Genomic DNA, 72,089 nt, shown 5'->3' with positions numbered 1-72,089 from the left:
GAGGGGAAGACAAGGAGGGAAGGTTATCTTAGGTAGCCACTGGAGAAAGACAGCCTGTATATCCCATGACACAGATCCATTTTCTGTTAAGTGTTAATAATAGTCTCCAAACACACCAAGTCCAAGCAGTACAGTGCAGATCAGGGCCACAGGCAGCAGTGAGTGATTTCAGTCTCTGCAAAACCAGGGAGCAGGGAACCAGCCCATCATGAAATCTTTGTATTCAAGACTCTTGGGCTTCCCTGCATTATTCTAGGTCCTCTGATCTATTTACTACAAATAATTTATAAGGTGTGGGAAATTCCCCAGCATCCTGTGTATGCAGTAAAAGAAGTATTTCCTTGAACTTCTCCACTATGGTCTTATCATTCATGATTTCCCCTTTTAAAACTCTTGTCATCAAATAATCCAACCTATTCCCTAGATGGCTAATTTTGATGTATTTTAATAACTTCTTGAGCATCCTTTGCAAGCATCAGCTTAAGCATCCTTTGCAAGGTGCTCTTCAAATTCTTTTTTAGCTCTTTTAATTTCCTGCTTCTATTTGACCTGCTATGTATTATGGATTTTTCTGTTCTCCTCAGCTGAAAAAGCTTTCCAATTCTTAAATGCCAGCATCTTCTGTATGAAAGTCTCTTTAACGTTTCTATTGATAAATGCTGGGGTTTTAGCCGGACAGTTTTTCTGTTTTCCCTTTTTTTTTTCCTTTTTTTTCCTTTTTTTTTTGTTTGTTTTGTTTTGTTATTTTTTTTGTCTTATCTTGTTTTCTAATGCTGTATTTTAAGCTCAAATTTTATTCCTTTTTGGATTTATCCTTCCAGATTTTTGCTTTTCTTTTTTTTTTGCTAACTTTTTCATTTCTATGTGTTTCTCTTTCTTTCAACTGCATATCTGTATGCTACATTTGTTTCACTTATTCTTTCCCACTACAGTGGAAAACCTACTTGAGCTGTATTTGGTATAATAGACTGACATTCCTGGTAAAACCAGTTGGACTAGACCTACTGTAAGGTGGAGACCAAAAGAGAGAAGAGGAGAGGCAAGGAGGAAGAGGATGGAAGAGGAGGGCCTTTGTGGACAGATCTTATGAATGGCCTTATCCTCACAAATTTTGTGCTGTTTAGCCAACAAGCTCAATAACATAAACAGTTACAGAAAGGTTTAACTGAATAAGAATTATGGGACATAAAGCCCCATAAAAAGTTGGCTTTCCATATGTAAATAATAATTATTTTTTATTTACATTAGCTTATATATCCAGTCAAGGGAAACAAAAGTACCATCTGACTTAGACAAGCTGTGCCATGTGTGGTATATGATTAGCCTTCAATAGTCAATTTAAGCAGCTTGGTGGTTCAAAATTTTCACACTAACATGTGAATGACTGTGAATAACTAGGAGATGCATAGAGACAGAATTTAATTCAGAATGGTGATTATTTCTAATTAATTACAGTGTTAGTGCATTCTTGACTCCACAGTAGCATATCCAGTAGTCTCTCTCAGAGAACATATTGTTCCTATTCCTTTCTTTTTATAGTGAAAAAAATAGGAATATCCTGACAGATAAAAAGATTTAGGATATATTATTTCCCTAATATATCAATTTCTGATATATATGTAGGTGATTTGTAGTCATATGGGATATTCACCTGTAAGTATTAGAATAATATTTTTGCTAGTATTTAATTTTAATTTACCACGCAGAAGAGAAGTATAACAGAGGCAGAGAGAAAATAATCTTAAAAAAAACCCACAAAACAACTTCTTTATTAAAGAAAGATTACATCAAAGGCAAAAATTGATGAAATTTATAATTAAATTAAAAATTGTTTCTTTGAGTGAAGAGGTAAAAGAAAAAAAAGTCTGAGAGAAAATTATTTTTATTATATGACAGATTTCAGTAGATGTGTTCCCCACCTGGCTTTAGATTTCATATTGTTTTGTTGCAATGAACTATTATAGAGAATTAGGATAAATATGCAATTTTAACGGGTTAAAGCCAGAAACACCTCTATTTCTCATAAAAGTGCAACTCTCTAGTCTCTGTTACTATCATTTGTTTTGATAGAAAATGTCAGAAAGAAAATTCTTTACATTTTCATATAATCATTACCTAAATCAAAAAAAGGCTTACAATATTAAACTCCTGCCCATATATTTGTTGTACCTTACATCTGTTTAAAAAATCCTGCTTTTGTGAGGTAAAGGAATCCTATGCTTTCAAGGGTCAATCATTACAAGACTTAGAAGAGGTGATATAACCTCAGTCTAAATGAAAGGAAAGGGCTACAGGGCCACACATTTGTAGCTTGCTCACCAACAAAAAAAAGGGGTTGTGTATTGGACAAGGTTGTGGTTGATGCTGCAGAGAAGCAACAGGCAATACTGCAGTTTTTCTCCTTTTACTGCCAAACTTCAGGTCTGACTTTCTCTGAGAAGAACTCCCAGCAGTGTCAGCTTCACCAGCCAAATTTGTGTTGGCTTTGGTGTTTCTAAAGGGCAGTGAAGGCTTTCAGGTGACTTGCAGAAACCGTCTGTGTACTGCAGCCATTGATAGTGGTTTACCAGCTATCACAGCAGAAATAATACAGCCTGACTTAAGGGAAATATCACCTGACTCCTACTGTTTGATTTTGCCAAAGAGTAGAAGCATGCAGATGGTGAGTTAGGGTGATTTGCCATGTCCCAAATGAAGAGAAATCACTTCTCAAAATATGCTAACTCAAAAATTGGAATAGTATGAGATTACTGGGAGTCTATGATGTAAACTCAGTGTGCCATCTTATGCTAGGATATGAGCCAGCTCTGGACCAGAAACCAAATGACTGTTCTAATGTGGCATGGTACACAATTCCTGCAATGGATATTAGTTTTGTAGATTAAACTATTGTTTCTCAAGAGCTTCCAGAGTGCTCAGTTAAAACTTTGTGAGACTGAGCTCATATTCATCTGCATCTTCCAAAGAGATTTAACTTATGTAGCTTTCTTAATGCTGTAAAAGTTGGTGGCAGAGCAAGGAATTGAATCCTGATTACCAAAAGCAGTAGGCATGCTAGTGCTGGATCATCAGTCCCCCCACTATTGATATTCATGAATGCCACCACTGCTCACACTGCGATTTGCTTTGCAATACTGATAGTTCCCTTGGTAAAATTAAAATCATGCAGGAGCTCATCAGTCTAAGAACAGGTGGTAGAAGCCTGCTTTTAAAATATGATCAAATGTTGTAATTTAGAGATAGGAGGCTTACCGTTCCTGAATTTAGCTCAGAATAAAGCCAAATTGACAGCTAAGAATGTCCAGCATGGCTGGATTTTTTTTCTTGTTATATTTTGCCACCTTGTTTATTTGGTTCTTTTGCTACCAGTGCTGTTGCTTTATTCTCTGGCAAATTTTGATCCAACAACATTTTCTTTTATGGTACAAATGTTATATTGTCCCTTCTTCAGCCTGACAATATCAGTATCAAATCTGTAATAAGAATGTTAATAGCTTAATGCTCTATAAAAGAGTGGGTATCTATAATATTCTCACATATCCTGTTGCCTAAGCTTTTAATGCTTTATTCCTCTGTGTTCCAAAGTTTCTCCATAAATTTTACATATACTGAGGGATGGTTTATTCATATGTATGCCAATTACCTTCCCTCAGAGAAAAGAAGTACACTGGTCTGTTTTCTCTGGACTTTATATTAGTTTAGAAGATTGGCAACTTGTATCTATTAGAAATCTGTCTTAGTAGAAAGTATTTTATCTTCCAGGAGAAACTGTTTGTTGGTAATCTGAGAACCAGTGTTCTTCTGCATATGCTTGCAGTAGACTTGGCATGTGCAGTAACTACAGAAGTGTCTTTACATGGTTTTTCAATAACCTTCAGAGATCATTCCAGATGGGAAGGGCAAGTTAGGAACTTCTGCAACATTCCCAAAACTCATTCACTCAGTTTGAGACCAAGCAGCATGTCAGTTACATATGCTGTTATCCTTTACCAAGGACAGAAATCAGTCCAGTAATTTAGCACTTCAAAGGTCTGACTGACTTTCAGATACTACTGATCTGGTCAAAATGCTGAACAGTAACAGACTGCACATCATATTACCAAACTCATGCAGTAGCTTGGGAAAAATGTAATGTGCAGTCAAGAAGTAAAAGCATATTTTCAAGTATCAAAGGGACTGTCAATCTCATTTTCATAATATTACTATTAAAAAATAAATTCTGAACTAAGGGAAAAAAAGACTGTCTGTTAGCATTCATTTTGGCAAAATATTTCCCAGTTTTTTGCTTTTGTGTTTAGTTACTTTAGTTTAATGGCTAATAATACGAAGTCTTGAGTAAAGAGGAAAAATAATGGTGCCTACAAGAGACTACAATAAGGCATACCCAGTACAGTCTTCAGGGAAAATTTGTGTCTTTCATAGCCTCTCTTGAAGATGGAATCAATTTTTCTTTTTTCTGCTTCTTTGCCAATTAGCCATTTTTGCACAACTCCCTTAAGTAATACCAAGCTATTTGGTATTAAGGTTTACTTCAGTCAGCAGCTCTGTCTTGCTGATCGAGTCAGCTTTCTTGTTTTTGGTGTGTTGAGCTCCTGTGTTTCAATTATTCCTTCATCATTTTACTTTCTGTCTTCTCCGCTGCCATACTTTTGATAAAGTGGAGAGTCTTGTGGGGTTGGAAAGCCACTGAATCATCTTGCACGGTAACGATGGATCTGGATACCTGCCATCAGGGCAAAGTTTTACTAGATTAAAATTGAGAGAGCTATATTTAAGAGAGAGAGTAGTTTTAATTAAGAGACTGTACTCGCACTAAAAGGTTTTATATATGTTTACAACTTTCTGGCATTCCTGCTGAAGGAGAGACAATTGTGAACCTGAAGAGATACAATAAATCTGTTCCTGTGCCCTCCCTGTTTTTTCTTCATAAGCATGTGACGGAAAAAACTGCTGCCCTGGTTGTGGAAGACCAAAGAGAAAGAAGTGATTGAAGTAGGTTAGTCTGGTGGGTGGAGCATTAGCAAAGTTCAGCATGCTCTATGAACTCAGTGTAATAATTGCCTCTCCATTCTATACAGAGGACAAAGACACTGAATAAAATCTACCTGTACAGTAAAAAGGATCAAGAAAAAGTGGATTGAGCAAAAATCAGACTTTATAATAATTGTGCCTCAGTCATTATTCAAGATATTTTAATGTTCGTCTTGCCTAAATTTTACTTCAACTGTCATTAAAATGTTTTTTAAAAGGTGAACTACAGTGAGTGTTGGCAAAACCACTTTGCTAGAAATCAGACTCTTCTTCCTTGAAATAGTTTAGGAAAGTAAAATGCTAATGCAGTAAATATTTTGTTTCAAATTTTTTTGTTGATTTGGGAAAAAAAGATTCCAAAAGGTTTGGAAAGGATAGAACTACAGTAAAGAGCTGAATTTTACATTTTAAATAAATCATATGAAAATGAAATATTCTCTGTCATTTTTTAAAATATGTGTGACAAAACAAGGATTGAGTGCAATAGTGAAGTTTTTGTGAAGATTTCTCACATCTTTTGAATTGTTGGAGAATTTCCAAAGCTGTCTTATTTTACATAAAACATGAACTATTTGATTTTTCTTCCAAAATTGTCTACAGTTTTCACCTGTTCAACAGCTGGTACAGTTCTCTTGGCCCAGAACTCCAAAGTTTCAGCATCTTGAACGACCAAAAGTTGTGTTGTCATAGAAATTCACCATGTTTGATAAATGTCTGTTTACTTTCATGATAGATGAGTTTGACAGTACCATCAACTGCCTCAGAACTAGCCAGATATTGTCTGTTGAGTTCTTGTCAGGACCACTTTCCAACTAATTGGTGCTATTTTTGAATGTCTTACCTCCTGTTTCACTCTTTCTTCTCAGTTCTAAATCAACTGATATATGGTACTTCACTTCCTTCTATTTTCAATACCTATTTTTTCTCTTGTAGATTTGCTACAGGCCAGTCCTAAATATTTAGGACTTGGTAGACCTACTAAACTCAAATATAAAAAAAGCCATGCCCAACTTGAGATTGGGTTTAAAATCAGGTCCATTAAGTGCAACACATTCTTTCTTTTCCTTTGTCATCTGGTTCTGAGCTTTTAAAGATTCTTTTGCAAATGTATAGTTTTAATAAGAATTGCTTACTACTTAGACTTGAAAAGATGACATTATCACGATATTAAGTATACCTACAAAAGACAACCTATATCAAGAAAATAGACAATTTGTAGTGCCTGCTAAATTTTTGGTCTCTGTGGGCAAATGACAGCTGAGTACAAGCATAGTTGCATGGATAAATCTTCATTTGTTCTTATGCTCGAAAGCATAGCAATTTGTTTTAAACTGGAAGTAAAGACTAGGACTGCAAGTGAAATTTTCTCAAATATATGCCAAATTCTAACTTTAAAAAAATGTTTATACAATTGCAAGCTTCTATCTAGGTTAAGAAATCCACCATCAATTAATTCTTCTGTCTTTACAATCTGTCTTACAAATGTTCAAATCATAAAAACTTTCTTTCATCTTCATCCACTGTATTGGTTTTGCACAGCCTGGTTTTTGGTAGCATGGGGGCCACAAAGATAGCTCCTGTGGGAAGCTGCTGGAAGTTTACATCACGCCTAGCAGAAACAATCCCTTACGGCTCTGAAGATGGACATGATGCTGGCCAAAACTGGGTCAATGAGAGAGGTTGGTAACACCTGTGTGGTGATGTATTTAAGAAGGAAATCAAAACAAAGTCACAGGGTGTTTGCTTCTAGTCAGAGAGGAGGAGGAGGTGAGAACATGGTGTCACCAAGGTCAGTGGTGAGGAAGAGAGGAGGTGCTCAGGAGTCGGAGCTGAGATTCCTCTGCAGGCCGTGGAGAGATCATGGTGAAGCAGATGGAGGAGTCTGTGATCCTGTGGGAGACCTGGTGGAGAGAGAGGGCCTCTTCTTCCAGGCTGGAGGAGCCTGTCCTTGGAGCACTGCACCCCATGGAAACACAGACCCACACTATGGCAGTTTTTGGAGGACTGTCTGCCTGTGGAGGGGGAATTCACACTGCAGCAGGTATGGTAGCTGCTCATGAGAGTGGACCCACGCTGGAGAATTTCACAGAAAACTGTCTCCCTTGGGAGGGAACCCAGGATCTCACAGGGGAAGGACTCCTTTCCCAGAGCAGCAGAAGAAAATCTTGGTGATGAACTGATGCACCCTGTCTCCCTGAACTGTTTGTGGGAAATAGGGAGGTACTGGGGGGGAGAAGGTGTTTTGAGGGTTTATTTTACCTCTCATTATCCTTCTCTGATTCTGTTAGTAGTGAAATTCATTTTGCAATTTAAGTTGACCCTGCTTTGCCCTTGAAATATTTCTCCCAGGCCTTATCTCACTCATGAAGCCTTTGTTAATGTTTTTTTCCCTCCTCGGCCCAGCTGTGGCAGGGGAGGATCAGTGAGCCACCCTTGTGGATGCCTGGCATTGGGCTAGTGTCAAACCATGACATCCACCCATTAAGAAACCATCTAATACTTGAGTTTGACTGTAAAATATTGTCAGAACTTGGCCATTAATTCCTGCCAAGAATTTTCTTTTAGGCAGAAAATCCTTTGTCCTACATATCTTTGTTTGCTGTTAGTCTTGTTCCCATGTCAAATGAGCTTATTCAAATCTCAGCTTTGTTTTGCATTTTTTACCAAAGTGAAACCTGTATTTTAAGATCTGTTTATAAAAAATTCGGTGAAAATGTAATGGTTAAAGCTGTGAAACTCATGATTTGTTGTCTCTATCCCTACCTCCACTTTCCTGACTCTGGTTTTTTTTTTGACTCTATTTATTTTAAATAAATCTTTGCATTCCACTCGTGTGACAGAACAATCCTGAGTTACTAGCTTTACATTGCATGGGCACCTTTCAGTGTGGTGTCCATGAATTTCTCACTTTGCACGGTCTGGCTGACAAGGAGATCTGCAAGCCTCTCCCAGGAACCAAAATCAAGAAAACAGACTTCCTAAAAAGGTGCTCAATGCCCCAAGCCTGTCAGTGTTTATCAGGCATTTGGACAGTGCCCTCAATAACATGCTTTAATTTGGTCAGCTCTAAATTAGTCAATCATTTGGATTAGATTGTCCCTTCCAAATGTAGGTCCCTTCCAAATGAAAGCCTAGTCCCAGAGTGTGACCCTCTTCCAGAGGCAAAATGGGCCTGGTTTCCTTGTTCCCTGCAGGATTCAGCACCTGTCTTTTCCTCTCTCTTTTATAAGTCTCCTTCATGTGTACTGGAATGTGTGTTCAAACTGCACATTCAATCCCATCATTACACTGACTGCAGCTTTTTTAATGTATGAAGATAGAGTTTTACTGTATTCAAATATAATTTTGCTCATGTTGTGAGAGATTTCAGATTCTATAACACACAGACTCCTTCTACTATTCCTTTGCTTCACGTTTCTGTTTCCAAACTTTCCTTGAAAAGAAATGTTTGATAGTGTATTTTATTCCTTAGTTTTATCTTCTTTTCTTTAATTCTAATTCAATGTAATTATAACAGATTTTTTTTCTAATGACTATTTTCTCCTGGTGTAAATGAAGACAATGTCATCAATCTGTTGAAAACACCAGCAATGTGAAAAATGAGTGCATAATTCTTTACTTCCAAGTATCATTTCTGGGGATTTTCATATGAAAGGCAGTCTACACAAAGGAGGATTGTGGAACAGGTAAAATACATAACAATAGTTATATTTCAAAACATCGCAGTTCACTAGGCAATACTGAAGCCTCTGCAGAGATAATAATTTCTTGCTTAAAGTAGCTAACCTGTGTTATATATTTGATCCATGCTTGAGGGAGGCCCACCAGGAGTCAGAGAACTCCCATGCCTCCCACTATCATGCAATAGGAGGACACCTGGTGGATGAAGGGGAGTGGAAATGAGTTCCTATTCGGGGAGGTAATAAAAATTCCTCCTGACCCCCATCACCTACCCACCCAGGTGCCCCCTTCACAGTAGGTAGGAGGCCCTGAATCCAGAGGGTGAGCCAGATGATGTAGAAGAAAAGGATCTGCCCAGTGGGCCTCCAAGCTATGCTTCACCTGTCAGAAGGATCACCACCTCTAACATTAAAAAGAAAAGAAGGGTAGTCATAGAAGGGTGACTCCCTTCTGAGGGGAGCAGAGGGCCCCATATGTTGACCAGACCCATCCCACAGGGAGGGCTATTGCCTCCCAGGGGCCCAGGTACGGGATATAACTGAGAGACTACCTGGGCTGATTTGGCCCTCTGTTTATTACCCACTGCTGATACTTCAGGCTGGCAGTGATGAGATTGAAAAGAGGAGCATCAGGGTAAATAAAAGGGACTTTAGGGCACTAGGTCAAGTGGTTGATAGGACAGGAGCACAGGCAGTGTTCTCTTCAGTCCCTTTGGTGGCAGAGAAAAATGGTGAAAGGCATAGGAGAGCCCACATTATCAACAAGGCGCTCGAGGGTTGGTGTCATCAGCAGAATTTTGGGTTCTTTGATCATGGGGCAACTTTTATGGCACCTGGCCTGCTGGAACTGGATGGGCTCCATCTCTCTGTTAAGGGCAGAAGGTTTTTAGCTTATGAACTGGTGGAACTTATTGAGAGGTTTGAAGGGGGAAGGGGATGCAGTTGGGCTGTCTGAAAGCAGGCCCAAAGGTGGTAAGCCTGAGTAAGAGGTGAAATCAATAGCCCAGCTGAGGTGCATGTGCACTAATGCATGCAGAATGGGTGACAAACAAGAAGAGCTGGAGGCCATGGAGAAACAGCAAAGCTATGATGTATTCACCATCATGGAAATGTGGTGGGATGACTCACATAGCTGGAGCACTGCCCTGGATAGCTACAAGCTCTTCAGAAGATACAGGAAAGGGAGAAGTGGGGGAAGGATGGCCCTTTATATTAGGGAGTCTTTTGATGCCATGGGTATTGAAACTAATGACAATGAAGTTGAATGCCTGTAGGTAAGAATTAAGGGGAAGGCCAACAAGGCTTACATCCTACTGGGAGTCTATTATTGTCCACCCAATTAGGAAGAAGTGGTGGACAACTTATTCTATAAGCAGCTGGAGAATGTTTCAGGATCACCAGCCCTTGTAGGTGACTTTAACCTACTAGACATCTGCCAGGAACTTTAATAAAGCAGAAAAGAGTCCAGGAAGCTCTTAGAGTGTGTGGAGGACAATTTTATTCTCAGCTGGTGAGTGAGTCCACCAGGGGAGATACTATGTTAGACCTGTTGTTTGCAAATAGAGAAGAGATAGTTCCAGAGACACCTTACAGGACCCTTCCACTACCTAAAAGGGGCCTACCAGAGAGCTGGAGAAGGATATTTTGCAAGTGTACAAAGTGATAGTGCTGTATTCTGGCAACAATAGGACAAAGAGCAATTGATTTAGACTGAAAGAAGGTGGGTTTAGGTTAGACATTAGGAAGAAATCCTTACTGTGAGGGTGGTGAGGCACTGGGACAGGTTGCCCAAAGGAGCTATGAATGTCCCATCCCTGGAAGTGATCCAGGCCAAGCTGGGTGAAAGAGATGATGAAGTGGTGGGCAGACTTCCTGTGTTTGCTGACTACTGCTACAGAGGAGGGTGAAGGAATGTCTAGCTCTCTTAGAAGGAAACTTGAAGCACTGTCAATTTATTGCTGAAAGTGGAAAGGTAGTGTCTGTTCTCAGGCACACAGAACAAAATTTACAAAGACGGTTAGGTGCATTTTGGAAATGAAGTCCCAACTAAATAACTAGGAACAGATAGAGACATTCTGAAGCTGTCATACTTCCTGGCTGTGATGACTGATCCAAGTCTGAGGGATAATGTTCTTCTGAAGCACATGGAAGTGATGGGGGCTGAATATGACATTGAAATACAGGCTTTGAACACTGGCTTCTACTTTGTCACTTTGTCATAGGGTATTTGATCCTTGTTTTGCTCACACTGTTCACACAGGCTGCCATGTTGGCCCTACTCCTCAGAGGCTATTAGAGGAATATTAGAGAAATACTGTATTTCCTGCAGTATTTATAAAAACAATGGAATTGCCTACTTGGCCTTACTTATTCGAGCATTATCAGTCCCCATCTTGATAGTGTTCATATTTCACATTCAGTTAAGATGTATTGGACTATGATAATAAAGGCACAAATATTATTGCACAGTGTTGATATCCCCAGTATATTTATTTTCTGGTGTTAATGAAAGAAGAATACAAGTACCTCCTCTGCTCAAAGATACATCCCATTTAAATAGTCAGACTACATGGATGTACTGAGTTCTGAAAATTGCATAAATTTTACTGAAGTACCTAAGCAACAATAAATGGCATGATTCATAAATCACGTTTTTGCCCCCAAATTTCAGTATTCTATTTTCATCCTATAGTCTCTTGAAAGCAATATCAAGTCATAAACCATGAAGCAGAGCAGCTGAGCAGCAATAAGTATTGCAAGTGGAATGTCAAAAACTGCTGAATTAAAGTGGAAAGAGGCCAAACCAGAAAAAAGCTCTCCTTTCTGTAGACCAATCACAATCCAATAATATTGAGTCTAAAACCTTCCCTAACACACTGCAGTTCCTTCTATTTTGTACTGCTCTTCCCTTTTTGACACTCCATCCATTCAAGCAACTGCCCCTGAACACTGCAATAGGTACTTAGATAAAATAGTGCTTGATCATAATTCTAGTATCAGAGCTCTCTCTAGTGGTGGCTGTGTTACCTCATTATCCATTATTCATCCGAGCTAAATACAAGGCGGCGTGAGTATATATCAAGGGGGATACCAGTAATTTTCTTCCTTTGGTGACACCCAGAGAGATTTTGGAAGTGTGATGGAAGTGTGTTAGGATGAGAATACAGAAGTATGAAGAGAAGGGAGATGGATTCCTCATTGAATTGGGACCCTGAATTTTGGGCAGATGAGGTAGGAATACAATTATCATTCCACCACCATCTACTTAAACGAACCAAAGGGCAAAACAGACAAGAACTAGTGAGAAATCCACCATCTCAGGTCTCTGTTCTGCTGAAAACTGCTGTTTTCAGCAGCAACACTGACAGAAAAGAAGGTCATACAGCTTAGGGCAAAGGCTGGCTAGTTATTTTTAATTATTATGTTGATACTTTTGCTCTCAAGAATCCCACTTTGCATTAAAAGGACTGAAGGGTCAGCCAGCTTTTCTTCTGCTGGCTGTGATTTGCTGTCTGTGACAGGAGGGAAGGAGTGGTTTGAGAGGTGGTAATGTAAACTTCAGTATAATTTTGGTCAAGGTTAGTTGGTCAGCCAGTACCCCAAGAAAAGCAACTAAAGCTGTGCAATTTCTCTTTTTTAGTGTTTCCTAATGACAAGAAGATCTTTGAAGGAAAAGAGAAGCCTGAAAAGAATGCCAGATTGCTCTCACTAGAGCACTGTAAGAATGGCTGGTAAGAGGCACAGGAATACAGTGGACAGCACAAGAGCCTAAGGAGCTAGTTTCTTTGTACAAAGGGATATCAAAGTAACTTAACAGAAGTTACTTTTAAAGGGAATGAGGTAGCTGCAATAAGGCTGGGAGATCTCTAAATATCAGGAATATACTCCTAGAGTTTAAAAAATCAAACAAATAAAAATTAAAATTAAAAGAACTTCACATAGTTCTCCAACTACAAAATAACACAATCATTGTACCTAAAATTAAAAGCTCTATATTTTCAGTTTATTAGAGTATTCATTTATCAGAGAGACTGAGAATTCTGCAAAGATAATGCAAGTATGCCCTTACAACAAAAAGATCAAGAGTACATTGGACTGCATCAAGAAGACTGCTACTGGCCAGTGAAGGAGACAATTTCTCATCTCTCTTCAGCCCTGGTGACACCACACCTGGGATACTGAGACTACTTCTGGGCTTCTCAGTACAACAAAGAGATGGACATACTGGGGAGAATCCAGTAAAAGGCCACTAAAACGTCTTAGGAATTGGAACATCTCTCCTATGAGGAAATGCTGAGAGAGTTGGAACCATTTAAGCTGGAAAAAAGAAGGCTCAGGCAGATTTTATCAACGTATATAAATGTCTAAGGAAAGGGTGAGGGAGGACAGAAAGAAGCAATGACAAAACTGTAGGATCAGTTCTCTTGTATTTTTCAAAAGGACTGGTTTTGGGTTGGATATACTATCTCATGTATGAATTTCTGAGACTATTACAGACTTTAGACTCCTCAAATGAGATGTTTTCTGCCTGTGAGTCATTCATACTGTATGCCTTCACGTCATAAAGACCTTAAGTGGTAGGAGATGTCTCCTCCCTTCTTCCAGTATTCCAGGCAGAGTCTTCTTGGTTTCTGTGAGGAGTTTATGTTAGGCAGTATAGCTGCCAGGAAGGAGGATGGATTTTGGCCTTACCACCATTGTTATGAACATTCTTCTGGCCAGGTCCTGTGTATGGAAACATCCATGAATATTCTTGGGTACAGAATAGGCAATAAGGGACAGAGTGAATAATTTCCCTCAAAAGATCTAAAGCATGAATAAAACAATTTTCATTGTGCAATTCCTATCTCTGTGCAACAACACCAAGTATTTTATTGCAAACTCTGTTCTCTGGGCTTATATTTATGGCCACTGAAAAGGTTTTTAATGGTGGATTTGAAAGACATACTGCCATCAGCTGAAAAGTTATAAAGATCTTCTTTCCATCTATTTTTTTCAGATCAATTTGGGGTGGTCACTTAGAAATAAATTGAGTCTCTAAATAAATCTTATTTATTACTTTTCAAAGATCCCTTTCCACTCCTCTTCTTAAACAGTGACACCAACTCTTTTAATCTAGCCATTTTAAATCATTTGATTCATATACCAGTAATAGAAAATCCCTAGAAATTTAACACCACTTGGATCTTAATTACCAAGAAAGCCATTGTGTGAATTAGATTGGAATATAGTATGCTTTTATATAGCCCTTTTTCCACATAAGGTGCAGTAGCAGTGAGACATTTATGATGAACTGAACAATGTCTGATAATAAAGCTGCATCACTCCACTAATCTGAAAGGTCCTAAGAGTGATACACTTTTTGTCAAGGTAGCTTTATAGTAGGATTCTTCAGTCTGGAAGGCTGGCTGCTGTCAGGCAATATGTCATTTTGCAAGTCGTGTTGCTCACATTTCTCAAGCTTGGCAAGGTAAGAAGTGACATGCTGAGTCAAAGTTCTGCTATCTACATCCAGCTGTACATTCAGACTGACATGAGACCCTTAAAGATTCAGAGTTATTGTAGTTAATAAGCATGTTTGCTTCTCTCTGTCAGGGAAATCAAATACATGCATTGGAGGATTTCACTTGACAGTGGCCAAAAGTTATATAAAAAACATGCTGTATAGCTAAACTTACCCTCCATGTGCAACAATAATGAAGAAATCCTTTTTTTATACCTCTATTTAATGAAATAAGAATATTCTGCCATTTTGTAGAATAGTCACCATATCTTAAAGGAAAAAAAGCCCAGCAGATGCATCAAAGTTTACATATGTTTCAGTTTGGTTTTTTTTTGTTTTGATAGAATAGAAAAAGTATTTGAATATAAAACACACTTATTAACACACTTTTGTTTCAACTACAAATTATCCTGTCTCTGTATGTTTCTATCAAAGAAGAATTTTCTGTAGGCAAAGAATATATTAATGCGTAGCAGGTTAGATTGCTATATCAATTTACTCTGAAAATTAGCAATGTCTTTGGGCAATCTTATGCACATGATACACAATTGTCTACTCTTGAATTTCAGACAGACAGTCAAAACTCTACAAGTGATCTGAATAGTTTTGGTGAGATTTTAAGATTTGTCTATAATTTTTCATATTTTTGGCCTATGTCTTTTATCACTTAACACTTTTGGCCTATGTTTTTTATCACTGCCATTTCTCACTTTTCATTTGGAAACACATTGATCACAAACCATGCTTTGGTACCTCATAAACAATGTTTTAATGTGATATAGCCAACAGGTGCAAACCTCAGGTATGTATTCTCCATAGTAAGTGTCTTTGGATAGCAAAACCAACACACCAGGATACAAAAGATCTTAATTTGAAATAGCTCCTACTTTAATGATACATAATTGAAAGCAATGAGGTCCAACTTCTGTAGTGGTATCTACAGCTTTTTAGGTATTCAGGCTGCATAGATGCAGCTGTAGAGGCTCAAGGGCAAAGAGAGAAGTTGAAGAGGAATTATCTGCTGTACTTAATTTAGGATGTAGGAAGAAAAGTTGAACCACCAAGAACTTGCTTTGCATACGAGGAAAGTAAACTTTGCTATCGAAACCAGATTTCAACTTTGAGAGAAGCCTCCATTTCCAGTTTCTTCAGTATCATTGTATGTATTAAAACAGGACTTGAAGATAAAAAAAAAAAAAACAAACCAAAAAAACAAAAAAACAAAACAAAACAAAACAAAACAAAACAAAAAAATAACCAAAGAGCCTTACTATTCAGGGTCCAGTGGAAAACACTATAGCATCAGACTGTGCTCCCACAGGTGAAGAGGTCTGGCACAAAGAATGGCCAGTAGTGGAATAGGTCAGATAGATGGTATGACTTTCCAAACCTTAGTCTTGAGCAGAAGAAGTCTTATTTTATAGTTTTATACCCTAAAAATAGATATTTTTTCCCCTACAGGACTCTGGTGTGGTTGTCTTACATAGCATATAATACAAAAAGGAGAGGAAGAAAGGGACCGAATTTTCCTGAATTCACAAAAATCAAAAGAAAACTTCTTATTAATTTAAGTGAAATGTTTCCAAACTTTGGGCAGTATTTTTCACTGTAAAATGTCATAATTACAATAGATCTTAGAACAAAAATTAACACCTCACTATGCAGTACAAACTAATGGAGAATAAAGGTAAAGCCTGCATGGTTTCCATAATAAGTTATCATTGTGTTTATATAAGAAGCCATTTCTGATTTACATCAGTGGAAGAGAGGGATGAACACAGTCTTTGAATTACAGCAAGAAATGTAATGCTCTTGCATACTTTCTTGGTTTCTGTATTCTCAGGTTTGAAGACCTTTATTGTTATTAGCTTCCCCAAAATATTGCACATCAAAATAAATGGACATGGTTATATTATATTATTATAAACAGCCACTATTATAACCACCCAAGCATATTAAAACCAGTACAATCATAACAAAAAAATGAAAAAAACCACAATAAAATTTAACAAAGTGTAATAAATAATAAATTATTATCAATTCCTTTAGTTTTGCATATTAATCTGTTGGTCATAATAAAAATGTTTGATATTTAAGACAACATAATATGAAATCCCATTTGTTTTTCTGAAACTGATCAGTAATTCACTACAAGCATGGTAGGTGTCCCCAGCAGTTTGGCCTGATGGAGAACAAAGGAGATAAATATACTCTGACCTTCACAAGTCAATTGATATTATGTAAGGAGGTCTAAAGGAGGAATAGCATTACTTAGAGACACGGTGTGCAGAAGAAGAAAAAAAGGCAAAGTAATGGGTAGCAGAGTAGTGTCAATTTTCATAGGAATTTCAAGTCGTTCAAGAGTGTGTTTCCCTTCTCATCATGAGAAAATACTTTAAAAATGCATTATTAGAAAAGTAAATGCCTTTCTTGGTCTGAGCTGCAGTGTCACCACATTCCATTAAAGTGCTGGGCGTTTATCTAGGGAAAAAGTTGAAGCTAAAAGAAAGTAAAAAAGGGTGTTTTTTTTTTTTTTTTCATTTTTTATCACATTTGCTACATATTACTATTTTTTAGACCAACTTTTAATTTGGAAAGAACTGATCAGGCAATAAAGAGCCTCTACTTCTACAGACCTCTGTAGTTCAAGACCAACACTTTAAAAGCATAACCTTACATGAAACAAATATCTCCATTTCTCCATACTCTTAAAGACAAGTTTCCTGTTCTTTTAGCTAGGTCCTTTCATTTCTTCTGTGCTGGGATGGAATGTTTCTCCCACACTCCACTCTGCTCTGTTCTGCCAGAATGTTGTTTCTTGTGTCTACGTCCAGCATTACCTGCTCTGCATTTCTCAAATACTGCTCTGCCTCAGAAAGCTCTCTGTCATATTTTGCCCCTCAAGTTTTTATCTTGCTCAGTGTTCAGTGTTCCCAAACACCCACTCTGTGCTGCACTTTGCCCAATCAACATTTCTTAAAGCTAGAGGAGACAATTACACCCACATTTCTTTTGGCAGTTTAGGCATCTTCTAGTATCTTGTCTCTCATGCTACCCTTGATGAGTTCTGGCTTCCTTTCCCTTAATCAGTTCTCTCTATAATTATTTCTCCCCTTAATCAGTTGTCTGATTACTATTAACTCTCTACCAAGCATGATTTTTCCCATCATCTGACATTGACAGTCAGCCCCACCTTGCTCATACTGGAAGCTTCTACTCTCAATTCTTTTGACACCCACATACTGCTGCTAAAATTAGTATCAACCTGAGTATCTCATGCAAAATTGCAAGTATGGATTAGACAAGTGGTGGGAGTCTGCTGGACCACTTCCACTAAGAACATTGACACTTGCACTCTTATACTGAGAGACTCATTTTCAGAAACTCAGTGGAGAACTAAGTAAAGAATGCCTAAAGCAAACAAAAAGGAGTTACTTTATTTTTTGACTGAACTGGGCTAGAGCCATAATTTCTGCTGGGAGATGCTCTGAAGAATTCTTCAACTGGGCAATCTGCAACTTGTTAACTACATCCATTCTTCCCCACTTCAATTAATAAGGGACCTTAAAATGTGACTATAGCAAATACCTGCACAGTATAGTTCAAAAATGATGAGGCAGTCTGAGCCTGTAAGATCTAAATGCATTCTGCAACATTATTTAGTGGCATTAAAAAAAAAAACCCTCACATATTTTACTAAAATTGCAATGAATAGTAATAAAATACCAATTAGATTAAGATTTTTTCAGTTCTGGTAATTTTAGATCCTTGACATGATTACACAGATATTTTCTTAAATTCTCTACAGCTGTTATGTTTTCCTTTTTGATATGAAATTGGATACCAGGTTGTCAGGAAATAGATGCTTACCATTTTAAGATGGAAACTTGTACAATGTCCCATTTTGTTCAAAAATCATTGCTTTTTTCTGAGAATAGCCTCTATCTGCAGTTTCATTTCCTTTAAGAACAGTTGCACTATGCTGAGTTCTTTCAAGGGAGCTGATAATATGGCGGTGAGTGGTGTCATGTTCCACTCCTAAGACAGCAGCCAAGATTCATAGATGCCTATGATCAAAAAGGAAAAACAGAAGTCAGAAAGATCTGAAAACACATTCTTGTTAACAAATTATACATGCAACATGGAAATATGTATGTTAGTCCCTTGATTTCTAGTAGTGAAATAAATAAAAGAATGAAAGAAAAGAGGGAAAGGAGAGAGGGGTTAGATACGACAAGAAAGGAGATCACCTGTCCTGGGTCCAGAATCAATCCAACCAACAGGGTGTCCAGGATCCTGGGAGACACATCCAAGGCTTTGTTAGTATACCTTTTAATAGGTAAGTTTTCCCCACCCTGAGGCAAAGTTTCTCACTTTCCATGCAAATGAGTTATCAGGCACATTCTTCTAGGCCTTCCTGGAAATGGGTCAGAGGGCTTCAGGGGTCTTTGGTGTTCTCATTCCCCTCTCCTCCACCTCAATCCTGCACTTACACAGTAGTGTGTTGCACTTATCAGCAGGAACCAGAACAAAGACATTTATCACAGAAAAGTGCTGTCACAGTGTGCCATGGCATGGCCCCTTCACCACCCACAGCCTGTTTTTCCTTTCCTATTTTCACAGCAGGCTCTTACACGCTTTAATGGCTGTTCATATTTGAGACATGATACAGCTTAACCCCTTATTTTCTGGGCTTCTACAGGTGCTACATGGTTGGAAGCTGTAGTGATCTACTAGGTTTCACTGCCAACCATTTCGTTCTTCTCTCAGAATTACCTTAATTAAAATCAAAATATTGTTTCTCAGAACAATGAAAATCTCTAGCCATTTCTGAAAAATGGACAAATGAATTTTTCTTGGTTTTGGATACTTGTCCATGCTATGTGGTTATTAACACCAGAAAAAGAAAGTGCAATTTTTCATTCTTGGTTTTCACTCATAGTGAAGGAATAATTTTTAAGCATTTAGCTGGAAATATATGGAGCTCTGAGGTCTAAGTAGAATCCAGGAATGAAGTGAATTCAAATATTTATACTCAGATATTTGGGCTGCTTTTTTTTCCTTCCCCTCTCCAGAGGGCACATACTTATGCTTCTAAATCCATACCTGGGGATTCCAATAAAATTACCTGAGTTTACAGATAACAATTCACTTCTAGTAACAGATGGTCCTTTGTGGAGAAGATCTTTTAAATTCAGGCCATACGTATTAGAGATCAAACTCTACCTTCTAGAATAGAAAGGTAAAACTGCCTTCCAAGGCTCCTCTATGGATTAACAGCTAATGTTTACATAGAAGCAGGAAAGGCTGAAAATATTAGTATTAGCATAATACAGGAAATGAGCCACACTTTTTAAAAAAAATCATTAGTGGGAGCTGTACATCAACTATCCTTCACATTGCATTGAACACTGTATCTCATTTAGTTCACTTATTAACAAAACAGCAGAGTAGATATTGAAGCATTGCAGCACTGGTATAACTTGTCATAATGGAGAATTTCAAAAGATGTTTAAAATATTTTTAAACAGTTATTCATTCTTCTTTATTCAAGCAGCAAGCCACTGATCAAAGAAAAAAATGCAAACCGAGAACAAAAGGCAGACATTGAGGAGGTAAAGATCACTCAACATGGATCACTTGTTGATCAGATTATTTCCAGGTTGTTTGGCAGACCTCCAGGGGTACAACTGAACTTAGTACGGGTTACAGAGGGAAATCCATTCATGTTTCTAACAGAGCAATTTCACAGCATGATCCTAAAACAAAAACAAGAAAAAACCTCTTGAAATGGTCTGATTGTTTTGCAGGTGATATTTCTTGGGCATACAAATTTTTTTAAGTTATTTTTTGTAAAATAAATGAAATGGAGACAACACTGGAAAATAGATTTGGAATTAATTTGGCAGGTGGGCAACTCTACTTTCCAATTAAATTCTCTGCTTTCTAATAGTATCATTTTATTCCGTTTGCATGGCAAAGTTTTGGAGCATGGGGGCTACAGGGGGGTCTTAATGAGAAGCTGCCAGGAGCTTCCCCCACATTCAACTGAGTCGATGCCAGATGGCTCCAAGAGGCACCCCCCTCTGGCTGAGGACACACACATCAGCAATGGGAGTAGCACCTCCAGGATGGTGTAGTCAAGTCAGTGTAGTCAAGACAATGAAAAAAACCCTTCAAACTCCTGCAGAAAAAACAGCCAGAAAGGAGTAAGAGTGTATGAGAGAATCAGCCAGGCAGATGTCAGGGTTGGTAGAGAAGTAGTGGGAGGAGGTGCTCCAGGAGCTGGAGCTGAGGTTGCATGCAGTCCCTGGTGAAGACCATGGTGCAGTCCATGGAGGTCCACAGGGAAGCAGAGATCCCCCTGCAGCCAATGAAGGCACAACCTCATACTAGTGAAGGTAAATGCCTGAAGGCAGCTGTGACCCAGTGGGAATCCTGTGCTGGATCAGGAGCTTGGCAGGACCTGTGGACTGGTGCAGCAAGGAGTCCATGCTGGAGCAGGTTTGGTGACAGGATGTGTGACTGCAAGAGGGACCCCCACTGAAACAGCCTGTTCCTAAAGGACTGCAGGCCATGGAAGGGACCCATTCTGGAGCAGTGCTGGAGAAACTGCAACCCATGGCAAAAATACACATCCATGTGTGTGCCAGACCATGCCAGACTAGGTAAGGAATGAGAGGAGTTCTTTCCCTGAGGAGGAAGGAGCGGCAGGGACAACGTGTGACGGACTGACCACAGACCCTATATTCTGTTCCTCTGGTGGAGGAGGAGGGACAGAAAATGCAGAATGATATTGAGATCAGTAAGAAGGGAGCGGTACAGGGGACGGGTTAAAGATTTGGTTTTTATTTCCCATTACCCTACTCTGGTTTGATTGGCAATAAATTAAACTAATTTTGCCCAGCTGAGTCTGTTTTGCCTGTGACAGTACCTGGTGAGTGATCCTTCCTTTATCTTGACCCATGAGACTTTCCTTATATTTTCTCTCCCCTGCCCAGATGAGGAGAAATGTGAGGGAGTGGCTTTGGTGGGCATCTGGCATCCAGCCAGTGTGAACCCGCAACTATAATTTTCTTATGTTTTTTCATCCCATTATTTTGTTTGCTTTTGTTTTGCTTTTGTCTTTTATATAATGTTTCACCTGACATCTTCATATTTTATAACTTCTTCTCTCTTATGAAAGAGATTTGTAAGAGAAATAGCAAAATTAAAGCCTTAACTTGAAAATTTCTCTTTGTATTTTTTATTTCTGCATTACTTAGCATAATATGGCTCTTTTTTGTGACCAAGGATATGAAATCCAGCATATGCAGTAATTTAAAGTAGAAAAGCAACAGATAGGCCATAGGAAAACCAAAAAAACAGTAAATGTATGTCTTTCACAAATCTGACTGCAACACAAGGAGATCAAGGCAATAATAAGCCACAATAAATATAGAAAAAATGAATGCACATTTCATTTTTTAAAGAATGTTGTCGGGAAAGGAGGTGTATTTTTGCACTTTGACAGTTTTTGCTTCGTATTTAGTGTCTGATCTCTGAGTACCAACTTATAAAGCTTTGGAATGTACTAATAGAACCTGAATCTCATTAGCTGAAGAATTGCTCTGGCCCTGTAGTCCATCACTAAATTAAAAACAGCTGAAGTCCATTGGGGTTGAACTTTCCATGACTGATATATAGCATGGCTCTTTCAGCATTTGGAAGTTACTTCTCTTGTCCATTTCAGATAAGTGAAGTTTGGAGAGTGTGTTTGAAGGTGTTTTCGCCTTCTTAAGATAGTTATTAAGCATATTGACTTTTCTTGCTACATTTTTTAAATCAGAGTCAGGCTGTGACAACAGGGGATGTTCTGGCTGTCGCTGAAGTAAATGATCAAGAAGGCAAAGAGGAATAATATTATTCATAGTAGCTGGTTAAAACCTTTGTAATCCTGAAAAGAATTTTATCCTTATCTTTTATTTGTAACTTTTGTTACAAATTGATGGCCAAATCCTCCTTATGCTTTCATACTTCAAGGAGAAATAAATTCATGGTAATTTCAAGTAAATATTTCCAAACTTAAGGTCAGAGAAATACAAGAAAGTAGTGTTTTTCACTTCTCTGAAAGCAGCATCTTATATAATGGCTCTCTCAGTTTGAGTATTATGAATTTGGGTTATCTGGCAGGTGCACAGAGGTGGCCAGGGAATACTGGAATTTCTTTTCACAATACCTTTATGTAAAAGAGGGAAGATTTAACTGCAGATTGATTCCTACAACTCTAAGATACAAGAGTCTTCAAATACAGCAAAGCTCCTGAGTACTTTTTAAAGAACCAGTTTAAATCCTATTTTTTAAAATACATTATTAATACTCCAATGTACTTTAAGTGTGAGCTTGATATTTAGTACATATAAATAGACCATTGCTGAAATTATATGCTTGTAAATAAGTCAATATCTCTTTCCCAGGAAAAGGAAATCAGGACAGAGAAAATTTCGTGAAACAAAAGGAAAATAATGGAATCCTGGCAGAAGAAAGATGGGCAAGCATTGGCTTCTGTGCATCACCAAAATAAACTGACAAACACAATAATCAGTGTATAGTTTTAAAGGTCAACTTCTCAGCTTCTTTGCAGAAACTCTGATTATCAGAAGGGTTACTTAAATGCCTTTCTTTTACTCACTAAATCTATCATAGAAATGAAGCATACCTAATGAGTTTAACCTTCTGCTTTCTGATATTGAAAATTACCTTTAAAGATCTTTGAAGATTATCATGTAGCATTATTGTATCTTAAGGCTGAGTTGTTTTGAACATTTACTGCTCATTGACACCTGCAATCATTTTATGACAAAGGAGAAGCTGATTAATTAATAGCCTATAATAGTTTTATCTTGTGTCAAGTGTGGTATTTACAGTGGAAACATCTCATTAAATATATTTAGCTTGCAGATGATTTGCTCTCTCAGTCCACAAAAGCAGGCTTCTCAAAGCTAAAGAGATTTTCAGGTAGGTTATGCGTTACCTGGTAGCACATTTTTGTTGACTTATGAGTTTTAATTAGGTTGTCTGTAGCTAGGCTTTTGATTCCTTTTGGTAACAAATCAAAACATGTCTGGAGCCTGGATGGTCATGCAACAGTGACAAATACTGAGGAATCAGTATTCATACTGAGCCATCTCCCTCATTTCATTTATCATAGGAAAAACCCCTCCTGTCTTTCACTTCTGGTCTACCGATTGCCTCTTTCAATCTCCAGGCTAGATCCAGCCCTACCTCACTGCACGGGAGTCGATTCTCTGAGTGCAGATCTCTTCCTCCTATGCTGCCTTTTGCCAAGCATATAATTCTTTTTCCTGGCCACTCTTCACAGCAGTCATGAAACCGAGGGAAACCCTCTTAGCAATGTCCCATGAAGGGGTGTGTGTTGCCACAGGATGTGTATCATATCACAAAATCGTGACAAACTGATTATCCCTTCCCAGACCTGCAACCCATATCTTTTCTATGAAGGGAGTGGTTTTCTCTTCCTTTTGGGTGCCGTGTCTTAAATAAGACTCTTTATTCTAAAGCTCTCATGCTTAACCATGCAGCATGATGTGAATAGTGAGTGGCAATAAATGTAAGTCTCTCTGAAGTGTCTGTCTAAGCTTTGTAGAGAAAAGTGCAGTGCATAACACTGCATGAGAGTAAGAATCTAAGCTATGGATAACAAGAGAACTGAATTTTAATTTATATGTAAAACAAAGATTGCAGTTATTAAAAAAAAGTCAAACAGCTTTGGAAGAAAAATGGATATTCACTTTTTTTCCTCTTATGCAGTAGCATGGGTACTATATTTGAATAATAAAAGTAGCTGGAGCATAAAATTAATAATTTTCCACTGACCTCCATATTCATTTAAAATTATTTTTCCTTGCAGACAGGTAAAGCTTTGTGTCAATTCTCATTTTCCTTAAGCTCTAGACAGTTAATCTAATCCAACGAAATAGAAAGTGAACAAGAGTGTATTAAAAGGCTGTTAAGTCTCATATGTCCTGTTAAGCAGAAGTTCAGGACTCAGGGCTCATGTGAAGGCTGCATACACACATAAGTGCAAATTTTCATGATATGACTCTCACACAGAAAATAAATTATTTAAAAACAGTCATATAAAATGTCAAAATTACATCAATATTCAGACAACTTCATATCTACCATAAATCATATATCCTTCTGGGTTGTAAAACTTTCTGCTAAATGATAAGAAACCAATAATCTATGATTCAGATAGCCATTATCTAAATAATTTATTGAAAAACCTCAATATTTTTCCACTTAATTTTTACATCCATCTTAGAAAAAAAGATGTGTGATTTCATGTAACATCTGGAAGTATTTTTTTATTCAGTGCTCAAGTGTTCTCATTTTTTCTATGCAGACTAGAAATTCTTTAACTAAATGACATCTTCACTGCAATATCTAGTCAGTGACTCCTTATTTCCAGATTTTTCTATCTAATATATACTCAGGAAGCTAATTTTTTGTGCTACATGAAAGCCAGGTCCAAACAAACAACAATGCATTTTAATTTCATTAATAACAAATATACACTTTTTTTTTTCTTTATGTCTCTATTTGGTTGATTCAACATAGTCTTCTGCAGATCGAGGTGGAAAAGGCAGGAATACCAGAAGAAATATGTACGACATAATAATTAAATAGCATTGTTTACCAATCACCTCTATTAGTTTCTTCATCTCTAGATTAGGGCTCTTTAAAAGTTAACGTGTAGCCTATACAGTCATTATAAATACTTGAGATTAAAAAAAGTAAAAAGAGGACAGAAATAAAAGGAGAAAGGATTCAAAAAGGACAAAGAGATCTAAGATGATGGCACTTAGAATGGTTTTATTGCAAACTAACATGAACACAGCTTAAAATGATAAATTATCAAGAGAAAACAAACCACTTTATTACATTCCATGGTTTTATGTCATTTTCTTTCAAAGAAAAAGTTTTATACAAGTCAGTTTGGATAGGTACACTTTGCTAATCAATATGAAACTAGGGATTCTTAAATAAAGATCCAAAATTATCACCAATCAAGTTCTTCTGCCAGTGGAATCATAGGACTGCTACTCTTAGTTCAGTCAAATCATACTAATTAAAATTCAGAGATTTAGAGAAGTCAATCATCAAGGACTGTAAGCTCATTTCAAAACCACCTTGCCCCAGTGATAGTTGTAGCTCAGGTTTATAACTTACCATCCCAAAAGACTCCCTCACATTATGGTAAGCATCCAATGCGCATGTAATAATTCTGATGCTAACCTAATTTCTCTGGAATAGCCCAAGCAGTTCAAGGTCTTAAGCCATTTCCCTCAAAAATTCAAGTGGTTAAATTCCTACCTTGCAAGCTAATTCAAAGACTAATTTTTTCCCATTTTCCCTTAGGAGATAACATTTTTCTTGGCCATAAAATATATGATTTAAAAAAAAAAATTCTTGGGAACACTCACCACTAAATTTTGATAATCAGCAACAGAGAAAATTAAATTAAAACATATAAAACACACCTTGGTACAATTCTACAACAAAATCAAGAGAGCTGTATCATACACAGACATGTTTCTCTGAAACTGCCCATCCAACTGATACTCAGGCCTTGGGATCTTACAGCACTTTGAAGAGTCATCTTAAAAATTTATTTTTCACATTGGCTTTTCAATTTGCAGTTTTAAAGGAATAACCTACTTTAATATAAATGCTTGTCAGGTAGGCTCTTGTTAGAGCTGGGGTTTGTATTTCATATTGATCCAACCTAGTTTAAAGAAGAGAGATAACCAAAACAGCCGTCAATGCTTTAACTGCTGGGCAAAAAGCTTCCACTGAACTGAACTGTGCTTCCATCTTGAGTTTTCCTATACAGCTCCCAAACTGCATCATTAGTATTTCTAAAAATGTTGCACATATTCTTTTGAGTAAATGACTCTGTAAATGACTCATATCTTCTTTAAGTGCTAATGCTAAAGCATAGCTACATACATAGCATATGCAATTTTGAAACAATTTTTAAGATGCACCCAAATAACTAACGAGTTGATTCTTTTCAATGCACTGCTATGAATGAACTATGGAATGTTCAGTCTTTAAAACTAAAATGTTTCCTCTAAATATTGACTATAATAATCTGCTTATTCTGTGTATAACTTTTTCTCTGTTTCAGAACAAAGAGCTATCAAGACCATACAGTTTGATATTCTATGCCTATACCTTCTTTTCTGGCCAGCTCTTCTTATTTTTAATTGCAGCAGACTGTTTCCAATTTTTAAATTAGTAATGTGATAGCTTTGAAGAGATGCATAACGCATCACAAAGATGGATGGGATCAAACAAAGGTAAAGTAAATTTCAAAATTGTGCTAATTCTTTCTGCTGTTTCGGCTGGGTAGAGCTAGTTTTCTTTACAGTACTTGGTGTGTGGCCATTTTGGGGATTTGTGCTGGAAACAGCATTGATAACACAAAGAAGTTTTAGTCACTGCTGAGCAGCATGTGCACAGAGTCTAAGCCTTTTCTGCTCCTTACCCCACCCCACCTGTGAGGAGGATGGGAGGGTGGCACAAGAGTTGAAAGGGCACACAGCTGGGACAGCTGAACCCAGCTGACCCAAGGGATATCTCATACCCTGTGCCATCATGCTCAGCATATACTTCTGGGAGAAGAAGGAAGGGAGGATGTTCGGAGTGATGGCATTTTTCTTCCAAAGTCGTTGTACCTGGGATGGAGCTCTGCTCTCTTAGGGTTCCTGAACACCTGCCTGCCCACAAGAAGCAGTGAATGGAATCCTTGTTTTACTTTGCTTGTGTTCATTGCTTTTACTTTCCCTTTTGTACTGTTGCCTATTAAATCTATTAAATATAAGTTTTCTCTCTTACTTTTCCAATTCTCCCCCCAGTCCCTCTTGGGGTGAGGAGAGAGCAAGGAGCTGTGTGGAACTTAATTGTCAGATGAGGTTAAACTGTGATATGCTATAATGTTTTGACACAAAATAGTCTGAAGAATTGCATTTTTATTTTGCTGAAGACAATTTTTAACTTTCAGCTGATATTTAAATTTTGAAATGATAAAATTGCAAAATTAAAAATGGAACCACCACTTTGAGAAACCCCTGTGTTTCTTGTTATAGACAGGAAATCCAGCAATCAGTTATGTTTCTCTAAGGATGTACATATGTTGTAAATTGATGCAGAGATTTTCAGTGAGAAATTTTCTGAAGCACATTTTCTGTGCTTTCCTACAGCTGCCTTATTTTGGAAAAAAATTCCCTTAATCAGCAAATAGTTGGAAATTTAAGTGTCCTTCTGGCTGAAAACATATGTGCAAAAAAAATTCTGTCTCAGACAATAAACAGTTTTGGAACACTAAAAAATAACAGTAACAATTGCAATAGATTTAGTAAGGAGCCTAACTGTATGGTATCCAGTTAATGAACCTTGTGGGGTATTTCTGAGGATTTTTTTCACAATGCTTAGAAAAGAGATGTGAGGAAAATCAGCACAAAAGCTTAAATGAACAAACCCAGTCTGAGAACTAGAACATCATTTTGTGCTGCCTGCAAAAACATTCTGCAAGGCAGAAAATGGCTTGTGAGAATATCTGCTTATTATTATTGTTTAATAATAATAATAATAATAATAATAATAATAATAATAATAATAATAATAATAATAATAATAATAATAATAAATTACCCAGTCTCATCCTGGAGAATTCTGCATGTCTGGAGTTAGGATGCATGCTGTGGAGGCAGCACACTGTCCCACACTTGGTCTCCTTTCCCACTTGCAAACATGAGAAGCTTATTTTTCTTCCTTCTTTAGACAACAGCATGAGAAACTGAACACCTTTGCATGTTCCTTCATTGCCTGAGATGTATAGCAAACACTAATCTCTAGGAAATTATTTTAAATGCTAGAGAAACAGAAGGGTGCAAGGTCAACTGTCAGACAGGCACTTTGCTCTGTCCCAGGTGCAATATTGTTGTGAGCTCCTCTCCCTCTTCTTGAATACTCTGGGTAAAAAGTTGCTGACACCTATTAAAAACCCAAAAAATCTATATTATGGATATGATACAAATCTATACACATGAAGCAAAACACCTAGCTGAAGCTAGATTCAACAAAATTACAAGGGAAAAGAAAAAGAAGAAAGAAACTTTATAAAAAATGTTCATTTCCCATTAGGGAAAAGTGGAAAGTAACGAATAGAAACAACTTTGCTTCAGGATTTATATCTGCAATGTAAGCAGAATATCGGTAAAAGAAAAATTGTGAAAATGTTGAACAATAAAATCTGAGAAGCTTGGGAATGTCTACTGCATATACCTGCTTATATAAGAAAAACCAACAAGTTTATGGAAACAAAGCTAAATTCGTCCAGCAAGTGTTGTGTGTATCCTCCAAAAAACAGCTGAAAATATAGCCTGAAATCAGTGAAAAGACAGTATTCATGCTATATATTGTGTCTAGTTGTCAGAAATTGTTTACCTGGAGATAAAAACTTTTCAAATGATGTTATTGCCAGGATAAAAACAAGACTCACAAGTCAAGAAATATTGTGGCATTTTGCAGTCCTTCCTTCTGCCTTGACTGTTCTATAGAATTCTAAACTATTTTTTTCTTTATATTGTATTTGTAAAGTTGCTTAAGAAATATTCCTTAGTCATTTTACACAATGTATTTTAAAGACATTGTGTTGTAAAGACAAGTTGTAATAAATGTAGGTTAAAAAAAAAAATCTATGCTAAATGCCTTGTAAAACAAAAGCAGTCTTCAAAAAGAGACAAAAAAACAGTCTTCAAATACTTTAATTACCTCAGACAAAAATAATAGTTTGATTTTTTCAGTCTTGAAACTGTTTAGGGTAAGACCATGCTAGCTCCTTTACACACACACACACACACACTCACACACACACAAATAGTTGTAATTATAGTTTTAATAATGATAGTTTTTTTGTCTTTATAACTGTGCATGTCATAGAGTAATGATGTTATAGGCATCCAACTACCTCAGGTGTGTGCATATTCCATTTTAAGTTGTAGAGCAGCAGTGAAAGTGCTCACGCAAATAAACTGCACGAGAAATCCAAGTCTAAATAAAGGTGGAATAAGTGGAGATCAGCAGGCCGAGTCTGAGAAACCAGACCTTAAGGATTGTTACAACTGCTTCTTTTCCAGGTGTCACAGTAAGACAAAAGGAATGAATGTTAATCTGTAATTTGCTCAGAATCAGATCTGTGCCAAGTCTTAAGATAAAGCCATCTTGTAACCCTTTAATCCCAGTGTGCTTCATGGTCTTATTAACCTCTAAATATTTTTGGCTATAAATCATATAGTGGCTTGTCAAAAGATCACCAGGTGACCTGTGAAAATGTTTTCTATTCTTAAATTTTTATAATTGTTCTAGAAAGTTGAGCCAAAGTCAATTTCTCAATACTTTGGCTAATATATTGAATATGATCTCATGAGGATCATTTATTGAGGATAACATCTTAATATTTATCAACCCCCCCCCTTGTGAAGGACAACAGCATCAGTACAGGTTTTGAACAGATCTTTCTAAAGGCATATAATTTTTACTACATAATAAATATGAGCTGTGATAGAAAATTTCCATGCTGTAATAAGTACAAAAGAAGAACTCAGAGACACTCCTAGTATTCCTAACTTTGATGAAGTTGTGGGTATGAGTTCAGGTTACAGATAAAATTAATGTAATTTTCCATAGCACAGAGCAAATAGCTATTCACCAATCAAAACTTACCCTTAGTTGTCTGGACTTAGAAGCAATTAAAAATGCTCTAATATACCAAATAATGACATTTATTAATAATAATTTCTAAAAAATATTACATAATTTTATAAATTATAGATTTCCAAGTTATAGATATACTTGGAAATATGTATGTATAGACATGCATGCACACATCATTTATAGAAAATCTATAACAGTCATATATGGCTATATGTGGGTTTTTGTATTCATATATATAAATATGCCAACAAATAGTTATGGTCACATAGGGAAGAAGCATAAAAATGTATAGGATAACTGCAAAGATCTTTTGATTGTTAATTTGAGAGCCTTTTCTGCTCAAATGTCATATCTATATCAATTGTTAGTACAATGAGCAGGTTTATGTGTGTGTGTGTGTGTATTTTAACAAATTTGTAAATTCCCTTTTTATACATAGTTTGTGATAGCTATTCTTGAAACTTGAGCCAATGTCTAGTTGTTCAATAGTTTGGTGGATACGTTGCGTGAAAAGTCACAGCAGAGCAATTAAAACAATCCTGAATTAGCTGTGCCTGCCATAGCTGGCTTATGTTTTTTTCTGTTCTACAGATGACTCAGCATCTTACTGGTACAATAGTCAAAATTCCACTTTAATATCTAAAAAATGATCTGAAGGAACAAAGACAATAGTATAATACTTTCCTTTTAATATTTTCACTCTCTTACTGGAGACTTCTTTCCCCTTTTCCAAAAAATTATCGCCTGCAGGCATTCTGATTGTAGATAATTCCTGCTAACTATCTCTTCTTTGTTAAAGAAACACACAAAATTGTCCATGTTATAAGCAGCCTCCCATAGGTCCATTATTTCCCTTGTAAAAATTTATTTACTATGTTCATATCTTGTTTGACATTGTCTTCTTTTAAGTCTAGTAGTGGCATTTTAAAAAATTAATTTAAGCCCACTGGTTTCTCTAAACATTCAGATGTATTTTGGGGACACAGCATCTGTTTATTTACACTTTTTATTACTGGCACTAAGGTATTGATGCACTACCCTATAATATAACTTTTGTGTATAATATTTAATGCATTTACTAGAGAAGATAAATATGGGCTTTGCTGAAATAAAGTCAGCATTTTTTCCAACTTTAAAGTTTAAAAAGTCTACAGGCAAGACTTCATCCTAAATTTTATTAAATGCAGATTTTTAAATCATTAAATTCAATGACTGGTTATACAACATTTCCCAGCATTTGCCAAAATACTTTCCTGAGACAAAAACCTAAACTGCCCTGTCAAGGAATGTACCCTAAACCCACCAGTTGCTGTCTTCACAGTAGTACTTCTTTTCCAAATGTGCTAATCTAAACTTTGTGCTTTATTTCTAAATGCTGAGGAACAATGAAAATTAGTTACAACTGCTGTCAAAGAGTTTTCTCAGCGCTTTAATTTTACGAGGTAATTGTTAACATTTAATTGGTCTTTAATTACATAGGATCATTAATGGTTTTATGATGCTCTTTCTCAGTGAGGTTTAAAATATTCATCAATGGCACCAGTAAAATATCTTGGGTTCCTCTTTCTTAACTTTCAGCTAATTTAGCTGGTTAACTGGACTGGATTAGTCTTAGTTCACCATGGATTTCTAAAACTAGTATTTCCAATGGCACTAAACTGGGAGGAGCTGTAGACACTTTCAAGGGCAAAGAGACCTTGCAGAGAGACCTCAACAAATTAGAGGACTGGGCAATCACCCACCATATGAAGTTCAACAAAGAAAGTGCTGAATTCTGCACCTGGGATGGAGAAATCCTGGATGTACAGACAGACTGGGGAACGAGATGCTAGAATGCAATGTCAGAAAAAGGGGCCTGGGTATCTTGGTCGACTTTATACCAGCAAGTTGAACACGATTCATCAGTGTTCTGGCAGCCAGGAGGGCCAGCCCTGTCCTGGGGGACAGCAGGCACAGCATCACAGCCAGGCAAGGGAGGGGATTGTCCTGCTCTGCTCTGCAGAGCTGGGGCAGCCTCACCTCAAGTCCTGTGCGCAGTTTTGGGAGCCACAATATAAAAAAGACATTAAACCATTAGAGAGCATCCAAAGGAAAATCATGAGGATGTTGAATGGCCTTGAGTGGAAGCTGAATGAGGAGCAGTTGAGATCACTTGGTCTGTTCAGCCTGGAAAAGAGGAGATTGAGGGGAGAGAGAACTCATTGTTGTCTTCAGCTTCCTCATGAGGGGAAGAGGAGGGGCAGACACTGATCTCTTCTCTGTGTTGACCAGTGACTGAACTTGAATGAATGACCTGAAGTTGCATCAAAAGAGGTTTAGACTGAATATTAGAAAAAGATTCTTCATCCAGTGGGTGGCTGGTCACTTGAACAGGCTCCCCTGTTGGGAAGTGGTCACAGCACCAGCCTGACAGAGTTCAAGTAGCATGCAGACAGTGCTCTCAGGCACATGGTGGGGTTCTTGGGATGCCCTGTGCAAAGCCAGGAGTTGGACTCAATGATGCTGATGGGTCCCTTCCAACTCAGCTTATTCTGTGATTCTATGAAATGAATTTACATGGTAAGTGTTAGGAAAAGAGGGAATGCTTTTGAACAAAAGACAGATTTAGATCAGATGTTTGGAAGATTTACGCTGAAGGTGGTGATGCACTGGAACCTGTTGCCAGAGAAGCCACGGATTCCCCATCCCATGAACTGTTGAAAGCCAGGTTGGATGGAGGGCTGAGAAACCAGATCTAGTGGAAGGAATCCCTGCCTATGCAGGGGGGTTGGAACTAGCTAATTTTTATGGTTCCTTCCAACCCAAGACATTCTATGATTCTGTGATTCTATGATTCTTTGAAATGCTACAAATAAAAGAAAAAATAATGCTGTGGGTTTAGACTTGGTATGGCTTCATAACAGTGGCACATTTGCATACAGATAGTGAAGGTTTTTGAGCTGCCTCTTCCGTGGGACATTTTAAAAGATTTACTGAGGTTCTGAGCTTCCAGTGTTTGGTGTGACTTGATCTTTTCCTTTTTCTTACTTTTCATTCTCCCTGTAATAAAAATTCACATTGATGTAGCATGATGAGCAAGCAAGTCTTTAAAATCACCAGTTAAACTAATTTTATGGCTTGCAATATGCTCTTGAATGCTCCTGCCCAGCGCATGCATAAATATTTGATGTTGTATGACAACATATGAATTAGGAACATAACATTAGTTTAAGAGTAGAAAAATGAGTTTGTATACACCAAAGCCTGATTCAAATGCTAAATTGCCCAATTTTCTCCTATTTGAAGTGGAGCTGTAAATTATTAATTGCACACGACACTGGAGCTTGTGTTAGCCTGCATATCAATGTGTAATTGACCAACTTCTCCCTTCAGAATAAAGACATGACATAAGTGCATAAAAATGGATTGATGGACTGTTGCACATAATTTCTGATTCACAGGTGAATGACTAACTAGCTGTTAGCTTGAATATGTGGCTCTCCTAAATTCTATGGCAATAACCATTTGAAGAAAATTTTGAGAGATTATTCTTAGTCATTCTTATTGAATCAGTTCAATCTTTAGAGGAAATTCACATTACCAATTCCAAGGTATATTTAGTAGTTTCAAATCTTGCCAGATGAATATTTAAGACTGAATGCAAATTTTCACAATACTGATTCTTTAGAAACTATGGTTGATTTCCCATTGTCAAAATTTTTGACAACTGTCCACACTTAGCCAAGAACTTTAATGAAGAACATATTTCTGTGTCTTTAAAAAAGAAAAATATTTATTTTAAGTGAAAAGTCACAACATCTTACAGTGCACATAAGAAAAACTTAGTAAATTTTGCATCTTTTTTTTTTCTCACAGATATAGTATCATTTTCTTTAACACATTAGTTAAATTAATTACATACTATTTCCATGAGCTTTTAAAATATTTGTTAGCTCATTGAAAAATCCATATTTAATGCTGAATATTGAAGATTTATATGTTAAAATGTGTCGTTCCTATGTTTTGAGTGAGTGAACTCAATTTGACAGTGAGAAGACATGCTTAAAATAAAAGCAGAGAAAGAAAATCTTTCCTGAGAAAATAATGATTCAGGTAGACACTTGAGAAAATGGAGTGAAAAAACACAGACCTTTTTTCCAGTGGGAAGCATAAATGTGGATTTTTCTGTGAAGCTCTGATGGCTGAAGTCCTGACCCAGATGTCAATTGTCTTTCTGCTCTCAAGTTCTTGTTCCAAATGTCAAGCTACTGCTGCATTAAGAGTATCTCAATAAGTAAAATAATCACTAAATTTTAATCTCTCAAAAGGCTGAAATATTAGGTAGAAATGTACCAGAAAATCAATGCTGAGGTAAATACAGCTTGAAATTTTTGATCAACAGATTTGTTTACTGGATTCTCTTATTGGACAGACTCACTAATATGTGAAAATCCTTAAAACACAAATAGTAAACATTTTATATTAAGCTTAATTCAATCTATTTACTCTTAAAATATTAAAACAAACCTTTTAGGACGTCCCCAAACTTAAACCAAGACACTAAAATTAAACAAAATCCAGTAAATATTTTTTAAGTTTCTAATCTAGATTGAAGTTTATTTCTATCCATGTCAATCTTTTTTGCCTGCTTCATCTACGCCTGTTTTCAGATAAATTAGAAAATTGTAGTACTCACAAATCAAGTACTATTGTCTTCAATTTCCTCAGTGCAGAAAATAATACATTTGAATTATGAAATATGTGGTTGTATATTCAGGGTTTTTCATTTCTGCCTTTATAAGTTTATTGTCAGCTGATTAACAAACATATATAGAAGCTTCATCTCCGCCTAAGAAGTAAGTAGAGATGGTAGAGAAGGTAGACAATAATATCAATGAATCTGTTCCACAATTTTCAAGACACAGTTGTGTTTTACCATGTTACATTGATGTTCAAAGAATTTATTTCTCCAAATTTTTGCACATTGTGTATGACAATGGATGTTCTTAAAAACTTTCATGAAAGATTAAAAGCCCCGCAATAAGGTTAAAAGATAATATGGCTAAGGAAAATTTTTCCTGCTCTATTACCCACAGTTTTTGTTCCTTCCTTACTTTTTACACGAAACTAAATTGTCATATTTTACTTTCGCAGTAAAAATCTAGATTGTTCTACTATATAGAATACATATATAATAATATATAACCTAGTTATGATGATAGCAACTTTGTGTTCTGAGCCTTTAAGAAATGTGTAACTACTATGGTAGCACATATGGTTATTTTGTATTTAGCTATTCTTTAAAACTTTATGAGCAGAGCTATCATTTAGATAAATGTTTACACTAGAACATATGCAATTTAAAATACATGCAGTACTAAAGCACCATAAATGAGTAAAAAAATCTAGGTCACTTTAAATAAATTTAATTTACAGATTCAGAGATTCACAGAATATTCTGAGTTGGAAGGGGCCTGCAAGGATCATCAAGTCCAGGTCTCAACAAGGATGTGAAAGTCAAACAGAAGAATAATCCATAACCACAGGGCTGTGAGGAAAGAAGACAAGAATAGATTAATAAATTGATACCTATTGTTTGAAAACAATATTTTGAATTTAAATGAAGTAATGTTGAGAAATACTACATTTTAGTTTGAGAAGCTGCAAATATTAAGTTAATGACAGGAAAAATCATTCAGGTAAAAGTTCCAACAGGACTCAATTCTAGTAAACCTTTGCTATCACTTGGAATGAACAATCACTGGGGTTTAATACTTGAGTACTTTACCTCTAAAATAATGCCTAATTTTTTTTCTAGTTTGAATATTGAGAATTAATTAAAAGATTCCAACTCCTAAACTATTTTTTGTTGTAAATAAAAAAGTACATGTTAAGTACTTTTTGACGATTGATTAGCTCAAGGATTTGTTATGATATCATTATATGATAAGATGCAAAGGAATAAAGACTTAAGAAAAAAAATATTCAGGAAAATCTGTGTGTAAAGCATAACAGAATCAGGTTTTTTAAATCTTGATCTTTGCAATTCACATACTGAGAACTATCTCTACTTCTGCCTTTTATTTTTTTAAATATTATAAAATGTTAATTATCTGCAGAAGAAACTGCAGGTGTCTCACATTTTGTGTTGCATGTTAAGACCTTTCTAAGAGTTATTTAGGATTTTTTATTACAATAGTCTACTTTGCAACAACATCCTTATGAAATTTCATTGCCCTTTACTGACAGAGATAGTAAGATCTCTTTCCTGAGAAAATAGCCTTACTCCATTGGTTGATGCTTTTGTTTCTCTTGGCAATAGCAATAATGACCACCTCCAACTATTCAGACCACAAAACCCTGCTAGAGATGGACATGATGTTAAAATCTTTGAGTATCAGGAGAAATCCCAGAAAGCCATAGCTTTGTAAGGCCAGAGATGAAAAAGGGAAGGATCTAGGTTAATGTCTGTGAAGACCAGAAATCAGGAGTCATTGTTTCATTTACATAATATTTCCTTCCAGTAGAATACATGTTGATTTATAAAAAGCACTTAAAATAAATTGTTTGGATCTATTTCAACTATATAATCTCTCTGATATATTGTTAGCTTTAAATCTCTCTCTTGTCCCATTCTGAAAGACCTCATATTTATAAAAGTGTTCAAAGGTTTAAATTTAAGGTGCAACAGCAGGCACCTGATGAGTTCTGGACAGAATCTAATGGGTTGATTCTGAGCAATTGTAAGGAAGATTCAGAGCCCCTGAATCAGATTTCTAATATTTAGTGCTCTCATAACTCCTGCCTCTTATTTTAATGGAAGTGGCAATATTAATTGAACCAGGCTCATTACAGAATGAACTTACAGCACTTTTAACACTCACCACTGTACAGAAAGAACAGTTATTGCTTTGGTGCACCTACACTTTTTTCTTTGTAATGAGATTAATTGTTCCAAGATTAATATTATTAGAATATGCAGTACATATTTCCCTATGGACAACAAACTGATAAAATATATATATATATATATCCTCCCTAGAATATGGTGTTGCAGACATCTTTTTGTGAAAATCCTTTTCTTGGGAGTTTTTCTTCCTGAGAAACTGAGAGGCTTCAGGAACAAAATGTAAACAATTATTATCTGCTGCTGTGGAATGCAACAGGTGCATCTGTGATTGGTCTCATGTGCTTGTTTGTAATTAATGGCCAATCACAGCAGAGCTGACTCGGACAGAGAGTCTGAGGCAGCTGCCGTTGTTATCATTCTTCGTTTCTTTTCTATTCTTAGCTTAGCTGACCTTGTGAGATGGAACTTTTCCTTCTATTCTTTTTAGTATAGTTTTAATGTAATGTATATAATAAAATAATGAATCAAGCCTTCTGAACATGGAGTCAACATTCTTGTCTCTTCCCTAACCTGAAAACCCCTGTGAACACCGTCACAATATGGAACTCACGCCATGCTAAGAAAACAATCTTAAAACCTAAAATAAGTTTCTCTGTAAGTGTTTTGAGTCAGTCCTAATATTTACGTTTCAAGTGGACCTTGGTGAGTGACCAATAGGTGCAAGCATGATATATACATGCATGTATATACATATATTCATTCTTTCTATAAAGTATAACAGCAAAATTAAATGAGAAGTAAGATCCTTTCTTAAAAGACTGGGGTTAATTTAACCAGGAATCCTTCTCTGTATTTCTACTGGTAGAGAAGATTATCAGGTAGATGTTAGCATTGTGTTTGTCCTTCATACTACTTTAGCTCTATGCTTAATGCTTTTCCCATTCACTTTCAAAGAAAAAAAAATCTATATCCAAATATATTATAACTTTGCCAACCTTTTTGCACTCAGCACTGAGCAGAATTTCTCTCAGATAATTTATATTACAATTGCTGAATATTCTAACAAAGCATCTGGGCTCTGATGTAGATAACTCAGTGGCATATTAACACTTTTGGAGTTCTTCAAGTTCCTGGCCTCTGTGTTCAAATATGGTAGCATCAGAGAGAAAAGCATTTCTCTTGACTAGGAAAGGAAAGAGCAGGTCATATATCATGGTGACTTCTCCTCTGTTTCTTTTTAACAGAGCTGTACTAGTTCTTTGTATATAACAAAGGGATATCTATAGATAGTTATAGCAATGTTGGAAATAACTACTTCACTAAGAATTGTAATTACTTATTCACAAGCTTTTAAAATATTTTATTTTCAGTCAACAGGGGTTTATTGCTTTGCCCCAGTCTGAATTCTTGAGAGAATGCAAAGCAAGACCGCTACCTCAGGTCTTGTTTAAGCTGGAGAATTAATCAATTAACAGGTTAAGATTTATGATTCAGTATAAAAATGGTTCTTAGACACATGATGTACTTTCCCCTCTTTTTACCTTCCCCCTCTCTCCTTTACTCTCTGGGGAAACTCATTTTGATTTATAAATCAATAGTCACATGTTTTGAAAACAGAATAGAGATGTACTTTAAACACCAGTCTATTTTTAAATCCTTAGATTTCAAGAGAATTTCCTATGCTTAAAATGATTACTCCAATTCCTCTGGTAGAATCTTTAGGACAAGGATAAATTTTTGATGTACATCCACTATTCCAGATATCCACAGTGAAGTTCTCTGTAAGCTTTACAATGGCAAATACACAGCAATTGAAGACAGCATAAAGCCTCAGGTTCACTTAAGAGCTTCTTAGGCCCTCCATTCTGTATGCATATGCCTTTCTGGTTTTCCTTTGTAGTTTGAAACATTTTTGTGCTGTGTGGAGTTAAAGAAATTATAGTATGCTATGTATATGAAAAGCATACAAAAGAAATAAAGGCATATATGAATATAAGCTTATGACAAGAGACATCTAAGCATTATTGAATAGAAATTTGCAAGCAAAGTATTTGAATAAATACTGCCAATCTAAATGCACATACAGAGAACTCAAATATTTTAAAATCCAATTCCATCTGAAGGATCACTGAAACACACCAGGAAAATATGATACATTTTAACTTTTGAAAATAAATTTAAACATAATGAATGTGCTTGCACAGCTAACCAGATTAGTTTTCCCCAGGAGGAAGAAAAGAAACAGACCTGAGCTTTCATCCTCAAAGGAGTATATATAAATATTCAAATATTTCACATTTAAGTAGCTTACAGAATTACAATAAGAAAATCATACTGAAATACATAAATTAAAGATAAAATTAAACAAATCTCATCTAATGGCTTACAATATTTTTCCTTCTTTACCATGATATTGTATGTAAATATCCCTCCACATATGAAGCAACACAACTATGGTGTAAATGTTGTAGGCATATTTATTACATCATTATTAACCCATTATATTTGTTCCATCTGTGTGATTTTAAAATAAGAAAAATGTTTTATTTGTATATATAGAATAGGTAATCAAGCTGCAGAAGTCAACATTGATATGTAGTATTAAATCAAAAATGGAAACAGCAATAAAAAGAAAAATTGCTATTTCTAACAAATTCTGTTTACCTGTGCTAAGAAAAATTTATCATATCACGTGCTGAAGGACAAATGCTATGCAGAAGCACAGGATGTAGATTAGCAAATTGTTGCATGAGTGTTATGATCCAATTATAAATGGTGTCTCTGCTCAAATTAAGGTGCAAATGATACCATAAGCCAAAGTCAAAATTACAGATTTTATTTAAGAGTAAATGGGAGGTAGAGAGACAGACAGAAATAGGAAGAGAGAGTGGGGAGGGGGAATAGAATGTGAGCAAGAGAGAGAGAGACATTAAGCAAAATTAATTCCTGCAGTATCCAGCTGGTCCTCCTTAACCCTGGCATTCTTGGTGGTGGGGGTCCCCAAGTTGTTTTTCTGGAGGTACTACTTTTATACAGTCCAAGTCCTTGGCACCCTTGAGGCATAGATGCCATTCCCATAACTTTGGATAGCACATGTGTAAGCAGTTTCTTCCTTTCTCCCAGTTTGCCACTGGGTGAATTTTTGTCTGGATAGGCTATCCAGATCTGCCTCACCAGGCCTGGAATCAACCTCTCCCTTTTGTTGCCATCTGCCCTCATCTCAAGCTCTGTTGTGGTGACTTATCTTATAGGCACAGCATTCTTAAGTCCTCACAATGAGTATTTGATATGGGACAATTACGGCAGTGGTTGTAGAGTTCTTAGCAGCAATTCACAGCAGAGGAAATCTGCAAAGGATCAGTCTTTGCAGAGTAGCAGAATCCCTATGTTGCAACTGGAAACTTAAATAACTATTTTATGCCAGTTTCACGCATCCCATCACGTTAAATTTACATTTCCAAAATGTTCATGTTCAAGATCACTAACAAAAGTAATTCCATCAATTCCATCAAAAAACCATTATATCAATGGTTTAATAAGGAAATATTAGCACATGAAAATCTGATGCAAAGATGAGTCAGTATGCTAAGAGGGTAATGCTTCTTATATTTCCACGAAAAAAACCTGAAATAGATAAATTACCATGAGTTTTTGAAGGAAAGAGAAAAGCCTGGCTTGTATGTTTTCATGTGGCACTGGAACTAAGACAAAATGAGAAAGAATTTCCAAGAAAGACTGTGACACAGAACTAGTTTCTAGGACCCAAGAGAACAACACTAATGGACTATGAATACTTTTTGCATTAATTTCTTTTGAGTATTTCTTGTTGTTTACGCTTTTATTGAGTGAGAAATTCTATTTCTACAATGACAAACATTAGTGCTAAGATATTAAATAAATAGCTAAATATTTTTCATTATTCCTTTTTCATAGCTACTAAAACATTAATATGATCTCCTTTAGGAAGGGTTGTAGGTAATGAGGAAACATAGACTTTTACTGATATATTTGAATTCATGGATTTATTTTTGTTTTCTTTCTAATAGCAGTAATCTAACCTGGAACTTCAAAGTCCATCATTATTTCTTATTCTCAGATGCTTTCATACCTAGGATTTTACCCCATGGAAATGCAGCATAGCTGTGATTTTAAAAATGAAAAGAGATGAAGCAACTTCTGACACATACTATACAATTTCCCTTATGCTTTCTAATAGTATTTTAATAAATAAACTAACTTGAAAAAAGAATTATCTTTATGTTTGAATCATATCATAATCTAAAAATAGCTAGCAATGACTGTTGCTCAGTTGAGGCACTGGGAATGAGGCACTGGGTTATGCAAGAGAATAACAATCTGCTTACAGCTGGGGTGGGCCTCTTTAGGCCATTTCCATAAAACAACACTTTATTTCAGTTATTTAAAAGGAAGATACTTAAATTTAAACTAATCACTCAACACTTCCTGTCAGTCAGCTGAGAGAAGAGGGTACACACAGAGCTGAGTCATTTGATTTATTTTAGATGCTGTTTGTGTGAATGACTCACCTTCTTACAACAGGTATTTAAGTCCACTGACTATAAGGGCATCCTAGGACAGTTAGCTCAGACTTTGATGTCTTATTTTTTGATATTTGGGGTTGAGAAGGACTTGTCTCACTGTCTGTGACCGTAACACTCTTTCTTTCTCACCTTCCCCCCAGGGCTCAGCCGTTCATGCTCCGAAAATCAACAGCACAGCTCTGATGTGCTATGATTATGTGCCTTTGGCTCAGGCTGCCACAGAGACTCATAGATTGTGGGAAACAGCTGTGAGAAAGCCTGCAGAGAGGAGCCTTATAAGTTATGACTATAGAGTTACAGACAGAGGTACAACCATAAAGATGAAAGAGCACAAGTAACTGAAAGAATGAAGACTAAAAAGCACCAATGTGGAAAAGTACAAAATCTGAAATGGGAAAAAAATGAAATAAAATATGGGAGCATGTGGGTACCATTGAATTTTGTGGATGCTTTCAAGTTACTGATACTACAGATCTGCTCCTGGGAGCAGTGGAGACTAATTCGTCTTCTGGCTCATAGCTGCCTGGCCAATAAAGACTCTATTGTCTATTCCTGATAAGAAACTGGAAGGTCTTAACAGTGGGATGAGAATCTGTGTTACTTTTTTAGTAATCTGGTGAAACCTAGGTATCTTTTGTATTTACAAGCCAGAAAAAAATCACAAACCAAATCTGTTCTGTATTTTTAACAGAGATTTTTTTGTGTTTGGTTCTAGATGCCTAAACAAAATGGCCCAGAGAGGAATCATAATATGATTAATGAATACGCGGTCTAAAGAAATGTGTAAGGCAGACTCCCTAGTTGTATGGTTGAAGCTTATTTGACACTTACACTCTGAATCTTGTCAGGCAGAACTTCAATGGAGTAAGAAGAATGGAAGAAAATGTGCCAATATAAACGAATAATCAGAACAGTTTTCTCCCCCTTTCCAGACTGATCTGCAGTTAGCAAACTGACATGAAATTGCTTCTTGTTCAACCTTCTGAGATGAGGCTTCCGAGAGGCTCGCGACTATGTCACAGATGCGATGTACATGGCTGTTAGGAAGAACACAATTTTTAAGAAACTCTTGAAGACTAAGAAATGGTGCACACAATGCAAACTTAAGGATTTCAATACTAGCACTTATTCCACTGCACTATAAAGACACCCCAACAGCATATTTGTACAAAGCAATTTAAAAGGTTATGAAACCTTTCTATTAACTTGTTGATATGAGGGAGAATGTTCCTGATATCTGCAAAAGTGGACCTTGATAAAAATTCCTGATTGCTCAGCAGTTTCTTTCCCTTGATAATTTTTGGTCTGGAAGATTTTTTTATGTTTATAAGCACATGTAGTATTTAATTTTAAATTCTTTAACCCCTTATTTTAAACTATATTGCATTCTGGAAACTTCACTGGACAGAGAGAGATGTTGGCTTACCAAAAAAATACATTTTACTCATGTTGACTCTCAGCATTTCCTGGCCATCCATTTCTTAGTGGTATGAAATTCTCCAAAGCCAATATTTTCTGTCAACACCCTGCCATACTTTAAATATTGCACTCTTAAAAAAAAAAAAAATAAAAATTCATTTTTCCTCTTACTGATGGTTTAAGTGGAGTAGTACTGAATTCTAAATAAATATGAAATATTTATTTAATATTAATAAAAATAAAATATGAATTTTATTTTTAATAAGACTGTAAAGCTCACAATATTCTCTACATCTCTGTATTACGATTTTATTAAAATAGAAAATCTCAGATCTGGAGTGGTTTGTTTGTTTGGTTGGTTGGTTAGTTTGTTTGCTGTTGCTTTGCTTGGTTTTGTTGTGCTTTGTGGGTTTTTCCCTTGTTTGTTCTTGCTTTTTTTTTTCTTGCTAAATATCGGTATGAGTGATTAGTTCTGTGTAGCAAAACAAGCATCAAGTCTTTTATGATTCACAGGTTCGATGTCTTTTGGAAACAATTAGTGTTCCACTAATGGCATTAATACCAAAAATTGGAACTGCTGTATTAACCTGCTCAACCCTCACCTCTTTTTGCATTTGCTAATGTTATTAGTAACAAAAATTTTATCCCCTATTTTGTTGTTGAAAACTCATGTAGCTGCTTTATGTTTTGTTGGATTTTCATAAAAAAAAGAGGTTGTGCAATTAGAAATAGCAAGTACTGAATGCTGTTAAAACACAGTGAAAACATTTATCTGAGCTCATAGTTATGATATGTCATCATTTAGGTACTTAATTATCTTAGGTACTTAATTATTATGGGTTTGCTTTTTTTTTTAATATAATTTGAAGACTATTTTTTGTTACCAAGGTCAGATGTGACCTGAATCTTCTAACCTCATATTTTCCTCATTTTAGAGGAACATTAGATCACTTATCAAGATTGGTATTCTTTCTACATTATAAATTATTTCATTTATGATTTCATTTCATTATGAACTTCCCTTCAGGATCAGGAGGTACAGCTGACTTGCTAGTGAATTTATTAATTTCATCAGGGAGAAAGAGAGAAGCTGGAGATTATAGCTGAATGTTTTTTAACATTAAAATAAAACATGATGGTGTGTCTGTTCCAGGGACAAAGAGAGACTGATAAACTGCCTGCCCTTTTATTGTATTAGGGGTTTTATACCATCTGTACTTACTCTCCCTGGGAAATAAAAAATGATAAGGGTCAACAAGGTACATCCCAACTGTATTTCTTTATTATGGGAAGCATTTTTATTAGTGTTACTGACCTTGGGTATAATTAAAATCTATACCCCTACAACCAAGAATCCTCCCTAAATTCCCTGAGCAAAATTCTATCTAATCTGACTTTTATTATTGTACAGCTGTCTTGACTTTAAACCCAGAAGGGAATCTCAAAATCAACAGATTCTGTTGGCATTCAGGGAAGCTGTTTGGACTGGATGGAGCATAGAGAAAATTTTTCATTCCATTTTGTCTTAATTTTATCATCCTTTTCCTTTTTTCTTTTAATTTATTTTTAGCATTTTGTCAGAATAAATCCATTACTACAGTTTTTTTTTTCTTTGTGGTTTTTTTTCCTACGCAACATATTAAGATTTCACTTTCTTTTGCTTTTGAAAAAAAAGCCTGTCAAGTCCTTCCCTTTTATTCAATCACAGTCACATCTGCTTTACTAGGATACTTAGAGAAAAAGCAAAAAATTCTTGATTAGTAGTAATATTCTGGTCTATTCTACGTTCTCCTGGCAGTACTAATGCAGAGATTGTAGTTTAGAGATTGTCATTATAATGTAGACTGATTAACAACAGAAAACTGATTTCTTTTAAAGCTTTAAAGATTTTGAGGCTAAAGAATATTGAAATAGAACTTATTTTCTATGCTGGTGAGAAAAATATTACAAGTAGGGTAGTCTTATTACCAATTAATAGCACAAGAAAATGTTTGATAATGGATTGGTAGCTTAGTTTTGAGTTCTTATGAATTTGGGTAGGTTCCAACAGTCTTGTGGAAGTGTATTTTAAGAATTTAAGGGGTTAACACCTTTTGAGTCTAAGCAGTTGCCTTGTTGCCAAAGTTAAGGCAACTGTAAAATGAAACGTAAGAGTTCCTGACACATCTTTGTTCGGCATGACAAGAACTTACAATTAACATCAGGCTCCCATCAATGAGTTGTGGCGGTGGCTCATTTCTCATCTTGAAATTTGGTTTATGGTGAGTTGTTGGTGCCTGGAATCTTACACTGGGAGGAATGTCACATTCATGTTGGTGATTTCTTCCACACTCTGGGATCCACTTTCTGTCTTTACTTTATGCTTTCACACCTTTCTTTCTCCTCACTGACCTGCAGCTCCATGGTATGACTAACTTTAGTATATACAGTGCCTTTCACATATGTCACGTTCCAATACTGTTACTTTGTTCTCCAAAATAACCCCCAAACCAGTTTTGTCCAGATCTACATCTCTTTAAACTGACCATTTGTCCTTTTTTACATCTCTGTGGTCCCCAGTGCCACCCTGACCATCCCACATGTGTGCTCCCTATGCAGTGTCTTCTCTCCCTGCTTGAAAGGCTCCACCATCATGCCAGCTCTGTACCTCTCAGAATGGCATCACAGTCACTAAACCATGGCAGCACCATATGAAGACAAGAAACAGTGAAAGAAGTTAGCCAATTAGAAAATTAAAATTAGTCAATTAGAAAATTGCTGTTGCAGTAGCTATGAGTAAACAAAAAAAAATGCTGCAGGCACCTCAGCAGAAGGTTCAGACAGAGCAGACCTGGGAACCTTCAGCCCCAAGGCAGTGCAAACTCAGGATGAACCTGATGGCCTGTTACTGGCACAGGGCAACGTGTGAGAGCAGAGCAGATTGTGCCAAACAGGACAAAGGGCACTAATGTGGAGGGCCAGCCATGGCCTGTTAGGGGCACAGTGATAATTGGTATGTGTTACACAGAATGTGTCCCAGAAGATGGGACTGAAATAACAGCATCTTTTTGGAGGGTCAGGAACACTTAAGAAGTTTGTTTAATAAACAATCATTTAAAATTCAAATGAAAGTGAATAGAATATCTTTTGATCTTCTTTATGGTGTAAGATCTGATTTGAACTTGAGGCTGAGGGCTTCTTAGAAACTTAAGAAAAATAAATCACACAAACCCTATATTAAAACATTTGTCTGTAGTCAATTACATACACAGCTGTGAAAATCCAATATAAATGTTCGATCGTAGCTTTCTGAGGTTTCACCTAAACAGACAATTCTAAGAAGCAGAAATGTGGAGTATCCTTGAAAGATAATGTTTACTGGAGCCAAAATACCACCCTACTGCCCAAGATCACTGCTGTTTGCTTCAAAGCAAAGCAATCCACCTATCTCAGGCCACAAACTACCCTGAAGAGAAAATGGTAGAGCTATCATTGCCTAGAGATGTTGTGAACATCCCATCTCTGAAAGTCAAGGCTAGGTTGGATGAGGCTTTGAGAGACCTGGTCTAGTGAAAGGTCTCACTGTGAAAATTTAACTATTTTATGGTTCTATGATTAGGACTCCAGTGAAGAAACATTGAATAATCAAAGTAGAGGAAATGTTACTAACAAATAAATGGTGTTTCTAGGAAAAACAGAGGGTAGATTTAATCTCTAAAGGCATATTTGGAATTAAGTGCAACTTCTGCATAGTTTCTCAGGTTTTGAGAAACACCCTCTAAAGGGGGATTTCTCATGCTGCATATTTAATTTGTTGACCATCATAATCTTGAGCAGCTGCCACAGAAGTTCAAGAAAGCCTCCTTGTCCTGCATTCTTATTATGACACTAATAAACAATCACAAAACCACAATAAATATCTACTTGGGAGCTAACTAACAAGTTAACAGTAGGTTAGACTCTTCTATTAGGCTGTCCAAGTAGAAAAAAAAGAAAGCCTAAAAGGAGACCAAAAAAAGAGTCTTGGAGCTGCAAGAAGGCCACATCTTTCCTCCTTTTGATTGGAAAAAAGGAAATAGATTATTTCACAGTTCTGGATGGTGCAGAGCTGAGGCTTTCTTTCTTACCTTGCACCTGCCCAGAGTGTTACTTTTACCTGTCAGAAAGGGAGATAGGACATAAGCCTTAGCCCTTTTCCATCTCTTGCATTACTTCACTGTTTTTCTCATAGGAAATATCACACCTCTATGAAGTGTCAGACTTCCTTCTGTCAACCAAAGTAATGAGGAGAGATTTTACCCCCAAATCACTGAGCATCCAAGGACAAACCAGTCCTAGCTGGCACAAAACTGTTTACTAGAAAATAATATGAAGTAGCAGCTAGAAATAACTTTCTAGATAGAGCGATCATTTGTATATACAGAATCCTAGAGCTTCTCAGAATAGGGCATTTATCTTCAAATAAATAAAGCTATGCAGAACATCTTGTAGCAATATATAGCGAACTAGTAAGCAGTTATTTTTCTCCAAAAGCATTCAGTTTATGACTTCCAGCTGCTTATTTCTTTGCAGCAATAATAGACTGCCAGGCTTTTATTTATGGCTCAGCATGCAGCTTTTAGCTGTTGATAAACAGCTATTAATAATATTTAAGAATAGACAACCATGTAATATACACATTAGTTTGTGCCAGAGAAAAGGTGGAAATATCACACAAGAAAAAAGTGGTTTTCTGATAAATGCTCCAGAAAGAGTGTCTGAGATCAAAAAGTGAGTCTGATTCTGATTTGAGAGTGGTGAGACCACGAATTAACCATATTGGACTATATCACCATCATTCTCATGTCAGATACGATCAATAGAAGCAAGTGCACCAATATTGACATATTAAAATTAAAATATCATAGCAGTGTTATAACCTAAAGAGAGATCAAGCAAAGGTCTTAATGCTTCAGCCTTAAGATATTGTCATACCTAGAATGGTTTGCGACCTAAACATTATATTCTAGGAATCATCAAAACTGTAGCATTTAACTGTATTTTGTTTGAAATTCAATTAGAACTGTTGGACATTCTGTCAAAGATGCAGGTAAAGTAAATTTGATTATGTACTTAAATTTTAAAGATCATACACAGAGAAAACAAAAGTTCCTGATTTGGTGAAGTTAAACTTTTTTTAATATGCACATACATAAGTAGCCCTCTATATAGATTTTATAGCTGGTTTTGTTATTTTTGTTATTTTTAGATGAGAAAGATACACTTTATTGGTAAGAGGCATCATATGAAATTTAAAACATATTAGACAAGGATATGAAGGAATCTCTTCTTGACACAGTGGCCAGAATTCTCAGTTTGAATTCTTGCAGTTTAAGAGACAGATGTTTCAAGATAATTCCTGTAAACCAAACAAAATAAAATGAACAAAGAAAAAAATTTCATCTAAACTCCACATGCAAGAAAACTTTTGTATTTTAAAGCACTATTCTAAAATATTGGATATAAAAGTATGTAGATTTTGCATCTCTCAGTGTTCTCCCATACCCTTCACATGGACTCAGATTCTTTTCCATTCTTTGTTTTCAAAATTCCCACTGAGAAAGAATTTCATTGCAATGACAATTCCTCTCTATGAAAATTAACTTATTATGAAAAATCAACAGGAAAATATGTATAAACCAAGCCCTGGAGTGGTTACAACAGTGATAAAAAAGCAGATAGTGCCGTACTCTACTCAGTGCACTGTGGACTGTACAGTGGACATTAAAACCTCAAAGGACCAAGGTCCTAAGAAATAAGTGGAAAAAAAATACAATTATTTTTTAAATTATTTAATTAAAGAAAAAAAAGACAACCATAAAACAACTGTGTGAAAAGACTGACAGTATGGATTCTTTGTAATACTGCAATCATGGTAGCTGTGCTGCATAGGTATGTCACTAGCAAGAGATAGTGCAAAAGCTGGATCTCTGACTTGGCAGATAATCTGCCTGGATATTAGATGTAGTCTGGGGACAGCTCTGGTAAAGAAATGCTAATCTGTGGAGGTGATTAGGGTTGCCACAGCAAATTTGCAGCTGTAATGGGAAAAGAGAAAATTCTACCTTTTTTTTTGCTTGAATTCATGTCAAATGCTGTTTACTACTTAGCATAATAATCCATCAAGTGATCCCTGTAGTATTTTCTAAATCTTCATTAAGTTTAACATGTAGAATGGTTATGGAGCTTGTAAACAGTTATTTTAATTCCCTGACACAGCACTGTTTCCTTCACAGAATCCCATGAGAAGCATTGGTGCTGCACCTCTGAGAAGAGAGAGAGATGCAGAAAGGGCAGGGACTCACAAAGTTCTCAATGCCCAAGGGTAGGAATCAATTGTTTTATCCAAACATTTGAACAACATGGGGAGAAAAAAAAAGCAGGTAGGGAAACATTTTTGCTACCTCAAATTCACTTCTGGTACTCTTTTGTAGGGTTTTCTATAGCTGGTTTAACAACTTACTTCAGCAACCTGAATCCAAAACTGCAAGGCAGAATCAAATGGGTATTAGTATTCAAGGGAAGCATTATGTCCTCACGGGGAAATTGAGAATCTTCACAGATGACCATGAAAGGAGTGAATTTCATTACTTTTCTCAGCCACTATGATTTTGTTTCAGCTAAAAATTATGAAGCATGCACTGCTATTGTTCCTGCTATTCAGAATCAACTGCATGGAAATTGTCAGACAATATAAGGACTGCAGAAAAATAAAAGGAGTGTTTCTTTTGAAAGAAGTACAATTGCAAATGCTTCATGGAACAATAAATGTGCTATTACTGGTAAATATACCACCCAATCAGAGCCACACACATCTAACACAACACAAAAGAACAGCCATTTAAAAACTATGAAAGAGCAAGGATATTGACTAGCCAAAAGTAAAATTTCCCCTGTAACCAAGGACTGTGATAGCAATTAAATTATAAGTAAGATTAGGCCCATTGTCAGAACTTCAAACAGTTGGAAGAAAAAAGTTCAGAATTTCCCTAGATTGTAGTAGCATCAGCAAGTATAAAAGTCATGTGAAAGACACAAAAAGTAGAGCTAGCTCAAATGAAATATTTTACTAAATAACTGCAGTATTCTATTAAAAGTAATGCTTCGAATAAGGGAAATTCAGGAAACAGGTTTGTGAACATAGGCAGGATTACTGTTTCAGCATATAACAAAAAACATGTTCCAAGTTAATAGTAGGGGCCTTCCCTGATATTGTAGAAAGTTTAAACATCTTCCATGCTATTTACTAAATATCAGAATTCCTTAGCTAAAAAGCTATGTGGGTCCTAAAGTAGTTTCATTTAATCTAATTACATTTCATTTTGGTTTTTTGTAAAAAGCTTTCATTTGTCTGTAACCAAGAAGCTAAGTTGGGCTTTGTCTTCAGTTCTGCTGGGACAACTGCCTGCTATTTTCAGCCTTTCCCAAGAGGTAAAGCAGAGCACTGTGAATGGTCCTTTGACCATTTCACACAGAGCGCAAACTCATGGCCAGTGTTGTCATGGGGTAGAGGGAAGTGGACTTCTGTCTGTGCAGAAAACACCACAACAGCTGAGACCTTAAAAAGTGAAAGCTAGTGAGTTAAAAGCTCTTTCATTTTGGTAGTACCATTACAAATAAAACCCTAAGATGATTTGTAAGTATCATTACAAATTCTGCAATCCATGTTACTGACTCCACTGAGCGCAGCAAAGATTTGAAATCCAGCATTGTATCCGAACATCTCAGCTAAAAATAAAATTTGCTAATATTTACTTATCAGTATGATTTCCAGCTAAGAATTAAAATATACAGAGTAGATGAAAGTGGAGATGAGAATTTGAATAAATTAAGGTTGCTAGATAATTCCAAGGCTCTTGCTGTGAAATCTGGTCCCACTGAGCACAACAGTATAAGGGGTTTAGAACACAGCCATTCTGGATTGCTGTAAGACACTGACACCTCCATGGGGGATGACAGCCTGTCACACTGATAGTGCTGATGGCTACCACCAAGAGAGTCTTTATTCACAAGCAATCACAGACATCATTAAATACAATGGGTGGGCCAGCTACTTTTTTCAGGGCCAAATGGAAGGAGCAATTAAACCCATAGAGACACACATATGAAGTGTCAGAAGCTGTACAGAAAAAAGCATAAAAGTATGCTAGCTTCCCTCCTAAAACAGGACTGTATGCAGCCAGCATCCTGTGGAGAAGGAATATGCAATGTATTGAAGGATAAGAACATGGAATGTCATTACAGGGAAGGATATTAGAAAGATCTGCTAAGAATGGCACATTTTCAGAAACTTTTTAAGGCAAAAGGAGAATCCAAGGCAAAAGGTTCCATCTTGTAACTATCTGACATTGGCTTTGTTAGACATGAGGGAAGCTTCTGGCAGCTTCTCACAGAAGCCTCCCCTGTAATTCCCCCCCTACTAAATCCTTGCCATGCGAACCAAACATATAACCATGAAAAGTATAAACTGAATTTTCTCCACATTAAAAATAGAAAATTATGATTTTGTATCAGCAAAGATAGCTGGAATGAGTTCACAAACTGCGACATGGGAAAGTTAAAGGCTCCAAAGAGTTTATTTTAAACTACTGTTGAGAACACAGATGTATAAAATAGAAAAATTCCTGTCCAAAAAAGCAACTTGAAAAATATCTTTAAAAAGCATCATCAAAAGAGATGAAAAATCTGTTATTTATATTTGTATATATACACAATGAAATCCTGCATTCCAGAAGTAAACATAGTGATCTCAGATTGGCAACTAATTTCATGTGTAAGAACAAGCATTCTCCTCTATAATAAACAAATTATCTTGTGGAGATATGACATAAATTGATAGTGTACATGTGACAAGTACAACACAAAAAACTCTAGAATATTTTTGAGATTCCTCAAAACATATTTCTAAAAATCGATTTGTGATGAAAGAGACCAAATCGATTATACACGTCCTGGACCATATCTAGCAGGGAAAAAACACAAATCTCTGCTTCAAAACAAGAAATTTACAGCTCCAGTTCTGACACACAGTTCTTTTCAGCAACAAATATACTTAATTTTGCATCTAATTTGCACTCTTAAAGCTCTTATTTACATAAGAAAGAGATGAATGCACTTGAAAGAATGTGACATCAGAAATGCCAAATGCCAAGCTAACATTATAAGTTCTGATATAAGACATTCTCTGGTAGTCTTAAACAATAGTCATAATCCAAATTCATCATGTGCAAAAGAAACAGTATGCTATTTAACATATTATTAAAAAAACCCAGTTGAAATGAACAATCTACTTAAAGCAAAAGACTATTTATAGCTGCAAATATTGCTAAATAAAATAATACCAAGAATTGGCTTCATGCTCTTGAACTCCTTGGTTGTCACAATCTGTACATGTTAGGTCAACTCCCACATTGATCTCAGAAAAGTCCAATTGCCTTTCTCTGAAATGGAAACTAGTTTGTGACTAGTTACAGAGAGCTCCTCTTGTTATTTTAGATGGTCTCTCAGCAAAGGACATTCTTCAGTCCCTTCCCAAAAAACTTAGAAATTTAGGGAACAACATAAGGCTAGGAGTAGTTCTGTCTGTATTTCAACCATTATGGATGGGATGCATGGATGGGAAATGCTTTTTCTATCCTGTTGTATGACTATCCACAAATGTAAGGTAGCCTGCCAGGATTCGGGACATGTCGTATCTGTCCCTGTTATGATAAACTATATGCAATGTCCTGTCAAGAGTGTTCTATGAAGCTGTGGTTATCCATGAATCACTAAGCCTATGTCTCTACTTGAGTAGGGATCAGGGAGAAGAAATTTCAGAGTGAGGTCGTCTCTGCAAATGGACCATAATGGCTCAACAGCACCAACATAATAGGCAGCTACAATGACCATCAAGGATTACAAAAATAGCCTATGATAATTACAGGATTACATCATTCCACTGTGAAACTCTCTGACCTGGAGGAGGTACTGAGCATTCCTGCCTGAATCTGAACATATATATGAGGTCTGGGGACTTGGACTACCATGGCCAACACCACTCAATGGACTCAGAGGAGAACCAGACCTTCCCCAGAACCACCACTTTCAACAAGAACTGCAACCATCACTTCAACAGGACTGCAACCACTGCTAAATCAGACTGCAACCACCACCCTGAGCAAAAGGGTGCCAGGTTGTACTCTGACTTTGTGGGTTTAAGCCCGTTTTTCTGTATCATTGCATTTATTATAATCTTTCTATTAAATTTTAACTCTGACCTGAAATATCTCTCAAGGTATTTGTGTGTGATTCATTTCCCTCGCGGGTTTACTTTCAAACCAGCACAATGTAGTAGATGAGGTAATGGTCCATCTGTGAGCACATGTGAAAAAAATAGTGAACTCTTGACAGATGAACAAGGTTATAATAGAGTACTTGCCCAGATCTATAGTATGGACCCATGCAGTCCAAAGACTAGGGAAGAAAAAGCAAAGTGAAAAGGAAAAAGAGAAGGTTGAGAAAGAAAGGAAATTAAACACTAACAGCAGTCAGGAATGAGGCTAGTTAAAGGGATTACATAGAGCAAACAACAAATCCACATCTAAACAAAATGTTCTTTTGCTCTGTATGTAGCACTAGGTTTGAAATAAATACAACCACACCACTGTTAGCAATGATCTTTATTGGACTCCCATCAAGAAATTAGACTGTACCCTTTAATCACCTCAACCTACATTTTTTACTGAAAAATAAATTGAATTCTCAGTTTCATCAAGCCCTTCTTTCTACTATGGGAAAGCCTTCTGTCTTTCCTTTTTAGGATCTCCTAAATGTAAAAAATGCATTTTTACATTTAATCTTTACATGATGAAGACAAGGTTCATTATCAAAATCCCATTTGTCAAAACCAACTGTCCATTTGTAAAGACAAATTTAGCCTGTACAGGCAACAAAATCAACATGAATACTTTTCAAAAATATTACCGAAATTACCCCAATAAACTAAATATATATGGGTATCCATCTTTAGAATTTCTGACAAGAACAGAGATTTGGTTAGTGTTATCTTTGGTAATTCAAATCCTACAGTAAAATGATTATTTTAGGAACATCAAATAAAAAAAAGTTTCAATCACTGAAAATTCATTTGACAGAATGAGCTAGCAGGGGATAAATGCTAATTTTGTTATTTACTCTCAGTTAATGCCTTAGAAGATTTACTTATTTATGAGATTTTGATTGTACAAAGATATCTAAAAAATATTTGAAGTCATAGGTGCTGTTGATAGGGAATCAGATTTTATATTTGTTGGGGATGGAAGGAAGCTGTTAAATTGCTCTATACCTTATTCAAATTCTTGGTGGTAAAGTATAACTAACTACCGCTAAGTTCAATACTCCTGTTGATTCTCATTAACTGTGGTAAGTGCAGAGAGACATCAGACCATGGTTTTTGCATATATCCTAGGACATCTAATGTGCATCTAATAGCCTGACCAAAGGCAATCACAATTTTGGTGTGCAAAAAAAGTGAAAGGAATCACTCCATACTGCAGAAGTAACAGTCTCCTCTCTGACTCCAGGTTAGTGACAAAGGGAATATGCTTTTCCTTTCTAAATGCTTTGTTACAAGGAAGAAATAAATGTAATGCAAGGAACAGAGAGAAACGTGAAATTATTATTAATATAAGGAAAGGCAGATGTTAATTGATCTTATTCAACAAATATTTAATATTTATAAACTGTAGGATCTAATGGATTTCAGTCAGTATGATACCAACAAAAGTGTGTAAAAAATTAGATAAAATTAAGGAAGAATTTTTCCTGATTATACAGAAAATGTTTCAGAACACAATATATTTGAGGACATAAATCTGTATTTCAAGTCATAAATGAGGAAGCATCTCAGAAACTAAAGTCATCCCACATAATAACTTTAGAGAATATTCATTAGTGACCAAACAACAGAAGAAAGTCTCAGGGGTATGCACAGACTTCTGAAAGCCCAATGAGGGAAAGAGCCCTAAAGGACACTTATATTTGAACAGGGTAAGTGGGCAGCCACAGGCTACCAGCTACATGCTTTTTGCAGTGCTGCAATTATCTGCCTCCCAGGATAGGGTGAGGGTTATATGTTCACTATGGGTGAAGAGAGGGTGGCATTAATCTCTTAGAGAGGGAGACTGTGGTAGAACACAATGTATTTCATTTGAATAAAATCACCCATGCGTCAGAACATGGACTTATGAGTTACAAATTTTTAGGAACTGATGTCTATAGTCACAGTCTTGCCTTTTTGAGTTATTTTTATAGATGCAGAAATGCATAATCCAGAGTTAATTTAATTGAGTTGATATATAGACATTAAATTCATATATTTATTATAGTGTATAAACAAGTTTGTGCTAATGTGAAAACCAATGCTATTATGTTAAATGTGTTGCCTATATTTCAGTTAATAGTCTTAAATATTTTAGTGTAAGAATACATTTCTTTTTTTTAATTAGGCTTGGGCTAGTAATGAAAAATTATGATTGGAAAATGTTTAAAGTAGAACAACATTGGTAAAAAGGGCTCATATATTTTACACTGAAAAGTAGAAATATTCATTTTGTTAGAACATTGTAAAAAGACAAATAATGAAATAGGAGATTTGATATTAGAGAAACAAGAAAAAGAAACATGCTGCAAAATGCACAGAGTTTGTTGCTGGTTATGAATGTTGCAAGTGGAATTCAATAGATGACAGACCTAGATTTCAAGGTAATTATCTTCACATTATCTTTTGATTTGCTTTCAGAAAAAACAAAGCTCAAAAAGAATTTTGAATGTGTGAAGGAAAAAAAAATACAAAGACTTATAAAGTATGAATAATAAATCATTTGAATAGTGGAAAGATAAAGCAATTCCTGACCAGTCTATGAGATAAAAAATGCCCCTTCTAAATTTAAAGTGATCTCAAACTTTTGCTGCAGAGCGAAGAAATTGAGAACATCAGTAACTGGCCTCTTCAAAATGAACAACAAAAAAGGTATTTCAGAACTCAGCATTGGGGTCTGGATCTACTTTCCTGCTCTGCAGAAGTAAGAAAGTCTGGAGTACGTGGCCAGAAGATACCTATGCTGAGTTTTGGCAACCAGAGCGGAGACAAGTCAGGGCAAGGATGTGTTTGACTGGTGGCATTCAGCCAGCTCTGGCTAATACAGGAAAGTAAATTCAGATTATTCAGTGGAGGTCTGGGAACAGTTGCAGTCTGCAGAGAATAATAGCAGCAGGTTTTTGCAAAAAGTGAGCAATGCCTTTTGACACAGCCAAGGTCTTTGCTGAGCACCAAAAATGGTGAGCAATAGTGAATGTGCATCTTAAGGAATTATATTCCCTTCCAGACACCTGCACCTGAAGGTGTGAGATAACCAGTACGCTCCTCTGTGGGATCAGCTGCTGTGAAAGACAGCAGTTTTAAAAAAGAAAACATCCACCTACCAGCATCCTCCGGGTGCACTGAAGATCTTAGTAGCAGGAGAATTGTTTGTTTCTGCATAGTATGTCCCTGCTATTTCCTTGACTTGCTATAAGCCCTGGGCAGCACAGATGTCTCTGCAAGTTGTGTTATGCTGCAAGTGAACAACAGAACTCAGGGTCTGTGGGGATCCCCATCCCTTTTGGGGGAAGAAGGAACATAGTGGCAAGATGTGAGAGTAGCATGAGGGATTATGAGGGAAATATGCTAGGATTATGAGGGAGAAGTACCAGGTGTTGGGTGGTGAAAAAGGCTGGGGTTTTTGCTTGGTTTAGTTTTTCCTCTGACAAGAATTTTCCTGTTACTCTGAATTTTGAAAGCCTAGCTTGGCTAGGTCTAAAGGACATCATTGCATGGCTATTGGCAATGCTCTGTCTCAGCACTGAGTTCACAAAGCAGCACTTGAACTTCCATTACCTCCAAAATCTCTTTCTAACTTTCTTGATCAATGGACAAGATATGAAGATGTTTCCTGAGCAGCTGCATTCATGTGGTAGTCCCATGAAGGATGACCTGAAAAACAGTATATTTTCCCACAATACTTTTGTATCCTTGGAAGAAAAGGTTTTTGGGATCTCCTCTAGCAGAGAGAGGAAATGTAGTTATGGAAAAGGTTGTGAAGGATGGTGAAACTCCAGCCCCACTCATAACTCCTAAAACTAATCAGTACTCCTCCAAATCCATCCTTGGTTTCTTCCATTTACATAAATGGAATGCAGATGTTTCTAAGTTGCATTTTACACATATCTATCAACTTTTAGAGGAAAATGTCTCTTTTTTAACAGTGTTCAGGAAAGAGTGTTTGGTAAAGCTTTTCAAACTATCCCTGTACTACACTTGCCCCACACTGTGCATTTTTGAACCAAAAGATTCTTCTGCTTTTTGGTTTGATTTTAAAAGAGTCCAGGAGTATTTTCTTTAACACTGGACATTCATGACATCAGAATAAATAAACATCTTAAGCATGCTTCAACCTTCCCCAACCTCCTCTGTGTAATGAATGTGATGTATCTTACCCAAAAAAAAAAAAAAAAGGAAAATAATTCAGCCTATCTTCTTTTTTTATTATCTCTGTGTTAAAGACATTTCTTTTTAATCATTTTATTAGCAGGACAGAGATAAATTGTAGAAGCTATAACATAGAGTCAAATTAACAGAACTACTAGGAAATGTGGCTGCAGCTCTCCTCACAGAGAGCAGAAGGTGCAACTTCCTCAGGATTTTTCCTGGAGAAGGCAGTGAGAAAGCTCAGAGAAAGAAGAGAAAACAATTCTTATCTCTACTTGCTACTCCTGTTGTGGCACATGTGGAATGTGCTATGGAGAGTTTTTACCAAAAGTGATTTGTTAATTGGACTCTGGTGATGGTTGTTTGGATTGACTGACCAATTAGGTCAAAGTTGTGTCATGACTGTCTGTAAGGGGTCATGGGTTTTTCTTTAGTATAGAGTTTAGTAGTACTGTATGGTATATTATGCTATGGTATATTATGCTATGGTATAGTATAGTATAGTATAGTATAGTATAGTATAGTATAGTATAGTATAGTATAGTATAGTATGTAGTGTAATATAATATAGTATAGCTTAATAAAGCAATTTTTCAGCCTTCTGAATCATTGGAGTCATTGCACGTTATTCCCTGGCTGGGGACCACCTTGCATCAATAAGGAAATCTTTTCAACAAGAACCAAATGCCTCATTACTAAGAACTGCATAACATTTTACTTCATCTAAATCATGATAGAAACTTGCTTGAGTGTACGCACTTTCCCTGAATTTAATTCCTAAGAGAAGTTGATGTTAAGTGATTCTAAATGTCTCATTCTGCCATGAGAAATTATTCAAACATTTTAATTTAGTACAAATTATGTTAAAATCTAATGCATTTAAAATATAAAGAAAAGAAAAAAAAATTCAAATACACTCTTGAAGATTTTCTCCTAAGTTGATTCCCACAGGAACTGTTCTAAACAACAAGTTAAAGGAAGCAGGAAAGACGAGAATGCTATCTAATTACAATATAACAAACTTTGAGGCAAGACCTTAAGGATATTTGATAACTGATTTTGTTGGGTAAATACAAGTATCTATATTCAGTCTACATTTACTTCCTAAGAAAATCTCTGTGTTTCTGTACAACTGAGATCCGGAGAAACTTTGCCCATTTATTTGCTGATTGATAGATTTTATGGTTTTCTTTTCCTGAAACACATGCACAGTATTTTGTCTTAGAGACAAGAGGTTGAGCAACAGCTGCATGCAGTGGGACAGAGTAATTCAGGGAAAGAGATGACTAAAAGCCAGAAGACACCTCAAGTCACTGTATCTACAAGTGATACAGCTCAAAGGTGGGCATTTACTTTGAAAACATCAATGCAGTGTCATGCTATTTTGCATGGATAGGACCATATGCATCATGTGGCACACTCAGATAACACCTGGAAAAACATTCCATGTAACCTCTGTAATGCCTTCTAGGTATCCCAAAATGGGCCAGGTAGTGCCATGTGGGAGGTATCAGTGGCTTAGTCAATGATGCTGGGCTCTCCAGATCGTGTGAAGCATCTGTGAACCTGGCTCTGCATGAATCAGCCTTTCCAAGAAAGGTGAGAAAAAGATAGGACAGAATAAAATGAAGAAAATAAGAGAGTGTTTCTGGTCAGTATGCCTTTTGCGTGGTGGTAGCAGAACTGAGACTGAACATAATACCAAATCTCAACTGCATTCTGCTCATGAACATCTTTTGACAATAAGTAGTTCCAAATTGCCTATGAGTTGGCCTGCTCTCCAAAGGACACAGGAAACTGATGTCTTTCAAGAGGTATGTGCTTACAGAGTATAGCGGCATGCAGGGTACAACTGAAGTATATATATACAAGTAGCAATTGCACTATGTAATTTTACCTTCCTCTATAACCTCTTGATGTCTGTTAGGCTGTTTTATGAACTTAACCAAGGAATCTTTCTGACTAAAAGAAGTAGCCCAAAAAAAACCTGGTTGAGGTTGATTAGTTCCTTATGTACTTTATGGAGCAGTGGCATAAACAGTTTTGTTCTCTTCATGCAAAGAAAATGTACAAAGAAAGAGACATCCATTCACAGGTCCTATAACAATTAATCTTTCCTGGATACTGGAGAAGGAAAATATTGGAACAGACAACAGTTACTCTGTTAAAATCTGCTTCTGCAGATTTTAGGTTTCACTCTTCCAGCTAGACCTGGTAGATACGTTTCTGGGTTTTAGATTGACATGTGGAGGTGAAATTTCAAAAATACTTACTGCTAGGTTAGTGCAAGTTGCAATTTTCCAGCTAAACTTTTGCTTTTTGACAAAGAACAATCCAGGATCACAATCCACAAGATTGTCCCATTACTACTGCTTGTCTTTTAAAGGCAAATGACAGGAAGCCTAGCCATTGTGTTTTCAGATGTACAGGGGTATTTTTCTGAGAGGATCTTAGAATTATCTTCTAGATAAGGAAATTAAACTTGGCTAATGCAAGACCACTGACCAAAACCAATGTACTAGATTGTTAATCGCTTGTCTATCACCTGCAGATGAAAATTCTTTTCAGTATTCTCATCATGTGAGTAGATTACTTCATGTGATCATTCACATAGTTTTAGACTCCTCAGGCTTCTGAGAAGAAAAAGTCATAGCATCTTTGATTGTTCCTTGTTTAAAATGAGTTGTGGCAAGGCAGGAAGGAGAGTCAGAGGCTAACTTCAGATTATGATCTCAAAATTTGGGCCACACCTACCATCTTGTTGAGATTTGACAGATTGTATTTTAAGCTTACTTCTGTAAAAGGCCAATTGTCATCTCTTTGCTACTGTTACTGACATAGCATGCACATTTTTGCATACCTATAATTCACAATGAGCAAACTCCTCTTAAAAAAACCCAAAATCTTTTATCCAAAAATAGAACAACAGAAGTGAGAGAGAAATTAGTGTAACACATCCAATAAATAAGAGTATTAGATAGGTAAGAAGTAAAGTTAAGGCTGTTGTACATCATTAGGCCAGAAGGAAACTTCAAGAGAACTACAAAAAGTACATCCACACTACTTGATGACTCAAAATGAAGATCACCCAGAGTGTTCTATAAATAGAAGTTGCAGACAAAACATCATGAAGCCTGTAATGACAAAGAAGTTTCTTCTGAAAAGAGTAACTATGCAATCTGACGTACAAGCAGATTTTCTCCAGCAGAAAGAATGGGAGAGGAACATCAACAATGTACAACATGTCAGCAATGAATTCCATCACAATGGTATCCTGCCATAGCAAAATACCTCTGAAAAACTGCACTCACTGAATGTTTTATTTTCATATTTCAATACTAGTACTCTGCTATTAAAGAGTAAACAAATGAATTCTTGAAGGAATTTCCCTAGCAGAAGTATGACTCTTATCCTGACAGTGTTAAAAGAATTATAAGGTTGAATTTTAAACCATAGAAAAAAGAAATAAGACCTTTTTATCTATAAGCTTTGATAATTGTTTTTAGCCATAAAGACATTTTTATTCTTAAAAAATAGCCATACACAACAGTCATTTGTCAATTTTGAAGCAGATTAAGCTATATTGAAGTACATTATCTGATCACTTAGAATCAATTAATTCAACTAATCAGTGCTTTGTAACAGTTCCTCAAAGCAATTTGTATTATTTAAAATAAAAATTGACAATCAGAAATTTGATCAAGCAGAAAGATATTGTTTGCTGGCCTGGCACTACCATGATTCACAAATCATGAACTTATATCCATTTTTATAAAGCAGTTTCACACCTGAAAATGCAGTACCCTATGCTTCGTTGGCTCTCTTGTTTTCATGACTCACATTCAGTGCTTAATGAAAGCTCTGTGTTGATTTTTTTTATAGAAATGTTTGTATGTCTAGGTAGAGGAGGATGTCCTGCACCAATAATGAGCAGATATACCAGGATGGCAGGATGGCTATTTTAAATTTGAGCCTGTCAAATTTATGGGGAAGAAGAAAAGATCAGCTGTTCTCACAGTTTTCTTAAACTTGGCAAATTCATCAGAGAGTTTCACAGAGAAGATAGCAAATCTGCCTAGCAGAAATTAGGGATCCATTTTAAGAGGTAGAAGAGTGTCTTTCTGGTATATCACAGGTGAACTTTCCCTCCCTTTGGAAGGCCAAGTATTTGACTTGGAGAAAATGAAATTTTGTTGAAATAGCCAGAATAACTGGAGTTAACAAATTCTCTTCTGTAACAGAGATTTCAAGCTGTCACAACTTATGAAATAGGGTGAATGGTTATTAATACTGTAAACAGCTCCCACAGGTACTGCCAACAAGTGTTTCAGACAGTTGCCAGTACAGCTCCACTGCTGTTGTCACATCTACTCAGTTCACCCTGCTCTCCTTTCATGACATTGTAATAAATATACCTTTTGGCAAATTTGACTAAGCAACCTCTTTCAACAGGAAGGCACTGCACCAAGATTGATTCCTGACAAATGAGGGGTGGTGGTGTTGGTGCCAGAGGGGCAGAAAGAGATAAGGAAGAAAAAGCAACTCTAACAAAAAATTAGTTTAAAAACTCTAATTAAAATAACAACTCTAGCCATTAGTACTTCAAACTCATGGGCATAAACTATATTGCCTGTCCTAGACTAGGCATTATTCCTTGAGTATTTGCTTGATAAGTACCTCTTTCAGAAACAATAATAAAAATAATGCAAATTATTGTCATTAATCTTACTGGATTATGAGAAGACTGGTAAGTAGATTCAACTCAGTGGTCTAAAAATTAACTTCCTGTGCCAGGTAAACTCTGTAGATAAGAAGAAGAACATGAAGAAAAGGGGTACTTTATTAAAGGTACTCTGTCTAGTCCAATAACTACTGAATATATACCCCCATGGATAATGAGATGTATGAAATTAAGGCAGAAACTTGTAATGGAATTATTGACTTAATATTAGAAACAGACTGAAAACCAGAATGAGGATTTCAATATCTTAAAGAGATATTGGGAGGTTAAATCCCTTAAATCTAGTTAAACCTAGTAGCTGACAAATTCTTCTGAAGTTAGGAGGATTCAGAATCAGAGCATGAGACAATTTTAAGCATTTCAGTATCAGTCAAGGTTGGAACAATGTAAGTCGCAAGAGTGTACACGGGTCATATTCATGGACACATATTAATAACTGGAGGGAAAGTAAAAACACTGGAGGAGGCATCACTCTCACTGGTCAGAGAAACAAGGATGTTTCACTATGGTGACAAGGCAAATGAATATGTTTACCTGTAGCAAAGACACTCCCATAACTAGAACTGTGGTATCAGCACTCCCTTAATAATTTTATACTGCAGAGAACCAGGTCTTTCATGAACATCAGGTGAAAGTCTACTTCATCCATATCAGTCTGGTTCTTTGTCTCTATATTATGTCTCTATATCAGAAGCCCAGCACTTCATTATGAAGATTTATCCTTATTTGAAGGGAAATACTTGTTTCTATAACAAACAAGACTGTCCTGGGCCTAGACAAAAGGAGCTGGCTTGCATAAATAATCTGTCTCCTTATAGGAGATGAAAACCATGCGGAAGGCTGGGCATACAGTATTCAGCCTACAGTTCTGGAAACCTTGTGCATAAGACCAGAGAATAAGCTCGATTTTGGCATAGTCTATGCCCTTTGTATATATGAATACTTAAATGTACAGCCACTCTGAGTAGCCAGTCTTACTTGCACCTTATAAAGAAATAAGTGTTAGGGCATAAAAAGAATTTAATTATGGCAGTGTGACAGTGTTCACAGGGGTTCTTGGATGAGGCAAGAGACGAGAATGTTGACTCCATGTTCAGAAGGCTTGATTTATTATTTTATTATATATATATATATATATATATATATAAAATTATAACTATACTAAAAAGAAATAGAAGGAAAGGTTTCCTCAGAAGCTAGCTAAGAATAGAAAAGAAAGAATAATAAAGATCTGTGGCTTGGACAGAGAGTCTGGTCTGTGGTTGGCCATTAATTGTAAACATTCAAGATGGCCCAATCAAAAATCCACCTGACACATTCCACAGCAGCAGATAACCATTGTTTACATTCTGTTTCTGAGGCCTTAGCTTCTCAGAAGGGAAAAAAATCCTAAGAAAAGATTTTCACAAAAAGATGTCTGTGACATGGCAGAGGTGTTTGGGTGACACTACTATTTATATTGTTAGAAAAACAAATTGTGAGGAGTGATGAGAAAAACTGGAATAATCAGTTGAAAGGAACCACTATAATCACTATTGAAAGATTAGTAAGAGGGAAACCTGGTTTAGATTTTTCTGGGAAGATTGCAGGGGTTACCTAATTACACACGTACAAAACCGCAAAACCCAAAACTGTGAAGATTAAATAACTGACGGCACTGGCAATGTTGTCTTCTAAGCATCTATGCAAGTTCATACACACTGAGTAAACAATATAGTTGCCCTGTCACATTACTTCAGACATATGAGTATAGACCTGTTCAGTCTGGCATCTTACAACACTGATGCTACGAATGACAGAGGATTTTTATTTTTAAAGGGAAACATGTTAATTGCTTCTATTTAATCTGGCACTTTGCCTTTGAGTCTAGTTTGCAATGTAGCTGTAACAACGCTTAGGCAACAGAATGGAGCCATTAATATCTATCTTTATTAAGAATAAACTCTTACTAGAGGCACAAGAGAACATTGTCTTTTCTAAATTGTGGAATAATTTAGTTTAGGATTAAGCATTCCAGTTCATCTAATTCAACCTCACAATAAAATCAGAGCTTATTGTACTAATATATTGTATTAGCATTCATTATGTCATGTATGGCAATAAAATATATGTTTTCACATTTAGACCCTAATGATTTTCAGTTAGAAATTGTACAAGGGAGAAACATGTTTTTATTCTGATGCTTGCACAGCTAGTGATGTTGTAATAGGACTTAGATCCATGAGTAGGACCTCTACATGCTACAAGGATCCAAGTAATAGAGTTAAGGAAAGACATATAAGCAGGGTGTTTCACAGCTGGTCTAGCAGTCCAGTTAATGCTCTAGCAACTCCTAGTCATATTGCCCTTGTCTAACAGTTGGTCCAGCCCCATACAGATGCAGTAAATTTGTCTTTTACCTCATTAGGAAGACCAGAAGTTTACATGCTGCTACAATAAAATGAAGACCATAGAAAAACTACAGTAAATGATAACGATGTTAATATTTAAATGTAATTGAAGCAAATCTAATCTTCAGGGTAAATCTGTTTTCAAACAATCTGTGTCAATGATGTACCAGACCAAAGTTTTGTGGATGCTTTTTGCATCACACTCTAAGACAAAAAATTGGCTTCATTTTTAGTAAGTTTTACCTGGTTTGCGGTTGCCAACCCACAGAGAACTTTAAATACTGTTGACAACAGTGGTCAAAAAGCCATTATTTTTAATTCAATTGTACCTTTTTGTTCTTCTATTAGACTACAAGTAGAACTGATTCTTGTTGGCTTTGTCTTTTCTTTCATAATCTTTCTTTTTCTTCTGATATTTGCTAAACTAGACCCATAAAAAGGAGTACATTCTTCTGAGAAGGGTTATGCTCACACATGCATATATTCCAAGCTTGGAGGGAACTGGTAGCTGTGTTCTGAACTGAAGGTACAATTTTTCTGCGTTGCTGCAAAGAACAGAAGAGCTTTTTCAAGTTCTTTTAGCATAAGTTCTCCCATGAGTACAAACGTGTTCATGTTACTTCTAGAAGACCAAACAAGAGCAAGAGCCTTCTACAGAGACAACAGCTTCTGGAAATGAAGTTTTGTTGAACAACTTCATTTGTTTTATTGTTCACAGCAGGGTGTATTATTCAAGGCCAGTCAACACTGTTTGCAAGATACCTCCCCCATCTTTGTCATAGGAAGAGGAGGCTTGGCAATAGCTCCTCTAAGTCAGTGTTCTACTCCAGTTCAGGGAAGAATATTTATAGGATAGACAAACATGTTTACTCCTGAGAGCAGCACCAAGTGTTTCTCAAATTAGAATATACACCCTATCTTCCCTCTCAGTCAAGGAGCAATATGTGATGAATATTGTGAAAATGAATTTAAATGCTCCTCAATATTGTCAAGGGAGACTGAAGGTGAGGCAGGAAGGTTTATTCATGAAAGGAAAACTTTTATATATAAGAAATTAAAAAAATAAGCTTTTACAATTCCTTATTTTTTGTCAGCTTGCTGTAACAAGCAGTACCACGTGGGGCAGAGATGACCAGATTATTACGTATTTCATCATGCAGAGCAATCTCAGTTTCCAAAATGGGAAGAAAACAGATGCAAGTGATCATGACAGGAAATGAGAAGCTGTAGTTAGTGTAATGCTGCCTGACAGCAGGTGGCCATAAGCTGCTTTCACATATCATCTTTTAGTCTAACACTGTTCCAAAGCCATATTTTTCCCAAGAGGAATAACTGTTCAAATGCAGGAAAAGAAATGGAAGTGCTGAAGAAAATGCATATTTGGCAGTGCAGTGACCTGTCAAAATGGCATTCAGAGCTGTTTATAGAAATGTACTCACAAGAAAATAAAAGCATAGAAAAAATTTGGTACATAGGATACCAAGAAATCTGTGTAACATTTCAGATTCATGAGATGAGCCTCAGGACAACTGTGTGAAATGATAAAAAGAAAAGATTACAATTTAGAAATTCATCTGCAATTAGCTGGAATCAGCTATTGCCAAATGGTTACACAGATAACACATCTTCCCACCTACCAAAGTGAATTAAGGAGTGAAAATTTACAGCCATTTGGTGTATTGTTTCAAAATGTTATTTCTTTAGCATGCTTGACAGAACAGGTTCTGACATTCTCTTGCATGACCAAATATACCAATAGGACTCTGAGAACAAGATTTCTCAAGAGACATTTTTCTTACTTCCAATGTAGTATTTTACAAAAAGTTTTGTCTTGCAAAAACATTCTTCCCTGCTCTCTATCAATTTCATTTTTCCCTGTTCTTAACACAAAAAATCTGTAGCAACTAAAAATTAAATATAAAAATAAGCCTAAGGTTTTTAGTACCAGCATTTAAAAAGCCTATCGTGAAAGAGTCCCTAATTTTAATACTTTTTTCTGCAAATGAAAAGAAACAATTTAAAGAAAATTTAGAATCAGGTAAAATTTCTCTCCATATGTTCAGTGTGTCTGATATTAAAAAAAAAAGCAAATGGCCTTTACAGTTGTACTGAGCAAGGGCAAGAAATACATATCTTTTATGCTGTCCCTAATTTTTACTCTAAAGACTCTCAAGTTCCCAATGCAAAAAAAACATACAGAAGAGCCATCAGCCAAAATCAGAAAGTTTTCCATATGTTTCTTTTACTTCAGTTTCCTCACAGAATATTTTTAAGCAGTGTTTGTAAAGCACTAGGAGAAGTGTGCCAAGTCTTTTTAAGAGAAATTTTTCCCCAATAAGGCAACTTTTGTGGAAACAAATGAGAAGAATTACTGAATATAAAATACATATTGGAAGAAAAACACTCTTAAATGAAGGATTTTCACTAGAAAACTCATCACAGAGTAACCAGCTGTGGAAATATTTTAAGCAAAATTAAATTAACTTCTTTTTTTTTTTTTTAAGAATATACCCCAAGAAAAGTGGACAGAAAATTCAGATTAAGAGTCTGAAATTAGTCTAAAGCTAATAATGATTAAGGAATAATAAAAAAAAAAAACCAAAACCAAAAAGAGTGAGTCAGATTTTTCTGACATTTCTGTTAAACAGAGGCCATTAAACAATTAATTCTGTTGTTTCGTGTTAAGAGCTTATTACTTTCAAAAAAGTAATTTGCTTAGCTCATATAATTCCTGGAATTTTTGCACTGTTTATAGGCGTATATGCATTCATTAGGTTGTTTTGATATAATAATTAGAATTTTGTGTCAGGAGAAAAAATTAATTCATCTTTGCCATTTTTTACCATTCCACAAATGATAGTGAAAAATTGTCTCAGAGGATTAATAGATATTTCAGGTCTTTAAGATTCCTTCAGCATTAGAGTTCTTCATCAATAAACCTGGTTACAAAACAGAAGCTCCAAACAATACAGCCTTTGTTTGCTCAGTTAATTGTACTGGAAAAAAAAAAGAAAAAGAAAGCTAATAATTTTCCAGTCTTGCTTGTATTCTGATGCATTGCCAGACTGTGCTTTACGTATCTCAGCTGATGAATGCGTATGTGTTCATTTGGATTTTATTTATAAGACAAATGCTTTCCAGTGCACTATTACGCAAATGATGATGCTCTCAGAGTGATTTCTCCCTAAGAGAAATTAAATGCTTGTTTGACATTATTTATAAGACTTTCATCAGGAAGCACTGGCCAAAGGGAAAAGTAAATCAATGCACAAATTTCCATGTTGTTGCAACCAGACATCTTTTGGTACCCAAGCAGTACTTTTTTGAAGCTCACGCCTTACAGTACATTGCGTTAGGGAACAAACACAGCTAATCTGAATACAGGAACAGAAAGACAGCTTGTCTTAGCAGATAAGCCAAGAACATGAAAAATTCTTCCAAAATGCTCCTAAACTTGATTGCACAGCACTTGGCATAGTCAGACAGACAAAGAGTTTTGCTGTTTCATAATTTGGTAGCACGGCTGCTTAAGTCCTCTCAGCTAAGTACTTCCCTATTTAGAATGAGAGACCAACATTCAGTATGATTGTTTAGTCCTTCTGTTCCTGCTGCAAAAAACACCAATGAAAGTGGATAGCATTTTTAGAATAGGAAGAACACTATTTTTATTTGTTGAAAAAATATGCTTTTCATTTAGACAAAATGCAGTGTCTAATGAAGAAGCCAAACTAATCTAAAGTAGAATAAACACTGTAAGTATCAGTTGAAAACTAAATGCAATACCTTTTCTTTTCCCTAGTTCAAGCTTTCTAGTGCTTTAAAATATTTTTCTAGATTAAACACAATGTAAGAAGGAATAACCAGATTCTTCCATCCACGTGAGCTGCTTCAGAGAAGTATAGAAAAAAATTTTTATTCCCAGAGTTCTCTGTTAACAATTCACAATCTCATGGGATTGTTGAGCTACACAAATGACAGAATCCTTCTGTTTTGAGCAGGTGACTGTGTTGCAACAGTGATTTGAATTCCTTCTCTAGCAGACTTCTGTTAAATTAAAAACAGATAGATGAAGTGGGAATGAGCCCTTGGCTTTCATCTGTGCCTCTGACAGCTGTCACCACCCCCAAGGCAAGAGGGTCAGATCAGCTCATGAGCAGCCAGTTATCAGACTAACTTATTAAGCTAAACTGAATTTCAACACGGGTTTTAAGGTTTTCAAATAATTTCAAGGAGGCAGAGAACATATCTGGAATAATAATATTAAGCAGTGAACTAGCCAGCTGAGAATGGAATATAAAGAAAATTGAAAACAGCAGGGAACAAAAGCATACAGCATTGATTCTTCTGAACATGAACGGCCATAATAATTCTCCCAATTAGAATCTGTTCACAATCAAAAACATGTTATGTTAGATTGGCTATAAAGTTCTTAAAAAAAATCAAGAGCATTTGCATCCTGAAATAAAAAGATGGTGGAGGTAATTTAATTAATGATGGATATAATTTCAACTTCACCCAATTCTTGATAAATGATTGAATTTTAAAAGTTTTAGAGTATCAGTAGAATTTATCTTAAAGCTCAAGTAACCTAGTTTTAAATTAATTTAAATTATGACTGCAGTCTACAAAGGACTCACTCACTATTGGTGAGGTTGTATAGAAAGTGTTTCAACTCTGTTGATAAGGGAAAAACATTGGGGTTTTTTCCCAGCTCTACAGGATTGCACCATGTACAGGACAGCAAATATCCAGATGAAACTTATTTAGTGCACGTCCCAAATTCATTGGTGTTCTTCAACAAGAAAAACCTGTTTTATTCCAAACAATTTTGCTATGAAAAAGACAATATACTTTTCCCTTCTTCCTTCTAGTGATTTGGGAATGATAATCAAATAAAGCTCTTTCCTGGATTCAAGTCCAGTCAGATATTGGTGAAAATCTCCTGTCCCTAAGAAAGGCCTCATCATTAAAAATCCTCATATTTTTACCCTAAGCAGAGATTAGGAAATGTTATGTATTGGATAAAACAGGAAGCTTCAGTATCTTTAAATAGTATTTTGAACCATTAACCAGATGGAAATTACTTTCACATGGCAGGCAATCAGTGTTACTGTCCAGGCCCACGCCAGCACATGCCAACAGTGGTGTATCTCTGTCACTGCAGTCCTCAGTGACATTCATGCCAGGTCATGAAATCCAATCCAAATGTGGCAGGTGATAGGCTTTGTAGTTGTAGAGAGACATTCATACCATTGTATTGTGCAACAGAAGTCAGGCACTGAGGTTCTTTCAGCCCACTCTATTGAACCAAACCAATATAAAGATCAAAAGATTAAAGATAGATGTTGTCCTGATGTGCTTCCACACCTCTAGCTCATTTTCCTTCCTTTTAACAGAAGAGTTTGAAGAGTTCTGACAGGCAGGTAAACTTTGATTGTTTGAGCTTGCTGCATATGCAGCTTGCTCTGTGATGCACTGCGGTAAGCAGGTTTCTCTCTCATGCAAACAAAATAGGTTCATGAAAATCAGGCACAGATAAGTATGGGACAGAACTTCAGAGGCAGGACACATTCATTGTGGAGTCAAAATTCAGCCACTGATGTATTGCCTTATTTTCAAATACATTCTCCTGCTGCAAAAATGTTAATGTTCCTGCATGAAGAGGGTTTTCATTAATCAGAGCTGGAAGGAGTCAAGATTATTTCAAGATGACAAAATGTCATAGTTCAATAATTAAAGTAATTTCTACATAGACTATTAAATAAAACAATACTTTGGGTCACAATAGAAATACTCTGACAATGATACTTCATTACTATGGATAAATATTTACTGTTTTCCATTGTTGCATGCTCTTATGCAAGTGTTTCATTGAAAGAAATATAGTGCAGTTCAAATTGCTCAACGCAAAGCAAGGCTTTAGTTCATATACTGCATAAGTTTAGACTTTAGCAAGAGAGAATACAGAGTATTGTTGACCATTCCTCCTTGCTCGAGATGTACAGATGCAATGCAACCATCTGCTTGTGCTAAACAAATCTCAGCTTGACAACAAAGATAATATAATTAGATTATTCACCAGGACTTCCTTGAATCTATGTTCTCTACCCTTTGGCAGCTACAACTGTTGAGTCAGCCAAGAGTTACAAAAGATGGCGCCTTGTGGAAGCTGCTACTACAGGAACAGTTACACTTGGTGTTTAAACACCTCAGGGCATGCAGTGACACTTTCAGCAGCAAGAGTTCCTCCCACAATGTCACAAGATTTTGTTCCTGAGAGTTTGGGTTGAGCTGAGAGCCTGGAAATTAGGTTTTAGTAGAACAGTAGCATTGTTAGGATTGTAGGCACTCTCCTATTCAGATCTTGGAGACAGCACTAACTAAAACTTAGCAGAAACAAGAACAAGAATAGAGAGCCTTGTATTTTTTTATAAAACATATTATCTCTCTCCTAAGAGCTTTAGCCAGGATAGGAGCAGACAATTCTAAGGCACATTTGCTTTCCATCTAAGGAAGTGACTTGATTTTACAAAACAGAGGAAACCGAAGGCCAGGACAGTCAAATGTGGTGCAGAGGTGTAGGCCCTGAAAAGGCCATCTTACAGTGCAGCCCAAGGAACTATAATGCACAACTCCAGTTTGCCATCTAAAAATGCCTTTTTCTTTTTTTTTTTTTTTTTTATTGGTTGCTTTTTTTGAGTTCCTTTAAGGGCTTTTTTGTTTGTTTACTTGTTTTGGTTTCTTGTTTGTTTGTCAAAGCTTTCATTTCAGTAAGCATAAACAGCTCCTTCTGAGGAGGTGATAGAAAAAGACATTCTTTGGTTGTAGTCTACCATCTGAGGAATTTGGGTGTGAAAATGAAAAATACTTAGTATAGATAGTCCACAATCAAAAATAATCAAGGTATAAGAAGTCATGCTTTTAGTTGTGTCTGTTCTCAGTCTTGGCAAATTACAAGATTTACCTACGTTGCCCAAAATATCCATCTAAACCTAGCACTCCCATGCTTGCTTTGGTTATCCCACAACCAAACTTGCTCTCCTTAAATATCTTAAGACTGGAAATGCTGTTGATGCAAGTGAGTGACTGTGGTCAATACAGAATAGATCATGGCGCATATAGTGCCCAAAAATGAGGATGTCTACATTTTTAGTACTGCATTTGTCTTGAGACATAAGGCAAGGTGTCATGTCCAAACTAATTGCAGTCGCATTCATTAAGTGCCTGAAAATCAGTGCTTAGTTCCATCTAGACTGTCAGCATGTCATCCAGGCCCCTAGCTTCAAGATTTTAATTTGGTTTTGACAACATACCGAGACACTCATGTTACTGGATCAAATTCTTTCAACCTTTTCTAAAGCAATACTCCTAGTTCTGTAATGGAATGAAGTCCAGTGTAATTGATGTCTACAGAATTTAACAGTTCCTCTTCAGATCTCCCAGTACTGGAGGTTAGCTGTGGTGCTGCACAACTATTGCAAATGGAAGTTGGCACTCTGGGCTCTGTGGTGGTATTTGGTGATATAGTTGATGAACGTGGGATTGCGAAAAGAAAAAATCACTACAAATATGGCTTACACAAATATTTGATGTAACTGGTGTCCCCAAAGTGTGGATGCTG

The 72,089-nt window shown here is 36.2% G+C and overlaps 1 long non-coding RNA gene across 1 annotated transcript; it reads left to right on the top strand.

The window, feature by feature from the left end:
- The first annotated feature begins 26,416 nt into the window (after nt 1–26,416).
- LOC143695888 (uncharacterized) lies at nt 26,417–42,964 on the top strand. The gene is made up of 2 exons (XR_013185353.1): nt 26,417–26,582; nt 41,532–42,964. It is a non-coding gene; the product is annotated as an uncharacterized LOC143695888 (long non-coding RNA).
- The last annotated feature ends 29,125 nt before the right edge of the window (nt 42,965–72,089 follow it).

This window comes from Agelaius phoeniceus, chromosome 1 (assembly GCF_051311805.1).
Source record: "Agelaius phoeniceus isolate bAgePho1 chromosome 1, bAgePho1.hap1, whole genome shotgun sequence".
Taxonomy (NCBI): Eukaryota; Metazoa; Chordata; class Aves; order Passeriformes; family Icteridae; genus Agelaius; species Agelaius phoeniceus.
Note: the sequence above shows the minus strand (reverse complement) of the source record. Positions and strands in the feature narration are given on the sequence as shown.